At 48.2% G+C, this 69,727-nt stretch overlaps 5 protein-coding genes across 9 annotated transcripts; 3 read left to right on the top strand and 2 right to left on the bottom strand.

The window, feature by feature from the left end:
• Positions 1-4,169: 4,169 nt before the first annotated feature.
• On the top strand, positions 4,170-5,954 carry LOC100194221 (dolichol-phosphate mannosyltransferase-related). 2 transcript variants are annotated; one of them, XM_008664065.4, is made up of 4 exons: positions 4,170-4,448; positions 5,012-5,132; positions 5,220-5,327; positions 5,523-5,954. In XM_008664065.4, the coding sequence occupies exons 2-4, from the start codon at positions 5,031-5,033 to the stop codon at positions 5,580-5,582; spliced, it is 270 nt and encodes an 89-aa protein (XP_008662287.1). In that variant the 5' UTR covers positions 4,170-4,448; positions 5,012-5,030; the 3' UTR covers positions 5,583-5,954. The 2 variants fall into 2 exon arrangements, with proteins under 2 accessions (XP_008662287.1, NP_001132734.1); NM_001139262.1 differs by having other exon boundaries at positions 4,282-5,132; positions 5,523-5,845.
• Positions 5,955-26,019: 20,065 nt separating this feature from the next.
• LOC103644089 (pentatricopeptide repeat-containing protein At2g22070) lies at positions 26,020-28,983 on the bottom strand. Its single transcript, XM_008667285.3, has one exon. It carries the CDS (start codon positions 28,566-28,568, stop codon positions 26,148-26,150), a length of 2,421 nt encoding a protein of 806 aa, XP_008665507.1. The 5' UTR covers positions 28,569-28,983; the 3' UTR covers positions 26,020-26,147.
• On the top strand, positions 26,131-32,318 carry LOC100272631 (Protein AE7-like 1). Of its 3 annotated transcripts, none has more exons than XM_008668624.4 (5): positions 26,131-28,989; positions 29,069-29,201; positions 29,679-29,778; positions 30,510-30,555; positions 31,911-32,318. In XM_008668624.4, exons 1-5 carry the CDS (start codon positions 28,887-28,889, stop codon positions 32,018-32,020), a joined length of 492 nt encoding a protein of 163 aa, XP_008666846.1. In that variant the 5' UTR covers positions 26,131-28,886; the 3' UTR covers positions 32,021-32,318. The 3 variants fall into 3 exon arrangements, with proteins under 3 accessions (XP_008666846.1, XP_008666852.1, NP_001140566.1); XM_008668630.4 differs by having other exon boundaries at positions 31,892-32,272; NM_001147094.1 differs by having other exon boundaries at positions 28,820-28,989; positions 29,096-29,201; positions 31,911-32,249.
• On the bottom strand, positions 30,780-31,727 carry LOC103644090 (UDP-glycosyltransferase 75C1). Its single transcript, XM_008667286.3, has one exon. The coding sequence runs from the start codon at positions 31,398-31,400 to the stop codon at positions 30,855-30,857; it is 546 nt and encodes a 181-aa protein (XP_008665508.1). The 5' UTR covers positions 31,401-31,727; the 3' UTR covers positions 30,780-30,854.
• A 2,002-nt stretch (positions 32,319-34,320) lies between the features above and the next one.
• LOC103644091 (Erythronate-4-phosphate dehydrogenase family protein) lies at positions 34,321-38,052 on the top strand. 2 transcript variants are annotated; one of them, XM_020546981.2, is made up of 3 exons: positions 34,321-34,916; positions 35,423-36,212; positions 37,474-38,052. In XM_020546981.2, exons 2-3 carry the CDS (start codon positions 35,538-35,540, stop codon positions 37,708-37,710), a joined length of 912 nt encoding a protein of 303 aa, XP_020402570.1. In that variant the 5' UTR covers positions 34,321-34,916; positions 35,423-35,537; the 3' UTR covers positions 37,711-38,052. The 2 variants fall into 2 exon arrangements, with proteins under 2 accessions (XP_020402570.1, XP_020402569.1); XM_020546980.2 differs by having other exon boundaries at positions 34,634-34,916; positions 35,423-36,230.
• The last annotated feature ends 31,675 nt before the right edge of the window (positions 38,053-69,727 follow it).

Consider the following 69,727-nt stretch of genomic DNA (forward strand, 5'->3'; position numbering starts at 1 on the left):
TGATCCCATGTTTTACAAAAAGGTTTTTCTTATGCTTAGCCCTGCTCTAGAAAAACAAAATGTTTTGTTTTCACAAAAGATGATGTTGCAAAGTGGGTGGGATGTTTTCGAAAATAAAACTTGATGGTGGATCCATCATGGCCATGATGGGTTCAACATCGGAAAGATGTACCTCTGCCAGGTACTAAACTTTGGGTTTGAAATGATCAAGTTGAGACCGGGCGGGTGACTTGCACGAGAAGAGAGTCTCGGTGTAGTGTCTCCGTCTGAGTCGATTAAGGACCGTGTCGATGTAGACCTGCTGACCGAGGACCCTTTAACTGGTCACATGCCTCGTCATGGGTAAGCTTTGCCTCGGGCAGACTAATACCAGAATAAGATAACACACAATGGGAGTGGAGAGATGGCGAGAGTAGCGTGTACCCTCCGTGGCAAGAGGCTGGACGGTGGTGTATATGTGCTCTCGGTTGGCGTGAACCTGATCTGGTCTTAAGAACCTCGGTGGCGAGTTGACATATGCAAGGGTTAAGTGCTACATATGTCATGTGATTGGAGATCCTCAGCTGAGTATAATCGATTCGGATCGCTGTAACTTCGCGGACATGAAGATTTGGTCACTGACTTACACGTAGCATTCCAGTGAAGATGAAGGGTTGTTAAGAAATTGGCTAGTATAAGTCAAGTGATTGAACTAGGGTAGAAAGAACTCTAGATACAGGTAACTTTACCTAACCTGACAAGTAAAACTGGATTTTTAAGGATCCACTATTAGTAAGCATTTCTGCAAACAGAGTCATTGATTATTGATAAGCCTTACCTTGACTCCCTTAAAGCCAGCATAACCTTGAGAGTCTTTTACTTTGTCGGGTAAGTCTTGTGAAAGTACACTTCGTACTCAGGGCTTTGTCCCATGTTGTTTTAGGTGAAGAAGCAGCAAACTTTTGTTGCTTCTGTTCCAAGGTGGTACCAAAAGAAGAGAATCAAGACTAAAGCTGTGGGAGGAAGGGTCCTCCGTTAAAAACTTTTTATTGTTTATTCGAGAGGGTTTTTTGCCTCCCAGGTTATGTAATAATAATACTCAGCACTCCTATAATTAGTTCTGGTCTGTAATATTACAACTCTTCCTTTACTTTAAAATAAAGTAAGTTATTATAATTGCTTCCGCATTCTCGTACCTCCGATGTATTGTAATGTCTGCGTGACGGGTGAAACGCTCTTGGGAAAGGTAAGGAATACAGATACCGAACTTGTCAAGTGATCAGGGGCACCTACATGGTTGTCTGAGGTCCGTTGGACAAGGACAACTGTAGGTGGGCCTAATGACTTGGGAGGTTCTGCCACAGTATAGATCTCCCTCCACCCAAAAGCTACCACAAATCAAATCAATCCGAGAACTGATATATACTTGAGAAACACCTCCCCTATTGTACTTTTAGTAAGGCTAACTCGTACTAGCTTCCCTAATTAATTAGCCAAGTCCAGAGCCATAATAGTCCTTATGGCTGTACTGTTTTCGAGGTTGTCATTCCATGTTTCAATTATACATAGTGATCTTGTAAATAACATACAATAGCAATAAAACAATATCCACACAAATAAAATAATATCCATCTTTCATATATAACATTATCCCATAAACCAAGTAAAACACTAGCATGTCTACCCAATAATAAGTAAACCAGGTGTCAATAAGGTACAAGGGAAACAAAACTAGGCATCACCTAATAGGTCCCATTGAAAGTCGCCTAGAGGGGGTGAATAGGCGTAATCTAAAATGTACAACTTTAAACACACACTAAGCCGGGGGTTAGCGTTAGAACTAAAAATAAGTCCGGGAGAGAGGGAAACAAATCAACCAAGAAATAATGCGAGTGAACACGATGATTTGTTTTACCGAGGTTCAGTTCCAAAGAACCTAGTCCTTGTTGAGGAGGTCACAAAGACCGGGTCTATTCCAACCCTTTCCCTCTCTCAAACGGTCACTTAGACCGAGTGAGCTTTCTTCCTTATTCTCACGGGTCACTAAGACCCCGCAAGGACCACCACACACTTGGTGTATCTTGCCTCGCTTACAAAGCACTTGAGAATAAGAATGGGAAAAGAAGAAAGGCAATCCAAGCGGCAAGAACTCAAATGAACACAAAAATCTCTCTCACAAACCACTACGTGTTTGGAGTGAATTTGGGACTTGGAGAGGATTTGATCTTTTGTATTGTGTCTTGGAGTGAATGCTAGAGCTCTTGTATTGAATGTGATGTTCAGAAAACTTGGATGCTTGGAGTTGTGGTGGTTGGGAGGTATTTATAGCCCTCAACCACCAAAGTAGCCGTTGGGGAGGCTGATGTCGATGGGTCCGGTGCGCCACCGGACAGGCACTGTTCCCTGTCCGGTGCGCCGCCATGTCACCCTACCGTTAGGGTTCTGGAGGAGTCGACCATTGGCGTTGTTGTCTTCTTGTGGCACCGGATAGTCTGGTGGTGCACCGGACGGTCCGGTGCCGCTCTGACTCGCTGCTCTGACTTTTGCCGCGACACTGTAGCGCTGTCAGAGTCGACCATTGCGTGCAGGTAGCCGTTACCCCGCTGGCTCACCGGACAGTCCGGTGAATTATAGTGGAGCGTGCCTGCGTTTTTCCCGAGAGTGGCTGGTTGAACCCTGTACGGACCTGGTGCACCGGACACTGTCCGGTGGCACACCGGACAGTCCGGTGCGCCAGTCCACAACATACTCAAGTCCTTTTTGCTCCTTTTGAATTGGGTCCCTAACTTGAATATTTATTGGTTTGTGTTGAACCTTATGCACCTGTAATACATGAATTCTAAAGCAAACTAGTTAGTCTAATTATTTGTGTTGGACATTCAACCACCAAAATTAATCGTAGAAAAAGGTTAACCCTATTTCCCTTTCACCCATCAATTTAACCTAACAATGCAATGTATATGTGATAACATAATAGTAAATATTATATAGATCAAAAAATGTAATTAGGGACATAACTTGCCTTTTAAAGCAAGATCCTCCTACCTAGAGTCTTCACAATCTTGGTATTCCGATTGCTCTACCGAGAATTTCTTGATAGTGATTTTATGGAATAGGCCACGATAACAAGATTGGAAGGTAAAGTGCACAATAACATAATATTTAGACTTGTTCGAACTCTCATCGTAAGATAATACCCTACATCCAGTGTTGTCCAGCTAGTGTTTTAGTGGCTATTGATCTGTTGTGTTATGGTCTACGCTATCGGGGGCTCCCCCGCCACTCCTTTTATAATCCAAGGAGAGGAGCAGTTACAAGGGTGAACACGGGTAGGTTACATGATAGGTCTAATCTGGTAACCTAGTCGTACAAAAAATCCAACTCTCTATAATTACAAGTGTGCCTTCCTTATATGTTAAGATCTTGCCCAATCCGCTTAGGACTCTATCTTATATGTTGAGATTTTGTCCTATCTATTTAGGACTCTGGCTTGTCTCTCCTATTCTAATAATATATTTGCCATATTTATACTTCGGAGTTCTCTTTATATTAAACATCTTAATAATCATGACAACTGAGTCCAAGGACTCTAGATAGGAGACGACTCCGATGAGTGAGCCCCACATGCTAGTCAGTGCGATTGAGAGTCCACACGTGCAAACACTATCCTAAGGAAAAAAAACAGATTCGCTACTCCTTGGACCTGGTTCGACGCGGGTGTGGAGAAAGTGGGTCGCCCACTAAGGTTTAGAATTTATCGTCGAAATATTTATTTTCTTGTTTATTTTAAAGACTTCAAATGAATCAAGGGTTAGGCCCCTCCCCACATCTCCTGTCTCCCTTTTTTAGGAAAGTTGAGGGTTGGTTTTCATTATTTCTCATGCTGGAGTTTGTATTTACAAATGAGCTTTTAGAACTACAAATGTTTCTTAATCATTATTTTACAAGAATCTTGACTATGTAATTACTAATGGAAGTTACTAACATTCAATACACACCCAACACATAACTTAAAGCATCGGGTACACATTGAATTATGTGATGGTATGTCAAAAGATGATAGAAAGAAAAAGGAAAAAGGAAAATAAATGAAAAAAGAAGAAGAAAAAGAAAAGAAAATGATTAGTATGGACTTTTATTCAGTGGCCCATCTAAAAGCCCATCAATCAGCACAAACCCAAGTTCCACAAGACCCACACGTTTCTTTACTTTCAAGTCTCAACCTTTTCACTGATCCAGCGAAGGCATACTGCCGCCGCCGTTTCTGCATCTCCCATCTTCGCAACGCCGGCGCTCCATCTTGCGCTCCCTCCCTCACTCGCTCTCGGTACGCAGGCGGCGGCGGCGGCGGCGGTGGCGGCTCTCAGATTCGGGCTCTCAGCGACGGCGTCAGCAGCTTCCACTCCCGCCTCTCGCCAGTTGCCTCGCGCCCTCGCCTCCGGTCCTCCGCACACCGCCGGTTACCCTTCGTGCGTGCCTCTCTCTCTCTCCTCCCGCCTCCGGTGGATCGTCAACGGCGCCCAGCCCCGGCGGCTGCGCCGCGCGCGGCCTGAGGGCAGCGGGAGCCAGCAACCGCTGCCCCACCAAGGCGGTCGCGCCGCTTTGGGAGCGCATATGCCCCAAAGCGAAAGCAAAACGTTACCCGTTCGCTTAGCGCTTCAGCGTGCGCTTACCGCCGCTTGTTGAACCCTGCTCATTCTCAAAGGTCTATACAGTTTGCCCAGCAATCAATCTAGAGTACCTGTGTTCAACCAAACCCACCAGCAGCAGCATGAAGATGGCCCAAAATCAACCTTTATAACGGCTTATATGTTAGGATCTATGTTTTGGAGAAATTTGCAATTTCGCCACCTAGAGTGTTGCTCTCTTGCTATTATGCCATGCCACCTGTGTCTATGATCTGTGGACCTGTCTGTCTATGATTTGTGGATCCGATGGCAAATTAGCGATGCCCAGCGTTTTGAGTGGAAAAATTGCAAATGCCTCTATGTTTTGCTTTTCATCTTGTTATTTTTTTTCTTTTTTATGACAGTAAAACACCTCATCCCCAAATGAAGCACATATTCAAGATTGCTGCAATACTGGTAGCAATCTCTGCTATCTGGATTGCTCTCCTTGAAACCTCCACTGTTCCTCGAAGTTATACTTGGCTGGTCAGTGTCACTGATTTTTGCTAGTAAATATCTTAAAAAATAGTGTGAAGTAGTAGTTCGTTTATGAATTGGTTATTTCTGTTTCAGCTTCCCATCTACTTGGTAGTGGCTCTTGGATGCTATGGCCTTTTTATGGTTGGATTTGGACTTATGTTCTTCCCAACTTGTCCTCGAGAAGCTGTACTACTGCAACAGGTTAGCTATTTTAATGTGAGGCTAAACTGCAGAACCCTCGAAACTTCTTGAGCTGTATTTGCAGTACATCTCATGGATCATACAGATCATGACAAAGAAATCAATGCCAAATGATATTCTTTTTTTTTGGGGGCTGTTTGAGTATGATCATACCCTGGTTTATTCTCATTTGTCCAAGATTGGCGTATTATGCAGGATATTGTGGAGGCAAAGGAATTCTTAGGAAAGAGGGGTGTTGATGTGGGCTCTGAGTGAGATCAATTTTAAGTGGTTGACATACATGTCTGTTTTGAAGGATCACCATTCTGTTCCTTGGAATAGGTTGCTTTTTTGGGTACTGTAGATAGGAAACATATAATTCCACTATGTTCAGCTATTACTAACACGGTTTTTGTGAGTTGGCATGTTATAGTTCTGCTTTTGTCAATGATGGGGCTCACATTGACTTGCCGGTGTTTTTCAAGTTTTAAAGACTGAACTGTTCTAGGAATATTTGGTTTCTATCTTGATTTCCCGTCAGTGGACCATTTACCAATTCTGCTGTTCAGTATGTCACCTTATGCGTTATGACATCACTTGTACTCGCAAGTCCCTTCGAGGATTCAGTGTTTGAATTTCTCTGCAGTACTTGCAAAGTTTCTTTCATTCAATATGGCATGTTACAAACTACAGTTAACAGATATTCTGATCTTTTTAATGCCATAATTGCTAACAATGAGCTCATTGACATCAGAATGTCAGGTGGTAAATATACTTGCTCAACTAATAAAAGGTTTTATACCCTTGAAAAGCTAGATCGAAGCCTGATGACTAAGAGCCGGTAAGATTTATATCCTAGAGTGCTGTGCTATAAAATGCCAAGGGAAATTTTGACTGAAAGGCTATCCAATCATTAATCAATGATAGTATTGATCAACTAGGGGTTACATATATAGGACAGCAACCCTAGGGCATATGGTGTCGCTAAGTTGGCCAAGTACAGCGGGTGCAAGGCCGCAGGCCTCGCCGTGCCATACAGGGATTCTAATACTGGCCACAATTCCCTGATTTTAATCACAACCAAGCTGCCAGTAGACATCTTTTTTGTTTTGAGCTTGCCCAAACATGCTGGCTTTTTACCCCTAGTGGAAGATATTTGGACAAAACCATATTACGCTAAATCAGTTTCAGACAAAATTCCAAAAGAAACTTATAGAGGAATGAATTTGCAGGTTCTAAGGGCAGGGGTTTTAATTTGCAGGTTGAAATTAGGAAACAAAGAGCAAAACTTAGATTTTATGGTCTTGGAACTTATAGAGGAAGGTCTGCTATCACAGGATCAATTCCATGATAAATCAGCTAAACTAGCTGACTGTTGAACATACTGGAAAAATGGGAAACTATATTGGCTACAGAGATCCCATGCAACATGGTTTCTCAAAGGGGACAGTAACACAGAATAGTTTCATGGAGTTGCAAATAGTATAAAAAGGAACAATACAATTCTCAACCTTCATGGTGGTGAAAACATCATAGAGGGTGATAGTAAACTTTTCCAGTTGCTACTAATTATTATGAGAACTTCGGTCCAGCACCTAGAAATATTTTTCCTATTGATCTCATCTGCGAAGCTGTTCTAAAAATTGATGAAAAAGACAATATCCTTTGCAAACCTCTTTTCTGAAAATGAGATTAAAGATGTTACTGCCTGTCAGCATTCCTATAGACTTTTATCTGGCCTGCTGGAACTACAAATTTATTTCAAGACGTTTGTAATGTTTTATTAGATGTAAGCAGAGTCATCACACCCTTTTCTGAAGTGGTTGATGCTGATAGAATTTTTTTTTAAAAAAAATCCAGGCACATCTAATTACTAGTTCTGATTCTTGGGTTAGAACATTTTACTGAAATTTATTAAAAAAAAGCTCAATCTGCCCTTATGAGCGGAATTATGGCCTTCCAAGAAATCCTCCATGAAACAAAAAGGTGAAAATAATGTTGTTTGGTTTTTGAAAACGACTTTGACAAGGCATATGGCAAAGTCATTTTGGGAAGTTTTTGTTCACTTTCTTATAATGAGAAAATTTAGTGAAAAATGGTGCAACTGGATTAGTAAAGCTGTCAAAGGGTGGTATTGTAACTGGTGAAGCTTAATGGCCAAATTGGTCCGTGGACCCTTATCACCATTTTTTTTAACTTCACAGCTGATTGCTTGTCTAAAATTGTTGAACACGCTTTTAGTAACGTTTTAATTACTGGGCTGACATATAATCTAATTCCCGAAGGCATTGCTATTTTGCAATATGCCAGTGACACTATCGCATGTCTTAAATTTGACATGGAAAATTGTTAGAAAGCTGAAATTGTTGCTGTATATGTGTATGAAATGGTACTTGAGCTTAGAATCAATTTCAAGACTAAAGTTATCTTGATTAATGGTGATGAGGATAAATGCACCTTCTAGGGAGTTGTTTAATTGTCACATTGGTTTCCCATTTGGGAGTCCTAGGATGTGAGTATCTGAGAAATGATTGTTAAGTAACCCTAGTTAGGGTTATGTGGGCAAGTACCTGCTTTGCCCCTGAAGGGTCTCACATCTCTATATAAGTAACCTGTACACCCCCTCATAATACAGAGAAGAGAAAGAGGTCAAAGGCCCAACCCTATATCCTGTGTCTCGTGTGTTTCCTCTGTCGTGCTTATGAGAAGGGAGACGGGTTCTCTACATCTTCTTACGCCTCTACTGCTGACGGGAGGGAAGGGAGCGGATCTGGTGATCCGTGGTAACGTAGTTCTCAACACGTTATCAGCACGCTCTACCTCGACGTTGCTGCGTGGATTAGATCTGTATCAACTCTTCGTCAAGCTGGCAGGTCTCTTGGCCTAGCCAAACTGTCCTACGCGACAGGCTTCGATTTTCCCTCTACGCAAACAAGTTGTATGTTTACTGATTGAGTTGTGCATGGGCTGCAATTTATGCGCGACGAACTGCCATCACCGTAGTGGTGCTCCGCCCGCGTCGGAATCGCACTGCACGCCAGCAGCCGCACGCTCGAATGTGCCGGAGCCGCATCGGGGCCATGCCCGAATCAGAGCCGCTCGCGCCGGTAGCCGCGCCAGGGCCACGCCGTGCGGTGTGCCGGCAGTCGCTCCCGTTACCCGCCGAACTGAGACCACCGGTGGCGCTGCCAGTGGGCTTAGCGCCGTGGCCTAGGAAATGATTTCCCCAGTCAAAGCGGCAACAATAAAATGGATCTTTCATTCCACGGTCATCGCATGGAAAGAGGATCCGCCTGCTTGCCGCCCTGGTAGTTTGTGCATGCGGTGCTAGTGGGTGAAAAAAAATGGGCATGCATGCATGCGGCACTCACGATGACGGAGTCAAAAAAATTGTGTGGACGAGAGAAATAAAGGGAAAGTACAAAATATTGCATGCACAAGTACTACCCCATATCTCCAATGCATATTTATCTCTATCGGTAAATAATGATGCTCCACACTATTCGTTTATATATGTTTATATATAATATATACAATTTTCCGTTGATTTTTTTATTGTGATACAATTTTAATGCACGCTCCATATTATTTATTCTATTTACTTCATTGAAAATAACAAATAGAATAAGACATATTTTCTATCTTAATTAATTATTTCCTGTCGTAAATATTTAGTAGAAAATGCATGGAAATTGCCTTTTACATATGATGTGTTATGTTTATGTATTAATTATTGTGTTTGTTTTCTGCTTTTATTTCGTGCAGTAGATACTTAGCAGAAAATTAAAATACATATGAAGGTTGTATTGTGCATACTTAAATCGCTCTAAATATTTATATTACGTTGAGCCTTTGGATTCATCTTGAACGATTAAATGATATAGTGGGTACTCGGACGTGCCGATGAGGCTACATTATTCATTGGTTGTGTTATGACATTGGCTGAGCATTGGTTGCGCCCTGGCAACACGATACAGTATTTGTGTCGTACGAACTTAGCTGCATCATGTGATCGCTATGTGAAAGGGAATTAGGCTTACACCTATTTCCTAAATGATTTTGGTGGTTGAATTGCCCAACACAAATAATTGGACTAACTAGTTTGCTCTAGTGTATGAGTTATACAGGTGCCAAAGGTTCACACTTAGCCAATAAAAAGACCAAGTATTGGGTTCAACAAAAGAGCAAAGGGACAACCGAAGGCACCTCTGGTCTGGCGCACCGGACAGTTTGCGGTGCACCACCGGACAGTGTCCGGTGCACCAGAGGACTCCAAGTCGAACTCGTCACCTTCGGGAAAATCCAGAGGCGCTCCGCTATAATTCACCGGACTGTCCGGTGTACACCGGACAGTGTCCGGTGCTCCAAGGAAGAGCGGCTCTGGAACTCGCCAGCTTCGGGAATTCGCAACGGCTAGTCCGCTATAATTCACCGGACATGTCCGGTGTACACCGGACTGTCCGGTGTGACATCGAAGCAACGGATACTTCGGCGCCAACGGCTACCTGCAGCGCATTGAATGCGCGCCAGCGCGCGCAGAAGTCAGGCACGCCCATGCTGGCGCACCAGACACTCTACAGTGCATGTCCGGTGCGCCACCGGACATCCAGGCGGGCCCAGAAGACAGAGCTCCAACGGTCGGAACCCAACGGCTTTGGTGACGTGGCTGGCGCACCGGACATGTCCGGTGTGCACCGGGCTGTCCGGTGCACCATACGACAGTCAGCTCCACCAAACGGCTAGTTTGGTGGTTGGGGCTATAAATACCCCCAACCACCCCACATTCAAGACATCCAAGTTTTCATACTTCCAACCACTTACAAGAGCTCTAGCATTCAATTCTAGACACACCCAAGTGATCAAATCCTCTCCAAACTCCACACAACGCCCTAGTGATTAGTGAGAGAGATTTGCTTGTGTTCTTTCGAGCTCTTGCGCTTGGATTGCTTTCTTCTTTCTTTGATTCTTCATTGCGATCAACTCACTTGTAATTGAGGCAAGAGACACCAATCTTGTGGTGGTCCTTGTAGGAACTTTGTGTTCCAAGTGATTGAGAAGAGAAAGCTCACTCGGTCCAAGGGACCGTTTGAGAGAGGGAAAGGGTTGAAAAAAGACCCGGTCTTTGTGACCACCTCAACGGGGAGTACGTTTGTGAGAACCGAACCTTGGTAAAACAAATCAACGTGTCTCACTCTTTATTCGCTTGCGATTTGTTTTGCACCCTCTCTTGCGGACTCGATTATATTTCTAACGCTAACCCAGCTTGTAGTTGTGATTATTTTTGAGAATTACAGTTTCGCCCTATTCACCCCCCCTCTAGGCGACTTTCAATTGGTATCAGAGCCCGGTGCTTCGTTAGAGCCTAACCGCTCGAAGTGATGTCGGGAGAACTCGCCAAGAAGGAGATGGAGACCGGCAACAAGCCCACTACAAGCCACGGGAAGGCTTCATCGGAAGAGTCCCGCAACAAGGAAAAGAAGAGGGAGAAGAAGAAGGAGAAGAAGACTTCTTCTCACAAGTCGCATCGGAGTGGCGACAAAATAAAGAAGATGAGGAAGGTGGTCTACTACGAGACCGACACCTCATCGCCATCTACCTCCGGCTCCGACGCGCCCTCCATAACTTCTAAGCGCCATGAGCGCAAGAAGTTTAGTAAGATCCCCTTACATTATCCTCGTACCTCTAGACATACTCCATTACTTTCCGTTCCATTAGGCAAACCGCCAACCTTTGACGGTGAAGATTATGCTAGGTGGAGTGATTTAATGAAATTTCATCTAACCTCACTCCACAAAAGTATATGGAATGTTGTTGAGTTTGGAGCACAGGTACCATCCATAGGGGATGAGGATTATGATGAGGACGAGGTGGCTCAAATCGAGCACTTCAACTCCCAAGCCACAACCATACTCCTTGCCTCTCTAAGTAGGGAGGAGTACAACAAGGTGCAAGGACTAAAAAGCACCAAGGAAGTTTGGGACATGCTCAAGACGGCGCACGAGGGTGATGAACTCACCAAGATCACCAAGCGGGAAACGATCGAGGGGGAGCTCGGTCGCTTCCGTCTTCGCCAAGGGGAGGAGCCACAAGACATGTACAACCGGCTCAAAACCTTGGTGAACCAAGTGCGCAACCTCGGGAGCAAAAAGTGGGATGACCACGAGGTGGTTAAGGTTATTCTAAGATCTCTTATTTTCCTTAACCCTACTCAAGTTCAATTAATTCGTGGCAACCCAAGATATACACTAATGACTCCCGAGGAAGTAATCGGGAATTTTGTGAGCTTTGAATTTATGATTAAGGGCTCACGGAAGATCAACGAGCTTGACGGTCCTTCTACGTCCGAAGCTCAACCGGTCGCATTCAAAGCGACGGAAGAGAAGAAGGAGAAGTCTACACCAAGTAGAACACCTATCGACGCCTCCAAGCTCGACAACGAGGAAATGGCACTTGTCATCAAAAGCTTTCGCCAAATCCTCAAGCAAAGGAGGGGGAAGGATTACAAGCCCCGCTCCAAGAAGGTTCGCTACAAGTGTGGTAAGCCCGGTCACTTTATAGCTAAATGTCCTATTTCCAGTGACAGTGACAGGGGTGATGACAAGAAGGGGAGAAGAAAGGAGAAGAAGAGATACTACAAGAAGAAGGGCGGCGATGCCCATGTTTGTCGTGAGTGGGACTCCGACGAAAGCACTAGCGACTCCTCCGACGACGAGGACGCCGCCAACATCGCCGTCACCAAAGGCCTTCTCTTCCCCAACGTCGGCCACAAGTGCCTCATGGCAAAGGACGGCAAAAAGAAGAAGGTTAAATCTAAATCCTCCACTAGATATGAGTCTTCTAGTGATGAAAATGCTAGTGATGAGGAATATAACCTACGCACTCTTTTTGCCAACTTAAACATGCAACAAAAAGAGAAATTAAATGAATTGATTAGTGACATCCATGAGAAGGATGGTCTCTTGGACTCCCAAGAGGACTTCCTAATCAAGGAAAACAAAAAGCATGTTAAAGTTAAAAATGCTTATGCTCTAGAAATTGAGAAATGCGAAAAAATATCTAGTGAGCTAAGCACGTGCCATGAGACAATAGATAACCTTAGAAATGAAAATGCTAATTTGTTAGCTAAGGTTGATTCTATTACTTGTAATGTTTCAATTCCCAATCCTAGAGATGATAATGATGATTTGCTTGCTAGGATTGAAGAACTAAACATTTCTCTTGCTAGCCTTAGGATTGAAAATGAGAAATTGATTGCTAGGGCTAAAAATTTTGATGTTTGCAATGCTGCTATTTCCGATCTTATAGACAAAAATGATATATTGCGTTCTAAGATTGTTGAACTTAATTCTTGCAAACCCTCTACATCTACCGTTGAGCACACTACCATTTGTACTAGATGTAGAGATGTTAACATTGATGTTATACATGATCACATGACTTTAATTAAACAACAAAATGATCATATAGCAAAATTAGATGCTAAAATTGCTGAGCATAACTTAGAAAATGAAAATTTTAAATTTGCTAGAAGTATGCTCTATAGTGGGAGACGCCCTGGCATCAAGGATGGCATTGGCTTCCAACAGGGAGGCAATGTCAAACTTAGTGCCCCTCCTAAGAAAGTGTCCAACTTTGTTAAGGGCAAGGCTCCCATGCCTCAGGATAACGAGGGTTACGTTTTATACCCTGCCGGTTATCCCGAGGATAAAATTAGGAGAATTCATTCTAGGAAGTCTCACTCTGGCCCTAACCATGCTTTTATGTATAAGGGTGAGACATCTAGCTCTAGGCGACCAACCCGTGCTAAGTTGCCTAAGAAGAAAACTCTTAGTGCATCAAATGAACATAGCTTTTCATTTAAAACCTTTGATGCATCATATGTTTTGACTAACAAATCCGACAAGGTAGTTGCCAAATATGTTGGGGGCAAGCACAAGGGGTCAAAGACTTGTGTTTGGGTACCCAAAGTTCTTGTTTCTAATGCCAAAGGACCCAAAACCATTTGGGTACCTAAAGTCAAGAACTAAACATGGTTTGTAGGTTTATGCATCCGGGGGCTCAAGTTGGATTATCGACAGCGGGTGCACAAACCACATGACAGGGGAGAAGAAGATGTTCTCCTCCTATGAGAAAAACCAGGATCCCCAACGAGCTATCACATTCGGGGATGGAAACCAAGGTTTGGTCAAGGGTTTGGGTAAAATTGCTATATCTCCTGACCACTCTATTTCCAATGTTTTTCTTGTAGATTCATTAGATTACAATTTGCTTTCTGTATCTCAATTATGCAAAATGGGCTACAACTGTCTCTTCACTGATGTAGGTGTCACTGTCTTTAGAAGAAGTGATGATTCAATAGCATTTAAGGGTGTGCTAGAGGGTCAGCTATACTTAGTAGATTTTGATAGAGCTGAACTCGACACATGCTTAATTGCTAAGACTAACATGGGTTGGCTCTGGCACCGCCGACTAGCCCATGTTGGGATGAAGAATCTTCACAAGCTTTTAAAGGGAGAACACATTTTAGGATTAACAAATGTTCATTTTGAGAAAGACTGGATTTGTAGCGCATGCCAAGCAGGGAAGCAAGTTGGCGCCCATCATCCACAAAGAACATCATGACGACCAACAGGCCACTGGAGCTCCTACACATGGACCTATTCGGCCCGATCGCTTACATAAGCATCGGCGGGAGTAAGTACTGTCTAGTAATTGTGGATGATTATTCTCGCTTCACTTGGGTGTTCTTTTTGCAGGAAAAATCTCACACCCAAGAGACCTTAAAGGGATTCTTGAGACGGGCTCAAAATGAGTTCGGCTTAAGGATCAAGAAAATTAGAAGCGACAATGGGACGGAGTTCAAGAACTCACAAATCTAAGGCTTCCTTGAGGAGGAGGGCATCAAGCATGAGTTCTCTTCTCCCTACACTCCTCAACAAAATGGTGTAGTGGAGAGGAAGAATAGAACTCTATTGGACATGGCAAGAACCATGCTTGATGAATACAAGACTTCGGATCGGTTTTGGGCCGAGGCGGTCAACACCGCCTGCTACGCCATCAACCGGTTATATCTACACCGAATCCTCAAGAAGACATCTTATGAACTCCTAACCGGTAAAAGCCCAACATTTCATATTTTAGAGTCTTTGGTAGCAAATGCTTTATACTTATTAAAAGAGGTAGAAAATCTAAATTTGCACCTAAGACTATAGAAGGCTTTTTACTAGGATATGATTCAAACACAAGAGCATATAGAGTCTTTAACAAGTCCTCCGGACAAGTTGAAGTTTCTTGTGACGTTGTGTTTGATGAGACTAACGGCTCTCAAGTAGAGCAAGTTGATCTTGATGAGATAGGTGATGAAGAGGCTCTGTGCATCGCGCTAAGGAACATGTCCATTGGGGATGTGTGTCCTAAGGAATCCGAAGAGCCTCCAAATGCACAAGATCAACTGTCCTCCTCCACGCAAGCATCTCCACCAACTCAAAATGAGGATGAGGCTCAAGTTGATGAAGTACAAGATCAAGCAAATGAGCCACCTCAAGATGACGGCAATGATCAAGGGGGAGATGCAAATGATCAAGACAAGGAAGATGAAGAACAAAGGCCACCACACCCAAGAGTCCACCAAGCAATCCAACGAGATCACCCCGTCGACACCATCCTCGGCGACATTCATAAGGGGGTAACCACTAGATCTCGTGTTGCACATTTTTGTGAGCATTACTCTTTTGTTTCCTCTATTGAGCCACACAGGGTAGAGGAAGCACTTCAAGATTTGGATTGGGTGGTGGCGATGCAAGAGGAGCTCAACAACTTCACTCGGAATGAGGTATGACATTTAGTTCCACGTCCTAATCAAAATGTTGTAGGAACCAAATGGGTCTTCCGCAACAAGCAAGATGAGCATGGTGTGGTGACAAGGAACAAAGCTCGACTTGTGGCCAAAGGATACTCCCAAGTCGAAGGTTTGGATTTCGGTGAAACCTATGCACCCGTAGCTAGGCTTGAGTCAATTCGTATATTATTGGCCTATGCTACTTACCATGGCTTTAAGCTTTATCAAATGGACGTGAAAAGTGCCTTCCTCAATGGACCAATCAAGGAAGAGGTCTATGTTGAGCAACCTCCCGGCTTTGAAGATAGTGAGTACCCTAACCATGTGTATAAACTCTCTAAGGCGCTTTATGGGCTCAAGCAAGCCCCAAGAGCATGGTATGAATGCCTTAGGGATTTCCTTATCACTAATGGATTCAAAGTCGGAAAGGCCGATCCTACTCTATTCACTAAAACTCTTGAAAATGACTTGTTTGTATGCCAAATTTATGTTGATGATATTATATTTGGGTCTACTAACGAGTCTACATGTGAAGAATTTAGTAGGATCATGACACAAAAATTCGAGATGTCTATGATGGGGGAGTTGAAGTACTTCTTAGGATTTCAAGTAAAGCAACTCCAAGAGGGCACCTTCCTAAGCCAAACGAAGTATACTCAAGATATCCTTATCAAGTTTGGAATGAAGGATGCCAAACCCATCAAGACACCCATGGGAACCAATGGGCATCTCGACCTCGACGAGGGAGGTAAATCCGTCGATCAAAAGGTATACCGGTCGATGATAGGCTCTTTGCTATATTTATGTGCATCTCGACCGGATATTATGCTTTCTGTATGCATGTGTGCAAGATTCCAAGCCGACCCTAAGGAAGCTCACCTTACGGCCGTAAAACGAATCTTGAGATATTTAGTTTATACTCCTAAGTTTGGGCTTTGGTATCCTAGGGGATTCACATTTGATTTGATTGGTTATTCGGATGCCGATTGGGCGGGGTGTAAAATTAATAGAAAGAGCACATCGGGGACTTGCCAGTTCTTGGGAAGATCCTTGGTGTCTTGGGCTTCAAAGAAGCAAAATTCCGTAGTTCTTTCTACCGCCGAAGCCGAGTACATTGTCGCAGGACATTGTTGCGTGCAACTACTTTGGATGAGGCAAACCCTTAGGAACTACTGTTACAAACTAACCAAAGTTCATCTTCTATGTGACAATGAGAGTGCAATCCGCATGGCGGATAATCCCGTTGAGCATAGCCGCACTAAGCACATAGCCATTCGGTATCACTTTTTAAGGGATCACCAACAAAAGGGAGATATCGAGATTTCTTACATTAATACTAAAGATCAATTAGCCGATATCTTTACCAAGCCTCTTGATGAACAAACTTTTAACAAACTTAGGCATGAGCTAAATATTCTTGATTCTAGGAACTTCTTTTGTTGATTTGCACACATAGCTCTCCTATATACCTTTGATCATGTCTCTTTCATATGCTATGACTAATGTGTTTTTAAGTCTATTTCAAACCAAGTCATAGGTGTATTGAAAGGGAATTGGAGTCTTCGGCGAAGACAAAAGGCTTCCACTCCGTAACTCATCCCTCGCCGTTGCTCCGCGCATCTCTCCATCTTTTGGGGGAGAGTTCAAAGCAAAAGGACTTCGTCTTTGGTACAATCTTCACTCATTCATTTATGACCAAAGGGGAGAGAGTATTTCTAAGGGCTCTAATGATTCCGTTTTTGGCGATTCATGCCAAAGGGGGAGAGAGTATGAGCCCAAAGCAAAAGGACCGCACCACCACCAATTTCTAAAATTTTAGTTTTTCAAAAAAAGTATTTTCAAATTGGTATCTTACTTGTGATATAATTTCAAATTGGTATAACCTCTTCAAAATTAATATCAAAACCCTCTTGAACACTAAGAGAGGATTTCATTAAGGGGGAGTTTTGTTTAGTCAAAGGAAAAGCATTTGAAACAGGGGGACAAAATTTCAAATCTTGAAGATGCTTTGCAAAATCTTATTCATTTACCTTTGACTATTTGCAAAAGAACTTTGAAAAGGATTTACAAAAGAATTTGCAAAAACAAAACATGTGGTGCAATCGTGGTCCAAAATGTTAAAAATGAAGAAACAATCCATGCATATCTTATAAGTATTTATATTGGCTCAAATCCAAGCAACCTTTGCACTTACATTATGCAAACTAGTTCAATTATGCACTTCTATATTTGCTTTGGTTTGTGTTGGCATCAATCACCAAAAAGGGGGAGATTGAAAGGGAATTAGGCTTACACCTATTTCCTAAATGATTTTGGTGGTTGAATTGCCCAACACAAATAATTGGACTAACTAGTTTGCTCTAGTGTATGAGTTATACAGGTGCCAAAGGTTCACACTTAGCCAATAAAAAGACCAAGTATTGGGTTCAACAAAAGAGCAAAGGGACAACCGAAGGCACCTCTGGTCTGGCGCACCGGACAGTTTGCGGTGCACCACCGGACAGTGTCCGGTGCACCAGAGGACTCCAAGTCGAACTCGTCACCTTCGGGAAAATCCAGAGGCACTCCGCTATAATTCACCGGACTGTCCGGTGTACACCGGACAGTGTCCGGTGCTCCAAGGAAGAGCGGCTCTGGAACTCGCCAGCTTCGGGAATTCGCAACGGCTAGTCCGCTATAATTCACCGGACATGTCCGGTGTACACCGGACTGTCCGGTGTGACATCGAAGCAACGAATACTTCGGCGCCAACGGCTACCTGCAGCGCATTGAATGCGCGCCAGCGCGCGCAGAAGTCAGGCACGCCCATGCTGGCGCACCGGACACTCTACAGTGCATGTCCGGTGCGCCACCGGACATCTAAGCGGGCCCAGAAGACAGAGCTCCAACGGTTGGAACCCAACGGCTGGAACCCAACGGCTTTGGTGACGTGGCTGGCGCACCGGACATGTCCGGTGTGCACCGGACTGTCCGGTGCACCATACGACAGTCAGCCCCACCAAACGGCTAGTTTGGTGGTTGGGGCTATAAATACCCCCAACCACCCCACATTCAAGACATCCAAGTTTTCATACTTCCAACCACTTACAAGAGCTCTAGCATTCAATTCTAGACACACCCAAGTGATCAAATCCTCTCCAAACTCCACACAACGCCCTAGTGATTAGTGAGAGAGATTTTCTTGTGTTCTTTCGAGCTCTTGCGCTTGGATTGCTTTCTTCTTTCTTTGATTCTTCATTGCGATCAACTCACTTGTAATTGAGGCAAGAGACACCAATCTTGTGGTGGTCCTTGTAGGAACTTTGTGTTCCAAGTGATTGAGAAGAGAAAGCTCACTCGGTCCGAGGGACCGTTTGAGAGAGGGAAAGGGTTGAAAGAGACCCGGTCTTTGTGACCACCTCAACGGGGAGTAGGTTTGCGAGAACCGAACCTCGGTAAAACAAATCCACGTGTCTCACTCTTTATTCGCTTGCGATTTGTTTTGCACCCTCTCTCGCGGACTCGATTATATTTCTAACGCTAACCCGGCTTGTAGTTGTGATTATTTTTGAGAATTACAGTTTCGCCCTATTCACCCCCCTCTAGGCGACTTTCACTATGTCGCAGTCTCGTTTAATCGGACCGCTCCTGTTGAGTCGGACCGTTATCGATGAGTCGCGTATTTTTTGTATGCCCTGTAGGCATTGTTCGTCTGTCGTAATCATCGAGCCACAATTGCGCCTATTGTGCATGTTGCGTGGACTTGTCTTGTACCCCGACTATCGAGTCACAACTGTGCCTGTTGCGTTTGTTACGAAGGCTTGTTGTGTTGTCGTAGCCCTGATGGCTGCACACGCATTGACGTCGGATACGCTTGATCTTGTATTCACGTGGATTGTGGTGGGTTGTTCAAGCCTCTGAAGTCACATTACGCTCAACCTTCGTAAACAGTCTTATTTGGCTCTATATTTTATTTGATTGTGTTGTGTGGCATCATATATTTATATATATCGCTAAGTGGCCATAACAACTATATCAAGCTCTATATTGCTTGGAAATCTAGGTATTTAAACTGAAATACAATGAAACACAGATAAGTTAATTCTCTACTCTCACCTCATGCATAAAGTTTTACCTGAAGTAACCTAAAGATATATAATGCATGAAAGCCTTTTTGACATATAAGACATCACAAATTTGGATTCTATTAGTAAGCAAAAAGTCCTTACCAAATGATTTAAGACCGGAAATCTCAGTCATACATTGCTCAACCAGATGTTAGCACATTTCTCTCTTTGTCACTGAATGACATGAAGCGAACTTTGAAATTAATGACTAGTACCCTAGCAACACGAAGTTGCGAGTACATCGAAAGGTTACTCTGAGAAAATTTTCACTATGTTGGTGTGAAAAACCATTGTGTGTTCCTGTCGAACCACTTTACTCGTCCTGTCTAGGACCTCTATGCTTGTTTTGCATACATCTCTCAGAATTGTAAATACTTATAGTCACTAAATTGACTCGGGATAGTCCTTTGACAAGTTTGGTATACACTGTAAGCTAAATGATAAAGGTCGATCCTGAATGGACACATACCTGGGGTTTATGTAGCCGAACTATACTGAATTCCACCCTTTGGCATGCTTACCATTATCTACCTCCGATCTACCAGAAGTGAGAAGAGTAGACAAATAACTATAAAATCCCACATCACCAGAGAGCTTGAAGCTAAATTAGACATTAACATGTCCTTGGTCCTCGGAGCCAGAAGAGTCATATGTCTTGACCACTAGACTACTAGTGATGATAATTTGTGATAGAAATACGAAGATCTTGTAGAGACCTGTTGTATCCTCTCTACTCCAAACGATTTCTTCGTATGAGAGCAGTACTATCTGTTGTTGAAAACGGATCCTAGGCAGATACCAGTCTTGTTTCGTTCTTGCCAAGCAGTTATCATCATTTGTTTCATGAAAAGCTAGTTATATGGTGATTTTTCCCAGATAAAATGAATTCTTGGCCTTGTCTGTTCTATTCCAAAGCTTCTCTTTTTGCTGAACAATGAAGAGATCGAAATAATGCTATATAGAACAATTTGGTATATAATATGAGGAGAAATGTTTGCCCTGCTGGCAACACCACAAATTAATAACTATTGTTATAAATTCTCTCTCAAAATTATAATACCTAAAAATGTTGCATAAATCAATACCCAATTTCAGAACGGTATGAGTAATTGGGTAAACCATGGGCAATAATAAAACGAGTTGGACTATACATCTCTGCATATAAAAGTCTCTGCTTGGCAGCATTGACATGATGTCGTGCACTTTACTACCAATATAAACACACATTTTTCCTATGTGCCTCAAAGCACAATGCAACCAGTGAATGTCCTTGTGAGCGCTAGACCCTGATGGTCATTTTACTTGTTGATCTGAAGTCAACTAATAGCTCCAAACGATGAATGATATGCATGAGCCCCTAAAGGACCCTTATGGATAAAATAGTGTTGCGCATATCAGTCTAAATCTTAATAATTGACTATGCATTTGGTAGTAATAACAATAATTTTGCAGAATTGTAACCATGAAGCAACTTGTTGTTGCGTGTCTCGCTGGATGTTGAGAATAACCCTTCATGTTGAAGGACAACTATGTAGTATTCATGCCACTACATTAATCTAAGTCCAAAGCTCACTGCATAAAACCCCTATCTGTAATGTGCGTAAGATTTCCCAAATAAATCACCACAATAGCATACATTGCCCACAACTGGATGATTGTGGTTGGGGATTTCATCTGTATGCTTTTAGAACATCTCGGCATTAGGGGGGAGTGCCCATATAGTGTAATGCCTCAATATTCTATTAAACGCACAAAAGCCAAACTGAACATGTCGTTCAGTATGTACTCCTGTGTATATAAAGTTTGTCAGAAATCGTTGAGGAGTAACCATATTGGTCTGAATGCTTCTACCTGATGTAGATGTGGATATACCCGGGATTAATATCATATCCACAATTGACTTATTGGTATTTGATCTATTCTCGGGGACGCCTGCGAATATGATCCATCAGCCTTAGTCAAAGCATATGTTCTGATTGCATATTCACGTGATCTGTGATAACTCTCCTCCGATTAATTCATCCTGATGGTGATTTGCCTCATGAAGAGGTTCATCTTGATGATGAAATTCCTAGCAATGCGCGCAATATCATTGTGCTGGGAATACAGAACAATGAATCTTTCGTTTTGGGAAATAACATAGATCATTATTAAATGTGAGAGACAAATATGTCGACACCTATATTGCCTCTCTAGATTGCAAAATGGATCCAAAACAAAGTCCTAGGCATGAGTGCTTTAAGCTCTCTTATCGGGTCATTGATAAATGCAATCGAGGCTGAACCAAGAATCGCAAAATGAAAAGTGTTGGGGACCATAATTAGGGGTACCCTCAAGACGCCTAATTCTCAGCTGGTAACCCCCATCAGCATAAAGCTGCAGAGGCCTGATGGGTGCGATTAAGTCAGGGATCAGTCTGTACGAGCGACTCGATCACGCCTCGCCCGAGCCTAGCCTCGGGCAAGGGCAGCCGACCCCGAGGGATTTCCGTCTCGCCCGAGGCCCCCCTTTAACGGCGGACACATCTCCGGCTCGCCCGAGGCCTTGCCTTCGCTGAGAAGCAACCCTGACTAAATCGCCGCACCGACCGACCGAGTCGTAGGAGCATTTAACGCAAAGGTGGACTGACACCTTTATCCTGACGCGCGCCCCCCGGCAGAGCCGAAGTGACCGCCATCACTTCGCCGCTCCACTGACCGGTCTGACAGAAGGACAGCGCCGCCTGCGCCACTCCGACTGCAGTGCCACTTGACAGAGTGAGACTGGCAGGCAGTCAGGCCCTGCCAAAGGCGCCATAGGAAACTCCGCTCCGCCCGACCCAGGGCTCGGACTCGGGCTAAGCCCCGGAAGACGGCGAACTCCGCTCCGCCCGACCCAGGGCTCGGACTCGGGCTAGGCCCCGGAAGACGGCGAACTCCGCTCCGCCCGACCCAGGGCTCGGACTCGGGCTAAGCCCCGGAAGACGGGGAACTCCGCTCCGCCCGACCCAGGGCTCGAACTCGGGCTAAGCCCCGGAAGACGGCGAACTCCGCTCCGCCCGACCCTAGGGCTCGGACTCGGGCTAAGCCCCGGAAGACGGCGAACTCCGCTCCGCCCGACCCAGGGCTCGGACTCGGGCTAAGCCCCGGAAGACAGCGAACTCCGCTCCGCCCGACCCAGGGCTCGGACTCGGGCTCAGCCCCAGAAGACGACGAACTCCGCTTCGCCCGACCCCAGGGCTCGGACTCCGCCCTGGCCTCTGCCGAACAACCTCCGCCTCGCCCGACCCAGGGGCTCGGGCTCGGCCTCGGCCATGGAAGACAGACTCGACCTCGGCTTCGGAGGAGCCTCCACGTCGCCCGACCTAGGGCACAGGCCCGCCACGTCAACAGGAAGCGCCATCATCACCCTACCCCGAGCCGACTCGGGCCGCAGAGAACAAGACCGGTGTCCCATCTGGCTAGCTCCGCCAGATAGGCAATGATGGCGCCCCGCTAGCCCTGTGACGACGGCGGCTCTCAGCTCCCTTACGGAAGCAGGGGGACGTCAGCAAGGACTCAACCGCTCTGACAGCTGTCCCTCCACCAGGCTCCGTTGCTCCTCCGACAGCCACGACATCACACCAGCAGGGTACCAAGATCTCTCCGGCTGCCACATTGGCATGTACTTAGGGCGCTAGCTCTCCCTCCGCTAGACACGTAGCACTCTGCTACATCCCCATTGTACACCTGGATCCTCTCCTTACGCCTATAAAAGGAAGGACCAGGGCCTTCTTAGAGAAGGTTGGCCGCGCGGGGACGAGGACGGGACAGGCGCTCTCTTGGGGCCGCTCGCTTCCCTCACCCGCGTGGACGCTTGTAACCCCCTACTGCAAGCGCACCCGACCTGGGCGCGGGACGAACACGAAGGCCGCGGGATTTCCACCTCTCTCACGCCCGTCTCCGGCCACCTCGCTTTCCCCCCTTCGCGCTCGCCCACGCGCTCGACCCATCTGGGCTGGGGCACGCGGCACACTCACTCGTCGTCTTAGGGACCCCCCGGTCTCGAAACGTCGACAAAAAGTCACGAGCTTGAAGTTCGGACATTTATGGGCACTATTAAAATAATGTGTGGTGAATGCGATGGTTCAAGTGGTCTTGTGAGAGACCCATCCCACATATGTGTTGAATAAACACTGTTCTGCTATGTAATATATCTGGCAAATGGCATGAATTAAATTATGCAGTTAATAGGATTCTGAAGATCCGTCATGAGATCCTAGGAGGACCCATATCTTTGAATTATAAATATGCAACATATAAATCTCGTACCGAATAATACATTCTTGACGAATGAACACTCTCCTATGTAGAGAGAATATCTCCTAGATGAGATTATAGTTCCTTGATGGAACTTTTCCAGAAGAAATAAAGTCTGTGTTAAACACCAAAGTTTGATAATCCCTATAAAGGGATAAAGACCCATATAGACCCGAAAAGGAATAAGATGAGGTACCAAAGGACTTGAAGTTCACCGAATAAGCACATGTGCATTCCATGAGTTTTACTAATGGTAATTTCCACTATATGTGGAATTACGGTATCCTCTAAAGCCACGATGGCAGAAACCTATAAGGTTTAGGTGTTACTGGCAAAATATCCCCATTGTGCCAGAATGACAGACTAGAACGATATACCTGATCGATGAAAAATCGCTGATGGATTACGATCTTTGATGGACTTTTGTTACACCATCATAGATGTTGCAAAGGATGAACGCCTAGAGCGATGTGTCATATTTAGAATATGTACTATTGCAACTATATTATCCCCTAAGTCCTATTGAAGGACATGTTATTTGCTTTGCTCAACTATGTATAAAATTGTGGTGTAAGATAGAAAATAATAGCACCCCAACCTCATCCATCCTCGTTATTTCTGATGAACAATGAGACATATATCTTAAAGAATATGCTTGAGTTACGAGGGATAACGACTTTGACAGATGTCGTCGTCAGGGGAGCGAATGCTTATATTGATCACAATCGTGAGACAATAAATGTCATATTCTATGCCCTGAAGGCGTGAGCTTGATGATAAATATGTGAACCTTTATGGAACTTTCTATCAAATATATATATCTAGTCGATCGAACACTATCAGTCAAAGTGACTTATTTATATTGATACGTGCACTTACCTCGTATATCCTAGAAGTGAGTAGAGGTAAAGTTCCTGAAATGGTCCTTGCAAGGATATGCAATCCGTTTGCTAAATCTTTATGTGCATATACTTCCAGAAGAAGATGTTTTGCCTTATTGATACGATTTTGCAAGGATCAGGGCAGCACATTTCTAAAGTTAGCCCTTGTAGAAGATTCGATAGAATCTAGATCCGAGAGGATCGAAATCTGTCCCGATGACAGCTGTTGTACTCTTTTTCCCTTGGTGAGTTTTCTTGAAGTTTCTCACATGAGGTTTTTAACGAGGCAACAAAGTGCAAATGAAATTTGTATCACCATGCACTCTTTCTCCATATTTTTCCCACTGGATTTTTCGGAGTTTTAACGAGGCATGTGTTGGTCGCGGTATTCGCCCAAGGGGGAGTGTTAAGTAACCTAGTTAGGGTTATGTGGGCAAATATCTGCTTTGCCCCTCAGGGTCTCACATCTCTATATAAGGAACCTGTACACCCACTCATAATACAGAGAAGAGAAAGAGGCTAAAGGCCCAACCTTATATCCTATGTCTCGTGTGTTTACTCTGTCGTGCTTATGGGAAGGGAGACGGGTTCTCTACATCTTCTTGCGCCTCTACTGCTGACGGGAGGGAAGGGAGCGGATCTGGTGATCCGTGGTAACGTAGTTCTCAACAATGATAATGTGAAACATAAACATGGCGACTCTCCTGACGTACTCAGCACTCTGGGTCAAACACATTCATTTAGGAAGCAGGCCGGCTGAGGACTTGTTCGGTTAGCTCTCAATCCATGTGGATTGAGTGGGATTGGATGGGTTTGAATCCCAAACAAGTCAAACTTCTTCTCAATTTTTTCCAATCCCATCCAATCCATATGTATTAGGAATAACCGAACAAGCCCTGAAATGGAAATTGTGCGGAACAGCCCGTTCTGGCTTGATAACAAGGCTTTGTTCATGTTGGCTCCTTTACACTTTGAGCTTTGCTGAGAGAAGAATATTACTACGAGTTGCCATATAAAACTGTAATTCACTGCAATTGCCATTATAAAAGCTGTAGGTTTCTGCAAATTATTTAAAAAGTTGAATGGTCACATGTGTCATTGGTTCAACCCCCCCCCCCCCCCCCCCCAATATCACTTCTAGATTTGCAAAAGTACAAAATACTCTCAAGTCCAAATGTATCACTAGCATCTTAACGATCTCAAATAAAATCTCAACTAGAAAGTTGGAGAACTAAATCATCTTTTTATGCTTGTGCGTTTATGCACTAGTGGTCAGGGCTCTACAGTTAGGAGATGCAAGGGGACTCCCTGCACCTTCATGAACAATATCTACGTTTTACGATATCATCGTTACACTGCTTTTACACAACAATGAATGAACGAACCAGGGTACACATGTAGCCCAAGTTCTATGTGCAGATGTTCTAATTTTAGAATTAAAGGATCTCGCATATTGTAATTAGGGGTGATAATTAGCTTCAAATTTTACACTATAAAATTTAAGGATCGGATCAGATTAGAATCGAACTCTATTTCTATTCGTTTTTGAACTAAAATTAATTAAGGAATAAATTGTAAAGAGACATTTAGACCGTGATCTATTAACGCCACTAATTGTAATGCTGTCACGCGCCATTTGAGTCTGAAATGGTGAAACTTATTGCCGCTGATCTTCAGTCGTCCTTCAGTTAATAAATCTCTTTTCAAAAGAAGAATAAAAGGATCCCAGACCAGGTTTCCTACCAATAATCTTTACACGAGCAGTACCCATCTCTGAAATGGTGAAACCTCGTTGCATCTCGCACTATGATCTCCCTATCCACGAATTTGGAGATGAACTTGATCGCCGTGTGGCAGTCATTGCACACCCGCAGGTTCTTCATGATCCGCAGGGTCGTCTTTTCCGGAGTGCTGATGAGGCCGAACGCGATGGCAAGCTTCTCGCTGTGGCGGCTCAGCAACTCTTCCTTCAGCTCGTCATCAACGTCGTGCAGGACGGAGTTCAGGTCGGGGACAAATCCCGCCTTCTTGATCTCCTCCCACATTTCAGCGGCCTTCCGGTAGATCGAATCCCTCTGCGGATGCAGGACGTCGTCTGCTCCGAAGACGTGAACCTTGCCTCGTACATGGGTCCAGCTGAAACCGGTCTCCTTCTTCACTCCTTTGTCCTTCCTCAGCTTCCAGATCCTCGCTGCGTCGTTCCACCTCCCACAGGCAGAGTAGACGTTGGCGAGGGCGGAGTAGGCGCCACTGTTGTGAGGGTCAATTGACAGCAACTTCCCTGCTGCGAGCTCTGCTAAATCTGCATTCTTACGCACCCTGCAAGCTGCAAGGAGCGAACCCCAGACTACTGTATCTGGCGCAACAGGCATCCGTTGGATGAATTCGTGAGCTTCTGTGAGCAGGCCGGCACGGGCATGCAGGTCAACCATGCACGCGTAATGGCTCATTTGTGGCACAATGCCATGCTCATTCTGCATCTGCTCGTAGTACCTCTTCCCTTTGTCTACAAAACCAGCATGCGCGCAGGCTGAAAGCACGCCGACGTATGTTATATGGTCTGGTTTCACGCCGACACGAACCATTTCTTCAAAAAGGACAACGGCTTGTTCTCCCAAACCATGCTGTGCCATAGCCACGATCATTGATGTCCATGTAATCGTTTCCTTGCGCCAGCAAATCTGATCAAACACCCTTCTGGCCAGTGGCACACTGCCTGACCTTGCATACACTGTGATAATGGCATTACTGACAGAGACAGATTGCTCCTGCAAGGATCTGATAGCCTTGCAGTGGATCTGTTTTCCGTAATCAAGATATGCCAAGCTTGCACAGGCACTGAGAACAGCAGCAAGCGTATGACTGTTTGGTTCTGGGCCAATCAAGATCATTGACCTGAAGAGCTCCATGGCTTCATCATTCTGACCATTCTGATGATAGCCAACAATCATAGCAGTCCAGGCAATGACATCTCGATTGTTCATAATGTCGAAGATTTCCCTTGCCTGCTTTGTGTCCCCAAGCTTGACATAGCCTTCCAGGAGAGCCGTGAAGGAGATAACATTCAAATCAGCGACCACTGCCTGGTCCATGATCCTCCTTGCAGTCTCAACACTTCCGGATTTTGCATAGGTTGAGATGAGAGCATTCATAATCTGACTGCTGCACGGCATTCCAGTTCTCAAGATGTAAGAGTGCATCTGCTTTCCCATCTTCAGCATACGAAGGTTAGCGCAAGCTGATAGGACACTGGTTACCGTGAATGCATCTGGCTCCATGGAAGAAGCACTCAGCATTCGTGAGAAGAACTTCAATGCCATGCCATCAAGCCCATTCTGGTTATACCCTGCTATGATGGTGTTCCAAGAGACAATGCTTCGTTCTACCATGTTCTCGAACATGGACACAGCAAGCTCCATCCTCCCCTGGTGGGTGTACAGCGATACCATGACATTCCAGCTTGACACACTCCGCACCTGCATCCTCTCAAACACAGCCCTTGCTGTCTCAGCATCCCCACACTTGCCATACATGTAGAGCACGGAGTTGGCCACGGGCACGCAGCTGCTCAGCCCCAGCTTGACCACGAAGGGGTGGACCTTTCTCCCAACCCCGCAGGCCTCCATCGCAGCGCACGATGAAAGCACGTTCGTGAGTGTGAACTGCGACGGCGCAAACCCTTCACTGACCATGTCCAGGAATGTCTTCACAGCGTCCCAGAATCGGCCGGAGCGGTTGAGCCCGACGATCATGATGGTCCAGGACACGGCGTCCCGGTCGGGCATTTCGGCGAACACGACGTGGGCGTCAGGGAGGCGGCCGGACTTGGCGTACAACGACAGCAGCGAGTTCCACGTGAACGCGTTCCGCCGCGCGTACGGTATGTCGTCGAACAGGCACCGCGCCTCGCGGAAGCAACCACGACTCACGCCCACGCTGGCGTAGTAGGCGAGGAGGTTGTTGCAGAGGTAGGTGCTGACGAGGAGGCCCGCCTTGACGGCGTGCGCGTGGATGGCCCGCCCTGCGGACGGGTTGACCGCGGTACGGCAGAGCTGCAGGAGCCGCGCGTAGTGGTCGGTGGCCGTGGCGGCCGCGGCCGTTGTTGCCATGGTTGCCGGCCGCGCCGCGGCGGTCCCGGCTGCCATGGGCCATGGCGGCATTTTGCATGGCCTGGAAGAGCTTCGTTGCCCCTTGTGGTTGTCGATCCCGTGGAACGCTACCAGTTTAGAGCTTAAAGTCCATGGACCTCCAAACTCTAGACGGGTTGACTCATTTGGAAAAGATTCATGGGCCGCAACATGGACTTTAAGCCCACTTGAACTGTCCTCGCCGGTCGCCGCAACTCGGGAAAGTGCACCAATGATTGAGACCCGACTCGTCGTCGTCGGTCCTCTCCCCACATTCCTTAGCTCTGCCCTCCGCCCCTCCCAAATCCATTCACTACCGCCGGCGCCGGATCCAATAGGAGGAGGAGGAAGATGACTGTGGGCATGATCAACGCAAACCCGGTGGTGCACGAGCGGCCGGAGCGCGCCTCGCACCCCCACGCCGCCGATGTGCTCGACCCTCTCGATGTCTTTGGTAGAGTACTTCAGTCCTCTCCTCGTGAGTCCATCTCGTTCGGTTCCTTCTCTTCCGCTTTTGCTTAGCTGATGGATAGGCGGGCTTTCGTGGTGCGGTGCGTCAGATACGGTGCGGGACATCAAGGACCCGGAGCACCCGTACTCCCTGGAGCAGCTCAGCGTGCTGTCGGAGGAGTCCGTCTCCGTTGACGAGACGCTCGGACGCATCCAGTGCGTATGCTGTATACTGTCTTCATATCCTCGACGTCATTCTTTCCTTTGTACTTGCTGGGGAATGAGCACAGGTGTGACTAGGTTATGACATCACATTAGTCTTTTAGGGGGTTATATCCTGTGTGCCGATTGGGGGTCGAGCACATTCATGATATACTTTATTTAGATTTCTCTGAATTTTCAGAATCTTTGTGGGTCTCTGGTTGGATTGTGGAACACGTGCACAATCTTAGCTTGCTGGATCTGGAATTGCTTCTTGACTAGAGAAATAAGACTAGGCACCTAGATGTGTGCTTTCTTCGCACTCCTCAGTCGAGCAGGTTATGTGGGAATTGCCTATGCCTGCTAGTGGTTAAACCCCCCAAAAGACAAGAAAAATCCTGAACTGACTCTGACTGTAGAAACATGGAGAACCATGTCTAGACATCTAGCTTCGCTTTTCTGTGGTTCCTTAAATGTTGCAATTTCTTGCAGGATAACCTTCACTCCAACTGTGCAGCACTGCAGTATGGCCACAGTCATTGGCCTGTGCCTCCGACTTAAGTTGATGCAGAACTTCCCTCCACATTTCAAGGTGCTTATACTTCTATGTTCTGTTTTTCTGGAAAATTCTTGTTATGGTGACCAGTTTAGATGCATTATATTCAGGCTGCCATTTTGGAACTTTGGTTATATGAGGTGATTAATTCAGTTGGCTTCTATTATCGTGTTATAAAGTAATCAATCATACTGGTAGGATTTGCGCTGGTTGTTGATGTCACTCATCAATGATTTAAAACTTAATCATATTAAAAATTACATTAACTTTGTGTGGACCAAACCAATAGAACCAATCAAAGACTGATTTATAACATTCACAGAATATGTTCATGAACCTACTTACCATCAGGACCTCAAATCTGTTCTTTTGAGCTTCAATGTTTGGAAAATTGTGTAGTTAACAACAAACACTATTTATTTAGGATGGCGATTGCCAAGTTTTTCTATGGTTACTTTTCTTAAGTACATTGTTATACAAGGTAGCTATGCTGCAACTGAGCTGCAAGTTGCTCTTTGTATTTTATCAACATTCTCTGTTGACTTTCTATATTAGATATAATAGGTGCAGACTTATCTTAAGAACATTGGTTGTTACAGAATATACCAGACCACACTTTACAAATTTTCATGATATACTGGTTTACTGGAATGCCTTATACCACTGCTAATTCAGCATAGCACACCATTTGCACGATTATTCCTAATTTATTGTTAATTCAGCCATCAAGCATATATGCAATCATTTACCTTTGCACTAATTGGCAGGTTGACATCAAAGTTGCTCCAGGATCTCTTGCTAATGAAGAATCAGGTGTGTACAGTGACAAGTTTCTAAGGCTAATATCTAAGAAGTAATATTATGTGGCGCAGACACTATTCAGAAGCCCACATAATTACTTTCATATAATATTGTTTTCTTTTTCAGAAATCTGCTTTTGATGTATCAAAATATGATATCTGCTCTTTGTTCCTAAACTTGGAAGCCAAACTAAGCATTAGAGCATCTCCAAAAGTTCCCAAAAATTCTTCCCAGAACCATTGTGTTTCCAAGTCGCCAAAAAGTATTGGGGCACCAAAGCAGAGTTTCTCGAACAGTTTTAAAAAACACTCCTAAAATAGCAAAAACTTGGAACATGGTAGGCGGCAGTGGCAGCCACGGGTCTTGGGTACATTTCGATCACAACGTCCATGGTGCCATTGGGCGCCAGGAGCAGCCCCGACGAGCCTGAAGGAGATGTACACCACCGACTTGGCCGGCTTGGTGTCCAGCCAACTGAGGTAGGAGTACCTGCTCTTGTCGTGGTCAAAGACATTGCAAGGAGGTGGGGCGCACCTGCCATCATCCGCCTCATGCTGGAACGACAGCATGTGCCCAAAGACAAAGATGTCCATGTGTGGCCTCAGCGACGCGAGAGCGTTGGCCTCCATGGCATCACAGATGTTGGCGAGGACGTATGTCGGGGGCTTTGAGGAGCCATCATCTCGTTTGAGCGCGTCGACGAGCTCGTGAAACTCCGGTAGCACGAACGCAAATGGGTTGTCCTCGGAGGTGACGGCGAGGAATGACGGCAGGTCGTGGACGTGGAGCGACAGGATGCTCGGGAGCTGCATCTCGGTGATGCAGTTCTCCGGACACCACGACGGCCACGATGGCATTCCGGTGGCCGCGGGAGTAGTGGATACGGGTGACCACGAGTGCGTATTTTTCCACACGGGAGGCTCGGTTTTTTAGTGTTGGGAGCTATGGCTGGGAGTCGTTGGAGATGTGTTTTTTTCAATCTTGCCTAAAATCCTAGATTTTTAGTGTTTTGAGAACTCTTGGAGATACTGTTATTTGGTAGACATATTCGAAAGAATATCGATGACACCTTTAAGAGATGATATGTTGCAGCTTACCAATAGGGATGCCATTCTATCCAGACTAACTTGTAACTTGTAGGCTCTATTTTTAATAATGTACCAGATTGAGATATGAGTAGAATTATAGCATGTCAGCGCATATTTTTCTTTGTGTTTACACAAGAATACATTGTTGAATTTTTTTTCAAAACATGTTACAAGAATACACTAGACTTTTCCATCGGCAGAATATTGACATCACATAATACAAATTGCAACTATGGCATTTCAAATTTGTCGTATGACAGTTGGTTGATGAAATGACAGTAAACAAGCAACTGAACGACAAGGAGAGGGTTGCAGCAGCCTTGGAGAACCCCAACCTACGCCAGCTGGTCGATGAATGCTTATGCTTCAATGATCCATACTCACGTTAACTTGTTCCATGCTGCTTCACAAGTCGCAACCCTGCCTGCTGTACAGTAGTAACCATGCATGCTGTAGTCTGCCCTATATGTTGACGCTGTCGTTGTACCTGGCAACGTGTAATTAACTGCCCCGGAGACATCTGTTTTTGCCATCTTTAAAACGTATGGATCTCAATAATATGACAAGAGTTGCCTGCTTATGTGACATTAGCATCCAAAAGCAAGTGTCATTTAATGTAAAATCTTGGTCTTTGTTGGTCATCTGTATCGGACGTCAATTCTGATCTTGATATGTTCGGTTCTGGAAGTGAGAACCTGTCGTTATGCTGTATTAATGTTGGCCATCTACTCATCTGCTCTATCAGTCGACCCCATCTTCTGGGTGAACTCACGGTCCCAAGAAGACCAACCTTGTGGTGCTCTCTGTAGCCTCCAAAGTACATAGTCGGCAAGCGATCGTGTTGATGTTTGCCAGTCCAATAGATAACCTGTGCTCCTGAGTCAAAAAAAAAACCCCCGCCTGGAACTTGCCCTGTGGAACAATACTTGCTTGTCATCTGTCTCTTCTTTTTCAGATGGAAACTCGTGTTAATTTGATCACATCAAATAATTGAAGGTCGGAGACTCGAAGTAGCCATTGATATATACCTTTTCCACACATGAATAATCTCTCTTTATCTGAGAAATTAGAAATCTGAAAAAAGTGCCATAAGTCACTTTAACTAATCATGAGGTTGAGCCGTTAGAGTTCTAAACGAAGTTGTGTTTTAAAATATAGTAACACCAGCAACTTGGGTGTCGTTTGTTTCACATATTTGTAACGTAATGGGTAACTGATAACGTTAAATCATGTTTGTTTTAGTCCAACCGTAATCAGATACCACACTAAAATTTGATACCAGCTTATTTAAATTTGTTACCGTCAGTAATCGAGCGTAAACCATTACCATTACCATTTGCGTTACATTTCTTGAACCAAACAACACCTTGCTTAAATAGAGGTCTAATTTCACAAAAAAATATCAAATAATTATAGGATTTGGCATCTCCTGTCCTAAATATAGGCTCAGCCCTATCCTCTCGTTTTGTATAGTATTTCTAATCTTTTATTTTCTAAATAACATGATATATTTTCAAATAATATGACATGAGACTCAACTTTAGAGTTGCAAATATTTTTGTGACTTTAAATACTTTAAATTAGATTCTATTTTAATTTTTAGGACTTAAATATATAACTTCTTGTTGGTGATGGATACTCACGCATTCTAAGATAAGTCTTTATATTACATTTTGGGAAGAGAAATAATCTTAACTTTGATCAATTACATATGAACATGTTAACATTAAGATACTAGATAAATATTATTAGGCTAATTATATCGTATAATTTTTATTTTTAGTAAATTATAAAAAACATATTTGAAGACGTAAATTTGATAATATATATATATATATATATAGAGAATTAGTTAGTCTTTATTTATTTTATTCCAGAATTATATAATCCAACTTATATATTATATAATCAATGTTCATAAATTATTATAATTTAGATATCTAAATTACATAATTCACTTAATAATTTGTAGGGTAAATAAACATACCTTAATTGCTCGAACTTGTTCGCTGTGAATCTTCTACGGCAGCAGCCGCTGCTGCTGTTCTGACGTTGCAGGACACAGGAATCTACACAGCCATGGCCGCTGCATGCAAGTTGGATTATATATATATGTTTGGAAGTTGGAGCGGTACACTAATATGTAGTTGGCTAAAAGAACTCGACCTCTAGGGAATAAGATAGCTCCCTGTTAGGTAGGCTAGAAAATCTTTGAACTTCTGTCCCGCTCATACACAGCATCGTAGCCTAAATCTTTGAACTTCTGTCCCGCTCATACACAGCACCGTAGCCCATGTTAGAAACGACTATGACCGAGACTAAACCTTAGACCCGTGTTGTATCGTGGGACCGACGAAAAAGTTTTTTTAACCACAACTAACTAACTAACTAACTCGATTAGAGACTCTTTCATAATATGTAGTTGTCTGAAAATTTACTAGTGAAATTAGCTAGTTAATAAATATTTGACTAACTAATAATTAATTTGTTAAAAATATCTAATAGATAAATAATTATCTAGATTGTTTGATTATCTTTAATTAATTTTAGAAGCTAACTATCCTTTCATCGAGTAGAGTTTTTATCGTTTTTTCCGCACATCCAAGCTCCTCGTGTAGTCGTGTCTGCGAACGGGTCATATCTCGAACATTCGTCAAGAACACGCATTTCGGCATCTCACCACTCTCCCAAGGTTTATTGAAGTTTTGGAAAAAGACGAAAAATTTCCTGCCTCAATTAATCAAATTATGGGACTGATGGCGAGAGAGATATTTTGGAGGATTGAGCCGACGAACGAATTGAGACGTGAACTGGCAGGTGCCGGCGTGTCACACCCCAGTCCACGTGTGTTGGCAATGGATGTCGGCGAAAATTCGGTCCATTGGATTGGATCTATGGGCATGGATGGCTGACCGGGACCGGCGATTTGCAGTGGCAGAAACAAAAGTTATTTTTAATCAAATCTATCTCGTTAAAGTAAACCTTACAAGTAAAATCATCATAGATTTTCTCATAAGCTAATTTCTCCCCATCATCCATTACCATCCCGAACTTCCAGCGTGCCCCGGACTCGCCATCCGACCTCCCCCCCCCCCCCCCCCCCCCCCCGTCCGCTTGCGCTTGCGCCTCCCTCTGCCTTCGCGCATGCCGGCCAGAGCCCGCGCTCCTGACCGCGCCGCCGCACGCATCCTCGAGCCTCCTTCCGCTTGTCGTCTCTGGCGCTCTCTCTGCTGCTGGACCGGGGTGCGCCGATCCGTCCGGGCTTCCGATTGTTCATCCGCTGTGGTAAGGGACCCCGTCGTGCTTGGATTGGATCGATCGTTGTAAGATGAGCTCGATCCTTGTCTTCGTTTTCGTTGATTGGAGCAGGCGAATCCATACCGCCCTCTAATTTCTGGAATGGCGCTCCAATCCGTTCAATCTGTTGATTTGGCGACCGCTAAATCCGGCCTGTGTTCTGATTTCCTTTAGAGCTTCACCTTCACGTCAACTTCGGCCCCTTTTGGGATTCGATTCGTAGAATTACCTTTTTTTGGGTGGGTGGGGGGCGAAGTCCTGTTCGCGCGGTAGCCATTAGTCTTCTGATCATTTGCCTTTTTTTCTGTTCTGTTTACTTCTAGTTTTGGGATTAGAGTTCTATATGTTACGTGTGGGTGCATATCGGATAGCTTGTGAGTAAATTTGTGGACAAGCTAGCATGTTTTATGTTTGCGTCGCCTTAATCTAACGAAATATTCCTTTGTTCATACCTCTGGAGCGACTTTACAGGTTACAGCTTTTTTTTTTTGCAGTTAGTGGAATTGAACTATTTTTGAGGCTGCAGAAAGAGCTGCTTGTTGTGTAATCCACATCTTGACGCCTGTACCGGTGCGATAAGGAATTGTATCATTTTGATATTATTGCAAGATGGGCGATGGGGTGGCTTTTGAGGCTGCGAGGAAGATTATCATGCACCCGCTTTATACGCCAAGGTCTTCTCCGTGGCTTGACTTGAAGGTGTTCTATGTTAGGGTAAGCAACTGTGTGGTGGATGAGTCTACACCGGACCATCTCACGCTGAACCACATCCCTCTGTCACCTGATACAGTTATCGAGGTGAATGGCCAGCGGAGCAGCTTGCATACTGAGTTCATATCCTCCTCACTGAGGAGGGACAGGGTTGACAAAAAGACAGAGGAAGCTACATTTGTCAGCACAGATAATATACGGATGACAGGGAGTGCGAGGTTCCAAGTGTTTGATAAGAATGATCTCTTGCTCACAGGAGACCTAGATTTATGCAATGCCAATGGAGTCGTTGGGGAATCGAAGAACAGCAGCAAGAAATGGAATATGAAGTGTCAGTCATCCACATCATGCAATGGCTTCTTGAAGGGAAAGCTGTCCAATGGCTCGGAATATGTACAACCTATGATCGAGGTTTATGTCGCTGGGACCTCCTCTGGCACACCTATCATATTAACAAAGACAATTCAGCTTATATCACGAAGGAAGTCTGAAATGAAACTAAAGCTTGATTCCATCCCTGAGAATGAAACAACTGAACAGCAGAAAGAAGAGTCAGCTGAGGACACTTTGAAGGTACTTTCCATCTGTACAGTGAGTATTCTCAAATGATTTTATCCAACTACAATCTCACTTGTGGACCTTTTTTTGCCTGAAGCATAATAACTCTGTATTATGTTATGCTTGACACTCACTTAGTCACTTGGGAGCTCTAGGCTATTTTGGCTTTAAGAGATTTATCCCACATGCAGTTAGGACTTATGAAACAACTATGGATCATTCACTGCAAGAAACAACAACGAAATGTAACTTGTTTGCTATTAATACCTTGTGGGTTTAGTCACTTTGGCCATGCTTATCCAACTTGTGACAAAAAGGATTATTTCTGCAAATGCACTTAGCTTTATTTCCTACGTGTATATGTGTTGCTACTTGCTAGTGACCTATCACAATATTCATACCATTTCTCCTGTTAATTCTCACTTTATACATAGCTTCCATATGAAAACTACTTCGAACTTGTTTTCAATTCTCATCTATCGAATCTGAAAAGTTTACCTCATATTGGTATCAAGGTTGATCGATCACAAATCGCAGTTGCTTCTAGAACTAGGTAAAAAACGAAAATATGAATGTTGTAGCTGACTTGATGCATGGTTATTTGTTAGGATTACTAAGAGATAGTAACGAACCTCACAATCATTACGGCAGCTCAGTACCTATCTCCAAATAAAAACTTTTGTTGATGCGGCAAACATGGACAAGTAGGTCCTTTGATCAATATTTGTTTGGCGAATTTGTGGTGTACATGCCCATATGATAAATGGACTGTAGAAGGATTGAATATTCAAAAGTGCACATGTCTCTGATGTGCTTATAGGTTATGTCATTGAAACTGGAAGTGTAGGTAGCCAATTTCTACGATACCACAGGATGTACTGCCCTATCTTCTATGAGCACACCCAGTGCTAAGAAGTCTGACAATTGATAGGGAGTGAAGGGAGATTGTTTGCTCTGCTTAAGAAGTTGTCTCGTTATTAGTAGAACAACCAGCTTTACTGGTATAGTAGTTGGACCCAAAAAAAAACTTTACTGTATCGAGCTAATTTTATATGGGAAGATGACCTCACAATGGAAATTCTCCAGTGAATTTGAATGGTACTCTGGTTATTAATGCCCATTGAAGATTATTGGCTCTCCTGTATGACATTGCAAAAAGGTTCACTTTATTCATGGACACGCGATTCACCGCATTAGTTTACACTTAGTTGGAGGCCAATTCATGAGACGTGTTCTTTAAACCACTTGATCCTATATATCCTGTTACTTGTTTCAGGTATCAGAGTTCCAGGATTCCAAATCTGAGACGGATGTTGATGTTGACTATAACAGTTTGTACTCAAGGCAGGACTTTCTAGAAGGCGAGGACGGTGAGCTTTCATGGTTTAATGCTGGTGTCCGTGTTGGAGTTGGAATCGGTCTGGGCGTGTGTGTGGGTATCGGATTAGGCGTCGGCCTGCTGGTTCGTACATACCAAAGCACCAGTAGGAACTTCAGGCGGCGGCTGCCCTGATCAACAATGGCCCCCATGGAATGTAGATGTGTGTCTACCTTGGTCTTGTAGGATTCTAACTGTCCACCTTTCCTGTCCATGCTATAGTCGCAGACGAGAGTGGTTTTTTTGTTCTTCCCTTTATACAGTCACACTTGAGTATCTGGTGCTTTCTTGTTTGCAAATGCCAATCATTTTTGACCCCTACGGTGTAAATATGAGTCTGGGTAAAATAAGATTGGACGATGTGGTCTGGAATTAACTGTGTTGAAGGAACTTAAGTGACCGACTATTGTTGTGTGGTGTGAGGTTGATGCTGCACCTTCAAATTTGTTGAAAGTATGTATAATCTTTTTTGGATCATGGTCCCTGGGTCATGGTCTGACCAGTCAAACTATCTCCAATAGACTCCCTATCTCATTTTCTATCTCACTCCTTATTTTAAACCACACTTTACAAACAGTACAATCTACATTGCAAAATAGTATTTTTCACACTTCACAAACAGTACAATCTACATTGAAAAATAGTATTTTGCACGGCCTTTTACATGGTCTGCTAGAGAGATGGCCTCTTAGGTCATGGTCTTTTTTTTTAGCTTTTCCTAGATTTTGCGGATGCGCCATGCAGCCCTTGTGGTAACCAACCTTTTAGGTTGTCTGTCTTGATATATCTCGTGCTGTTTCCATCCATCCTCTCCACCCGCCTTCAAGCTTTTCTCTAGATCTCATTAATGGCACTCGCTGTTTATATGTCTGGAATGTTCTTTTGTTGCTTTGCAACTACTACAGTGCAAGTAACCCTTGTACATTTTTTTATCTAGATCTCATTAATAGCCTCCAGTTCTTTTGTTGCTTTGCAACTACAGTTCTTTTGTTGCTTTTTTTCTCTAGATCTCATTAATGATCTCATTAATAGCCTCCAGAACCGCGCACACTTTTTTTTTGTGGATTGACATTGCAAGTAACCCTTGTACATTTGATACCGAAGCTCCTAGCCATGTTTTTCAGTATTAGGGCATGTACAGTGGAGAGACCCTAAAACGGTTCTCCAAGCATAAGAGACAACTAAGAGATTCTATTATACAATGGAGTGTCTATAAATATTGTCTATTAATAAATACAGAATTAAATGCATTTGTACAGCAGCAGATCGATAGAACAGACGACAAATTCGTACAGTGGAAAGTAAGTCGTCTGTTGCTACTTGGTTTACGAGCCAGAGGCGTCTCTTCACGGAGAGACAACTCTAAGATTTTTTTTGCAAATAGCCCCTTTAAACACCTTAAGAGCCTCCATATTAAACACCACTGTACATGCCCTTAGCATGACCAAACCCTTGATCAATATACCATTGTACCACAAAAACGTAAACATCTTTCCAAGCTTCTTTTTCCTGTGCCGAGGAATGCTTGTCAATCACAACATCTTGACTCACCAGTCACCACCCCTTGATTAGCTTTCTAGAAAAACAAAATCTCAACACATAGTCATAAAGTCATAGCAACATTATATTATAAATAAGGCCATGTTTAGATTTAAGAAGGTAGTAGTTAGCTGTTAACATGTCTACCTAATAGTTAGGGAATGTTTGAGAAAGTTTTACTTCAAAAAAAAATCCGCTCAGTTTCAAAAACGTCAAGTCAAACACCCCAACATCATGAGCTTTGTTTCAACGAAACAAAATGTGAAGTTGAGGTTAACTTCACTTTTTCATAAAGTACAAAAAATAGTGTTTCACAAATGTTATTTTTCAATTTTGAATAACAAGAGGATTTTAGTCTCTCCAACCCTTTCTATTCCTCTTGCTCCCAAACATGCCTTTACATGGTCATACACCAACATTACCACCACATCAATGTGCATAGTAGCATTTTTCTGATTGAAGTCATTTAGATTTTCGGTCAGTACTGCATATCAAAGTGCACAAACAGTGGCAACGAAAAGCAGATGTTCCCAATTCCCATACCTGAGCCGCCACAACACGTGATCGTGTGGGGGAAGAGCTTGGTGATGCAGGCAGTGTTGAAGTTGAACCCATGCTCCGAGAGGCCAATCGTTGTCCTTCTCGGCTCCCACGACCACAACATCGTACTACTCTGACGGCAAGACCCCTCATGCATCCAAGTTCATGGGCTCGTTTTGGTGGAGAGATGTCCTTAAACTTTGTGATCTCTTCAGAGGAATCTCCAACTGTAAGGTTGGAGATGGTAAAACTGTTCTATTTTGGCATGATTTATGGAATGACAACATCCACAGAAACAAGTTTCCAAGGCTTTTCACCTTCGCAAAAAATCAAAGCATTTCGGTTGCTTCCTTTTTGACTCAGGAGAACTTGACAGACAATTTCCACTTACCCCTTACTGAGCAAGCAAACACCGAGCTGCAACAGCTCCTGGATGAAGTGCAGCAAATTCGAGAATCAGTGATTGAACCAGAAGAGAAAGACTCTTGGAGTTATATTTGGGGGAATAGCACTTACTCGTCAACTAAACTTTACCACTACACTTTCAAAAATGTGAATCCTCCAAAACCATTTCTCTGGATCTGGGAGTCCAGATGTTCAAACAAGCTTAAAGTCTTCGCCTGGCTGCTGTTGATGGACAGGCTGAACACCAGAAACATCCTAAAGAGAAAGTGAAAGTCGCCTAGAGGGGGGGTGAATAGGGCGAATCTGAAATTTACAAACTTAATCACAACTACAAGCCGGATTAGCGTTAGAAATATAATCGAGTCCGAGAGAGAGGGTGCAAAACAAATCGCAAGCGAATAAAGAGTGTGACACGCGGATTTGTTTTACCGAGGTTCGGTTTTTGCAAACCTACTTCCCGTTGAGGTGGTCACAAAGACCGGGTCTCTTTCAACCCTTTCCCTCTCTCAAACGGTCCCTAAGACCGAGTGAGCTTCTTCTTCTCAATCAAACGGGAACAAACTTCCCCGTAAGGACCACCACACAATTGGTGTCTCTTGCCTTGGTTACAATTGAGGTGTTCGCAAGAAAGAATGAAAGAAAGAAGCTATCCAAGCGCAAGAGCTCAAAAGGACACAACAAATCACTCTCACTAATCACTAAAGCTTTGTGTGTAATTGGGAGAGGATTTGATCACTTGGGTGTGTCTAGAATTGAATGCTAGAGCTCTTGTAAGTAGTTGGAAGGTGGAAAACTTGGATGACTTGAATGTGGGGTGGTTGGGGGTATTTATAACCCCAACCACCAAACTAGCCGTTTGGTGGAGGCTGCTGTCGCATGGCGCACCGGACAGTCCGGTGCGCCACCGGACACTGTCCGGTGCGCCAGCCACGTCACCTGGTCGTTGGGTTCCGACCGTTGGAGCACTATCTTGTGGGCCCGCCTGGCTATCCGGTGGTGCACCGGACAAGTCCTGTAGACTGTCCGGTGTGCCACCCACGTGTGCTCTGCTCCTCTGCGCGCGCAAGCGCGCATTTAATGCGTTGCAGTCGACCGTTGCGCGCGAAGTAGCCGTTGCTCCGCTGTCACACCGGACAGTCCGGTGTGCACCGAACACTGTCCGGTGACTCACCCGACACTGTCCGGTGAATTATAGCGGAGCGGATTCCCGAAGCTGGCGAGTTCAGAGTCGCTCTTCCTTGGAGCACCGGACAGTCCGGTGAATTATAGCGAAGCGCCTCTGAGAATTCCCGAAGGTGTAGAGTTCAGCTTGGAGTCCTCTGGTGCACCGGACACTGTCCGGTGGTGCACCGGACAGTTCGGTGCGCCAGACCAGGGCACACTTCGGTTGTCCCTTGCTCTCTTTGTTTGAACCCTTTTCTTGGTCTTTTTATTGGCTTAGTGTGAACCTTTGGCATCTGCATAACTTAAAGACTAGAGCAAACTAGTTAGTCCAATTATTTGTGTTGGGCAATTCAACCACCAAATTCAATTAGGAAATAGGTGTAAGCCTGATTCCCTTTCAATCTCCCCCTTTTTGGTGATTGATGCCAACACAAACCAAAGCAAATATACAAGTGTATAATTGAACTAGTTTGCATAATTGTAAGTGCAAAGGTTATTTAGAATTGAGCCAATATAAATTTTCATAGGATATGCATGGATTGTTTCTTTATTTTCAACATTTTGGACCACGCTTGCACCACATGTTTTGTTTTTTGCAAATTCTTTTGTAAATTCTTTTCAAAGTTCTTTTGCAAATAGTCAAAGGTAAATGAATAAAGTTTGAGAAGCATTTCCAAGATTTGAAATTTTCTCCCCCTGTTTCAAATGTTTTTCCTTTGACTTAAACAAAACTCCCCCTTAATGAAATCCTCCTCTTAGCGTTCAAGAGGGTTTTGATGTTAATTTTGAAGAAGGTATACCAATTTGAAATTATATCAAAAATAAAATAGCAATTTGAAAGTACTTCTTTAAAACCAAATTGAAAGACTAAAATTTTGAAATTGGTGGTGGTGCGGTCCTTTTGCTTTGGGATCATGCTCTCTCCCCCTTTGGCATAAATCGCAAAAAACGGAATCATTAGAGCCCTTTTGTAACTAATTTCTCCCTCGTTGGCAAAAGACATATGAGTTAAGATTATACCAAAGTTGAAGAGATGCTCGGAGTGATGGCGAAGAATGAGTTATGGAGTGGAGTGGAAGCCTTTGTCTTCGCCGAAGACTCCAAGTCCCTTTCAATACACCTATGACTTGGTTTGAAATTCACTTGAACACACATGAGTCATAGCCCATGAAAGAGACATGATCAAAGGTATATGAGTGAGCTATGTGTGCAAAATATCAAAAGAAATTCCTAGAATCAAGAATATTTAGCTCATGCCTAAGTTTGTTAAAAATTTGTTCATCAAGTGGCTTGGTAAAGATATCGGCTAATTGATCTTTAGTATTAATATATGCAATCTCGATATCTCCCTTTTGTTGGTGATCCCTTAAGAAGTGATACCGAATGACTATGTGTTTAGTGCGGCTATGTTCAACGGGATTATCCGCCATGCGGATTGCACTCTCATTATCACATAGAAGAGGAACTTTGGTTAATTTGTAACCATAGTCCCTAAGGGTTTGCCTCATCCAAAGTAGTTACGCGCAACAATGTCCTGCGGCAATATACTCGGCTTCGGCGGTAGAAAGAGCTACCGAATTTTGCTTCTTTGAAGCCCAAGACACCAAGGATCTTCCCAAGAACTGGCAAGTCCCCGATGTGCTCTTTCTGTTAATCTTACAACCCGCCCAATCGGCATCGGAATAACCAATTAAATCAAATGTGGATCCCCGAGGGTACCAAAGCCCAAACTTAGGAGTATAAACTAAATATCTCAAGATTTGTTTTACGTCCGTAAGGTGAGCTTCCTTAGGGTTGGCTTGGAATCTTGCACACATGCATACGGAAAGCATAATATCCGGTCGAGATGCACATAAATAGAGTAAAGAGCCTATCATCGACCGATATACCTTTTGATCGACGGATTTACCTTCCGTGTCGAGGTCGAGATGCCCATTGGTTCCCATGGGTGTCTTGATGGGTTTGGCATCCTTCATCCCAAACTTGTTGAGTATGTCTTGAATATACTTCATTTGGCTAATGAAGGTGCCTTCTTGGAGTTGCTTCACTTGAAATCCTAAGAAGTACTTCAACTCCCCCATCATAGACATCTTGAATTTTTGTGTCATGATCCTACTAAATTCCTCACAAGTAGATTCGTTAGTAGACCCAAATATAATATCATCAACATAAATTTGGCATACAAACAAATCATTGTCAAGAGTTTTAGTAAATAAAGTAGGATCAGTCTTTCCGACTTTGAAGCCATTAGTGATAAGGAAATCTCTAAGGCATTCATACCATGCTCTTGGGGCTTGCTTGAGCCCATAAAGCGCCTTAGAGAGTTTGTAAACATGGTTAGGGTACTCACTATCTTCAAAGCCAGGAGGTTGCTCAACATAGACCTCTTCCTTGATTGGTCCGTTGAGGAAGGCACTTTTCACGTCCATTTGATAAAGCTTGAAGCCATGGTAAGTAGCATAGGCTAATAATATACAAATTGGCTCAAGCCTAGCTACGGGTGCATAGGTTTCACCGAAATCCAAACCTTCGACTTGGGAGTATCCCTTGGCCACAAGTCGAGCTTTGTTCCTTGTCACCACACCATGCTCCTCTTGCTTGTTGCGGAACACCCATTTGGTTCCTACAACATTTTGGTTAGGACGTGGAACCAAATGCCATACCTCATTCCTAGTGAAGTTGTTGAGTTCCTCTTGCATCGCCACCACCCAATCTGAATCTTGTAGTGCTTCCTCTACCCTGTGTGGCTCAATAGAGGAAACAAAAGAGTAATGCTCACAAAAATGTGCAACACGAGATCTAATAGTTACCCCCTTATGAATATCGCCGAGGATGGTGTCGACGGTGTGATCTCGTTGGATTGCTTGGTGGACTCTTGGGTGTGGTGGCCTTGGTTCTTCATCCTCCTTGTCTTGATCATTTGCATCTCCCCCTTAATCATTGCCGTCATCTTGAGGTGGCTCATCTCTTTGATCTTCTTCTTCATCAACTTGAGCCCCATCCTCATTTTGAGTTGGTGGAGATGCTTGCGTGGGGGAGGATGGTTGATCTTGTGCATTTGGAGGCTCTTCGGATTCCTTAGGACACACATCCCAATGGACATGTTCCTTAGCGCGATGCATGGAGCCTCTTCATCACCTATCTCATCAAGATCAACTTGCTCTACTTGAGAGCCGTTAGTCTCATCAAACACAACGTCACAAGAAACTTCAACTTGTCCAGAGGACTTGTTAAAGACTCTATATGCCCTTGTGTTTGAATCATATCCTAGTAAAAAGCCTTCTACAGTCTTAGGAGCAAATTTAGATTTTCTACCTCTTTTAACAAGTATAAAGCATTTGCTACCAAAGACTCTAAAATATGAAATATTGGGCTTTTTACCGGTTAGGAGTTCGTATGATGTCTTCTTGAGAATTCGGTGTAGATATAACCGGTTGATGGCGTAGCAAGCGGTGTTGACCGCCTCGGCCCAAAACCGATCCGAAGTCTTGTACTCATCAAACATGGTTCTTGCCATGTCCAATAGAGTTCTATTCTTCCTCTCCACTACACCATTTTGTTGTGGCGTGTAGGGAGAAGAGAACTCATGCTTGATGCCCTCCTCCTCAAGAAAGCCTTCGATTTGTGAGTTCTTGAACTCCATCCCGTTGTCGCTTCTAATTTTCTTGATCCTTAAGCCAAACTCATTTTGAGTCTGTCTCAAGAATCCTTTTAAGGTCTCTTGAGTATGAGATTTTTCCTGCAAAAAGAATACCCAAGTGAAGCGAGAATAATCATCCACAATAACTAGACAATACTTACTCCCGCCGATGCTTATGTAAGCAATCAGGCCGAATAGATCCATGTGTAGGAGCTCAAGTGGCCTGTCAGTCATCATGATGTTCTTGTGTGGATGATGAGCACCAACTTGCTTCCCTGCTTGGCATGCACTACAAATCCTGTCTTTCTCAAAATGAACATTTGTTAATCCTAAAATGTGCTCTCCCTTTAGAAGCTTATGAAGATTCTTCATCCCAACATGGGCTAGTCGGCGGTGCCAGAGCCAACCCATGTTAGTCTTAGCAATTAAGCAAGTGTCGAGTTCAGCTCTATCAAAATCTACCAAGTATAGCTGACCCTCTAACACTCCCTTAAATGCTATTGAATCATCACTTCTTCTAAAGACAGTGACACCTACATCAGTAAAAAGATAGTTGTAGCCCATTTGACATAATTACGAAACGGAAAGCAAATTGTAGTCTAAAGAATCTACAAGAAAAACATTGGAAATAGAATGGTCAGGTGAAATAGCAATTTTACCCAAACCTTTGACCAAACCTTGGTTTCCATCCCCGAATGTGATAGCTCGTTGGGGATCTTGGTTTTTCTCATAGGAGGAGAACATCTTCTTCTCCCCTGTCATGTGGTTTGTGCACCCGCTGTCGATGATCCAACTTGAGCCCCCGGATGCATAAACCTACAAAACAAGTTTAGTTCTTGACTTTAGGTACCCAAATGGTTTTGGGTCCTTTGGCATTAGACACAAGAACTTTGGGTACCCAAACACAAGTCTTTGACCCCTTGTGCTTGCCCCCAACATACTTGGCAACTACCTTGCCGGATTTGTTAGTTAAAACATAGGATGCATCAAAAGTTTTAAAGGAAATGTCATGATCATTTGATGCACTAGGAGTTTTCTTCTTAGGCAACTTAGCACGGGTTGGTTGCCTAGAACTAGATGTCTCACCCTTATACATAAAAAGCATGGTTATGGCCAGAGTGAGACTTCCTAGAATGAATTCTCCTAATTTTGCTTTCGGGATAACCGGCAGGGTACAAAATGTAACCCTCGTTATCCTGAGGCATGGGAGCCTTGTCCTTAACAAAGTTGGACAATTTCTTAGGAGGGGCATTAAGTTTGACATTGCCTCCCTGTTGGAAGCCAATGTCATCCTTAATGCGAGGGCGTCTCCCATTATAAAGCATACTACGAGCAAACTTAAAATTTTCATTTTCTAGTTCATGCTCCGCAATTTTAGCATCTAATTTAGCTATATGATCATTTTGTTGTTTAATCATGGAAAGGTGATCATGTATAGCATTAACATCAACATCTCTACATCTAGTGCAAATAGTGACATGCTCAGTGGTAGATGTAGAGGGTTTGCAAGAATTAAATTCAACAATCTTAGCACGTAATATATCATTTTTATCTTTAAGATCGGAAATTGTAACATTGCAAACATCTAATTCTTTAGCCTTAGCAAGCAAATTTTCATTTTCATTTTTAAGGCTAGCAAGAGAAATGTTCAATTCTTCAATCTTGGCGAGCAAATCAACATTATCATTTCTAAGATTTGAAATTGAAACATCACACCCATTTGAATCAACCTTAGCTAACAAATTAGCATTTTCATTTCTAAGGTTGTCAATAGTCTCATGGCAAGTGCTTAGCTCACTAGATAGTTTTTCACATTTTTCTACTTCTAGAGCGTAAGCATTTTTAACCTTAACATGCTTCTTATTTTCTTTAATAAGGAAGTCCTCTTAGGTGTCCAAGAGATCATCCTTCTCATGAATAGCACTAATCAATTCATTTAATTTTTCCTTTTGTTGCATGTTTAGGTTGGCAAAAAGAATGCGTAAGTTATCCTCCTCATTGCTAGCATTATCCTCATCGCTAGAGGTTTCATATTTGGTGGAGGATCTTGATTTTACCTTCTTCATTTTGCCGTCCTTTGCCATGAGGCACTTGTGTCCGACGTTGGGGAAGAGAAGTCCCTTGGTGACGGCGATGTTGGCGGCGTCCTCGTCGGAGGAGGAGTCAGTGGAGCTCTCGTCGAAGTCCCACTCCCGGCAAACATGTGCATCGCCGCCCTTCTTCTTGTAGTACTTCTTCTTCTCCTTTCTTCTCCCCTTCTTGTCGTCGCCCCTGTCACTAGAAATAGGACATTTTGCAATAAAATGACCGGGCTTACCACATTTGTAGCACACTTTCTTGGAGCGGGGCTTGTAATCCTTCCCCCTCCTTTGCTTGAGGATTTGACGGAAGCTCTTGATGATGAGTGCCATCTCCTCATTGTCGAGCTTGGAGGCGTCGATGGGTGTTCGACTTGGAGTAGATTCCTCCTTCTTTTCTTCCGTCGCCTTAAATGCGACCGGTTGTGCTTCGGACGTGGAGGGGCCATCAAGCTCGTTGATCTTCTTTGAGCCTTTGATCATCAATTCAAAGCTCACAAAATTCCCGATTACTTCCTCGGGAGTCATTAGTGTATATCTAGGATTGCCACGAATTAATTGAACTTGAGTAGGGTTAAGGAAAACAAGTGATCTTAGAATAACCTTAACCATTTCGTGGTCATCCCATTTTTTGCTCCTGAGGTTGCGCACTTGGTTCACCAAGGTTTTGAGCCGGTTGTACATGTCTTGTGGCTCCTCCCCTTGGCGAAGTCGGAAGCGACCGAGCTCCCCCTCGATCGTTTCCCGCTTGGTGATTTTGGTCACCTCGTCTCCTTCGTGCGCGGTCTTTAGTGTGTCCCAAATCTCCTTAGCACCTTTCAACCCTTGCACCTTATTATACTCCTCTCGACTTAGAGAGGCGAGGAGTATAGTTGAGGCTTGGGAGTTGAAGTGTTGAATTTGGGCCACTTCGTCCTCATCATAATCTTCATCCCCTACGGATGGTACCTGTACACCAAACTCAACAACGTCCCATATACTTTTGTGGAGTGAGGTTAGGTGAAATCGCATTAAATCACTCCACCTAGCATAATCTTCACCATCAAACGTTGGTGGTTTGCCTAATGGGACGGAAAGTAAAGGCGTATGCTTAGGAATGCGAGGATAGCGTAGGGGGATCTTACTAAACTTCTTGCGCTCATGGCGCTTAGAAGTAATGGATGGCGCGTCGGAGCCGGAGGTGGAAGGTGATGAAGTATCGGTCTCGTAGTAGACCACCTTCCTCATCTTCTTTTTCTTGTCGCCACTCCGATGCGACTTGTGGGAAGAGGATTTCTTCTCCTTCCCCTTCCCTTTGTTGCGGGACTCTTCCGATGAAGCCTTCCCGTGGCTTGTAGTGGGCTTGTCGCCGGTCTCCATCTCCTTCTTGGTGCGATTTCCCGACATCACTTCGAGCGGTTAGGCTCTAATGAAGCACTTGGCTCTGATACCAATTGAAAGTCGCCTAGAGGGGGGTGAATAGGGCGAATCTGAAATTTACAAACTTAATCACAACTAAAAGTCGGGTTAGCGTTAGAAATATAATCGAGTCCGAGAGAGAGGGTGCAAAACAAATTGCAAGCGAATAAAGAGTGTGACATGCGGATTTGTTTTACCGAGGTTCGGTTTTTGCAAACCTACTCCCCATTGAGGTGGTCACAAAGACCGGGTCTCTTTCAACCCTTTCCCTCTCTCAAACGGTCCCTCGGACCGAGTGAGCTTCTTCTTCTCAATCAAACGGGAACAAACTTCCCCGCAAGGACCACCACACAATTGGTGTCTCTTGCCTTGGTTACAATTGAGGTGTTCGCAAGAAAGAATGAAAGAAAGAAGCTATCCAAGCGCAAGAGCTCAAAAGGACACAACAAATCACTCTCACTAATCACTAAAGCTTTGTGTGGAATTGGGAGAGGATTTGATCACTTGGGTGTGTCTAGAATTGAATGCTAGAGCTCTTGTAAGTAGTTGGAAGGTGAAAAACTTGGATGACTTGAATGTGGGGTGGTTGGGGGTATTTACAACCCCAACCACCAAACTAGCCGTTTGGTGGATGCTGTTGTCGCATGGCGCACCGGACAGTTCGGTGCGCCACCGGACACTGTCCGGTGCGCCAGCCACGTCACCTGGCCGTTGGGTTCTGACCGTTGGAGCACTGTCTTGTGGGCCCGCCTGGCTGTCCGGTGGTGCACCGGACAAGTCCTGTAGACTGTCCGGTGTGCCACCCGCGCGTGCTCTGCTCCTCTGCGCGCGCAGGCGCGTATTTAATGTGTTGCAGTCGACCGTTGCGCGCGAAGTAGCCATTGCTCCGCTGTCACACCGGACAGTCCGGTGTGCGGACACTGTCCGGTGACTCACCGGACAGTCCGGTGAATTATAGCGGAGCGGATTCCCGAAGCTGGCGAGTTCAGAGTCGCTCTTCCTTGGAGCACCGGACACTGTCCGGTGAATTATAGCGAAACGCCTCTGAGAATTCCCGAAGGTGTAGAGTTCAGCTTGGAGTCCCCTGGTGCACCGGACACTGTCCGGTGGTGCACCGGACAGTCCGGTGCGCCAGACTAGGGCACACTTTGGTTGTCCCTTGCTCTCTTTGTTTGAACCCTTTTCTTGGTCTTTTTATTGGCTTAGTGTGAACCTTTGGCATCTGCATAACTTAAAGACTAGAGCAAACTAGTTAGTCCAATTATTTGTGTTGGGCAATTCAACCACCAAAATCAATTAGGAAATAGGTGTAAGTCTGATTCCCTTTCAGAAAGAACTTTAAGGTTCAAGGCGACAACTACAGTTGTGCTCTTTGTCAACTTCAAAGAGAAGAAACTGCCTTCCATTTGTTCTTCAATTGCCCTTTCAGCCAAGACTGTTGGAGACATCTGAATATTCAGTGGAACCACCAGATTGACTTCTTTTCGACCTTTCAACAAGCCAGGGACTTGCATGGTTCACCATTCTTTATGGGGGTCTTTATCATAGCGGCTTGGCAAATATGGAAGCAAAGAAACAATTTTATCTTTGACAGAGGACGACCATCTTTCATTGGCTGGAAAAAAGAATTCCGCGCCGAAGCTCTTCTGCAAGCTAACCATTTTTCTGAAGAGAAATCAACTCTTTTCTCCTCGCTTGTGAATTCATATAGATAGCGGATAGTTCTTTTCCCTATGCTTTAGTTAGTTTCCTTCTGGTTTATGTCTTGGGAGCGACTGCTAACGCTCTTTGTCCGTCTTCTTCTTTATATTAATAAATATCTACCACAGCAGGGGCTTCCCCTGCTGTACATTTTGAAAAAAAACATCGTAGTCGTAGGTGTGATCCACCACTGTGTTGGACTGTCAATTACAGGTGTAAATCCCAATCAATAGAATCAAGCATTATTACACGCTCAGAACGGAATGCCGTTATTAAGAGTGTGTTTGGTAGTCAACTAGAATGGAGCGACTCGGTTCCAGATTTTAAGAATGGGGCTGTTCTATTTTGTGTTTAACAAACAGAACAAAACCACTCCATTTTCTGTTTAGTTGAAGGGTAGAATAGAGCAAAGTAACTTCGTTCTTTATTTGGTTGGAGAATCATATGAGTGTAGAGAGGAGGAGATCACTCAACGTTCAAGAGAGCGCTCACATCCGATCGTTTTGTTGGAACGAGAGCATTCCAATTATTTATATTAAATTTTCATATAGAGACTACATGAGCAGATTTGCTCTTCTTTTGTTGGAAACCAAACATCCAGAAAATATCAATGGAGTCGCTCTATTTTTCTTCACTTATCAACCAAACACACCGTAAATAAACCATCTTATAAAAATCATGGCAAGCTTATGATAAGAGATGTGAAACTGGACGATCTACGACACATCTGATCTGCGGCTGTGTAGTTGGATTAACCTTCACAACAACCGGCATTTGCCGTAACAACCATAACAGTTTATTAGTCTGTATCTGAATGTACTTATTTTAGGACTCATATGATATGATATTATTATATTTCCTATGGCTGGGACGTTATTCGATCGCACATGGCTACCAATGATCATCGTTACAAAATAGTTTATATATTCAGATGTCAATAATCATGCCATATGTGCTGCATGATTCGATGTTCTTTATTTAGCAAGACAAGGCATATCTGCTAAAATAAAAGTATGTTTGGTTTCGGAACAAGAGTGGATAGCCATTCATAAATATAAATAAGTTAGATGCATGAACGGTTCCTGAACTTGTCAACCATGCTACTTAATTCAAGAACTTTAAAAATATATTTCTAGATTATTAAACTTGTTAAGTGGCATATCACTGTAATTATGATAAAAATAGACCTGCAATGCACCATTTTTATAGACTTACTTAATTCAAAGTTTTTTCCGTTTTGTTTTCTTGTAACAAACTTATTTGGTGGACCTACATGTACTTGTACTTAGGGGTGAAAACGGAAACAATAATTTTCGGATACCATAAATCGTTTTCGAAGTTCTACCGAAATTTAAGTCTAAACGGAAACGGTTACCGAAAATACGGAATCGGTAGAAAAAATCGGAATCCAAAACAAAAACGGTTTGAATGTCTTCCGACGTTTCTAGATATTACCGTTTTTATTCGGTATTTTACCGTCGGTAATAAATTCAGTATTTTTACAGAAAAATATTAAATCTGAACTAACCTTTATAAATTCATCTTAGCTTAGAAAAATATGAAACTAGTTTTATTATTTTACTAAAGTCAAGATCTATCTAATGGATATAGTTTAGAATTGTTTGAAACTTTTATAAATCTTATTTATGTTTTCTTACCTGTTATTACTCTAGATACATAATATTCATAATTTGCACGATAACTTAAGAAGGACCAAGATTTTATTATTGTATACTTCTTACCTTATATATTTAATGTGACCTACTACCTTATATATTATTACTAATTTTATATGAATGCATAATTTGCGTGAAATTTTGAAGTCAGTTGAGGGTACATGTTATAATTATAACAATCGAATTTTAGTTTCCGATCGTAACTGATGTAATTTTCGTACCGAACTTTCGTTTCCGATGTTTCCAAATTACCGATGTCGTTTTCGTTTCTAGAGTTACCGTTTTCGATCTCGTTTCCGAGGAAAAATATGAAAACGAAAATGGTTTTTAGTGTTTACCGATCGTTTTCACCCCTACTTGTACTCAGATGCAATACATGATATCATGTATTCTAAATTTCTGGTTGTTATTTATCTACCTTAGCACAGGTGATTGCTGATTATTGCCCAATTTTGGTTACTTTAGGTTACAAAAGCAGATTTCTTGAGTGGCCGATAAGCATTGCATTTTAATGTACATGGTGGATTTGTTCGATGTGTAAGAGTTATGTAAAGATTCTTAACTTTAAAAGTTGATAACAAAAACATAAAATAGAAATTAGTTTTTTTTATTTCAATATATCTTATCATAACATGTTCACTTCGTATCAACGCACGGACGTTCACTTAGTAAATAGATAAAAGCTCCTTAGTACAACAAGAAAGCATAATAATGCTATTGGTTAGAAGGGGCGAGTTTTGTTGGGTGTGTGTTGGTCATTTTATCGGCTGAACCATGGGAATGGGAAAGACATCTCTTTTTTGGCCATTTTATCAGCCGGTAGCAGAACCATGGGAATGGAAGAGAGGAGGGAATGGAAATGGCAGTGGGCGCGCGAGAGAGGACGTGGAATGGGAAATGCAGCCATCGTCTAAGAGAGGGCGAGAAATAAGAATGAAAAACGAAGAACAGATAATGAGAATGACTGAGCCATGAATGACAGAACTAGAAATGACAGGCTTGCAGGGTCTAAGCATATAAAAATGTATTTTTAAAGTTCGTGGATATAAATGACGTACATTGACAAGTTTAGAGCCCATCGATGCATTTAACTCATAAATAAATTTAGAGATATAGATATATAAGTTGTCTGTTTGGTTGGATGAAACGAGTTATTTTCTTTTCGGTTGGATGGATTAGGACATATAAGATGGGAATACTTGACTAATTATATTTATATTATTGAAAATTAACAACTAATTTGTCGGCGTTTCGAGACAGGGGGGTCCCTAAGCCGACGAGTGAGTGTGCTGCGTGCCCCAGCCCAGATGGGTCGAGCGAGTGGGCGAGCGCGAAGGGGGGAGAGGCGAGGTGGCCGGAGTCGAGCGTGAGAGAGGTGGAAGTCCCGCGGCCTTCGTGTTCGTCCCGCGCCCAGGTCGGGTGCGCTTGCAGTAGGGGGGTTACAAGCGTCCACGCGGGTGAGGGAAGCGAGCGGCCCCAAGAGAGCGCCTGTCCCGTCCTCGGTCCCGCGCGGCCAACCTTCTCTGAGAAGGCCCTGGTCCTTCCTTTTATAGTCGTAAGGAGAGGATCCAGGTGTACAATGGGGGGTGTAGCAGAGCGCTACGTGTCTAGCGGAGGGAGAGCTAGCGCCCTAGGTACATGCCAATGTGGCAGCCGGAGAGATCTGGGCACCCTGCTGGTGTGATGTCGTGGCTGTCGGAGGTGCGGCGGAGCCTGGCGGAGGGACAACTGTTGGAGCGGTCGAGTCCCTGCTGACGTCGTTCTGCTTCCGTAAGAGAGCTGGGGGCCGCCGTCGTCATAGAGCTTGTGGGGCGCCATCATTGCCCCTCTGGCGGAGCTGGCCGGATGGAACGCCGGTCTTGTTCTCCGTGACCCGAGTCGATTCGGGGTAGGATGATGATGGCGCTTCCTGTTGACGTGGCGGTCTGTGCCCTAGGCAGGGCGACGTGGGGGTTCCTCCGAAGCCGAGGTCGAGTCCGTCTTCTGTTGCCGTGGCCGAGCCCGAGCCATGGGGTCGGGCGAGGCGGAAGTCGTTCGGCCGAGGCGAAGTCCGAGCCCTGGGGTCGGGTGGAGCGGAGTTCGCCGTCTTCCGGGTCTTAGCCCGAGTCCGAGCCCTGGGGTCGGGCGGAGCGGAGTTCGCCGTCTTCCGGGTCTTAGCCCGAGTCCGAGCCCTGGGGTCGGGCGGAGCGGAGTTCGCCGTCTTCCGGGTCTTAGCCCGAGTCCGAGCCCTGGGGTCGGGCGGAGCGGAGTTCGCCGTCTTCCGGGTCTTAGCCCGAGTCCGAGCCCTGGGGTCGGGCGGAGCGGAGTTCTCCGTGGCGCCTTTGTCAAGACCTGACTGCCGGTCAGACTCACTCTGTCGAGTGGTGCTGCAGTCGGAGTGGCGCAGGCGGCGCTGTCCCTCTGTCAGACTGGTTAGTGGAGCGGTGGAGTGACGGCGGTCACTTCGGCTCTGCCGGGGGCGCGTGTCAGGATAAAGGTGTCAGGCCACCTTTGCGTTAAATGCCCCTGCAATTTGGTCAGTCGGTGTGGCGATTTAGTCAAGGTTGCTTCTGAGCGAAGCCAAGGCCTCGGGCGAGCCGGTGATGTGTCCGCCATAAAAAGGGGGCCTCGGGCGAGACGGAAGTCTCTCGAGGTCGGCTGCCCTTGGCCGAGGCTAGGCTCGGGTGAAGCATGATCGAGTCACTCGTGTGGACTGATCCCTGACTTAATCGTACCCATCAGGCCTTTGCAGCTTTATGCTGATGGGGGTTACCAGCTGAGAATTAGGCGTCTTGAGGGTACCCCTAATTATGGCCCCCGACAGTAGCCCCCGAGCCTCGAAGGGAGTGTTAGCACTCGCTTGGAGGCTTTTGTCGCACTTTTTTGCAAGGGGACCAGCCTTTCTCGGTTGCCTTTCGTTCCGGCGGGTGCGCGCGAGCGCACCCGCCAGGTGTAGCCCCCGAGGCCTCGGAGGAGTGGTTACACTCCTTCGAGGTCTTAATACCTCGCGTAACGCTTCGGTTGGCCTGGTCGTTCCCTCATGCGAACTGGCCGTAGCCCGGGTGCACGGTCGGGGCCCAAGCTCTCGGGCTGGTATGTTGACGCTGTCAACGATTTGGCCGGAGCCGGTTTTTGCGAGAGCAGCCCCCGAGCCTCCGCACAGGGCGAGAGGACGATCAGGGACAGACGCGACTTTTTACATACGCCCCTACGTCGCCTTTCCGCAAGGAGGAGGGGGGGAGTGCGCCATGTTACCCTCGATGGGCACCGAACATGGTGTCTCCGGTGAGCTGCAAGCGGGTAATCCGAGTGGACGTCCGTGCCCCGTTCGTTGGGGGTCGGCTAGGGGCCCAGAGGCACGCCCAAAAGTACCTGCGGGTGATTTGCCGGACCCGGTCCCCTGGCGACGGGGTCCGAGGGCTCGATGCCTCCCTCCGATGGGATTCCGTTACAAGATCGTTCCCGCTGGTCTCGGAAATGTCCTAGGGTACCTCGGGAGCGCAGCCCGAGCCTCGGTTATGTATCGAACGTACCCCTGGTCATCCCTCGCTCGGTGTCTGAGGCGACTGTGAACCCTTCGGGGGCCAGCCTTCGAACCCCTGATCAGTAATGGGCGCGGAGCCCGAGTAGCCTGAGGCGGCCATGGAACCCTTCGGGGGGCTGGCCTTCGAACCCCTGACCAGTAGTGGGTGTCGGGCCCACGCGATCTGAGGCGGCTGTTGAACCCTTCGGAGGGCCAGCCTTCGAACCCCTAATCAGTAGTGGGGGGCTCGGAGCCCGGTTCCTTCGCGGAGAAGGATCCCTTTCGGGGCATCCCCCTTTCCCGGTCCCTGTTGCAAGAGATAGAGAAAGAGGAAAACGGAAAAGGATACGAAATCGGACGACGTGGCGTACCTTTTCTGACGCGGTTATTATGGCGAAGGTGAAGCGTCGCGCGCTCCTTCCGTCAGAGACGCCGTCTGTCCCGCCGCGGAGTAAATGCGACGGGGCGAGTGGTTGGCGGGGCGGCCGTTGCGCGTGTGCGATCCGTTCGAGGAACGGGTCACGGGTGCACCGTTTCCACGCCGTGAGAGGAGGCTCTCTTGCTGTCCCGGGATGGGACGTGAGCCTGGCTGACGACGTGACCGCTGCGCCCGCCCGCCTGCCACCGCTATTACTGCCGGCCCACTTTCGGTCGCTTTGACCGACGCGCCAGGCTGGCGTTGTTGGGTTGCCTCGAGTCGCGGCATTGGCTCCGCAACCGAAGAGGCGCGATGGTGGCACAAGTAGCGGTGCGGTTGCTTGCATGCAGCAACTGGCGCGCCGGTTGCTCGACGCGTGGGCCTGGGTTCCCAAGCTGACGTGTCAGAAGTTGGAGAAGCGCGTCCACCTGGCGCGGTTGCATGCCGCCTGCATGGCTGCCCGCCCCTTCTGCCCGTTGGTCTGGGCGAAAATGGGGGTCGCTTGTAACCGCTGGACGGTCGTGCGCACCACGCGCGGCGGTTTGGCTTCTTCTGCCCTGAGCCGGCTTGCATGACATGCGGAACCCAGCCCCCGAGTCGCAGGGGAGGGCCTTGGAGCGTGTTGGAGAAGACTCAGCCTGTGGCGCCTGGGGGCGCACGTAGGGAGAGTTGCCTTTAAAAGGAGGGAGACTCTTTTCGGAAGGCAACCATGTCTTCTTACTCCCTTAAGCGTCGTGTCTTCCCATCTTCCAAGCCCCCGGATGGGGGGTACCCGCCGCCTTTCCGCCTCCTCGTTGGAGGAACGCAACTCCATGGGAGTTGGTACCTCTCAGCCATCGTTCGGCTTCAAGGATTTTCATCAGGCAGCCTGGTTGCTCCCTTCCACCGGTGGCCACCCAAGACGGTGACCTCCAGCTCCTGGATGGGGAGAGGCAAACCAGGCTGTGATCCCGCCCTCAGCATCGGGTGTGTTCGTCATCCTCGCTGGGGCGGGGGTCGAGGCGAGCCGGGGCTCTACCTCGCGTGCGGGTCGGCGAACCACCTCCTCTTCCAGCTTCTGGTGGTGGCAATCGTCATCCCGCGCTACGACGGAGTCGTCCTCCAGTCATGCCGGGGAAGGCGAACTGTTGCTGTCCAGCTAGGATGCAACATTCCGTCTTCCCCCTCGCATTCGGGGCGAGGACGGCAGCGAGGATCTACCGGAGCGCTTGGGAGTGGCCCGCTCTTTGGCTTTGATGGCTTGTTCGCATCCCTTGAGTGGGACCGCGAACAAGAGCCTTCTGGTGACCGCGTTCACCTGGGGCCATGGCTGCCGCTGCAGAGGTCGCTGGCGAGCCTCCCGGCGTTCGTCGCCCCGCAGGTCCGAGGTCGCTCGTACCCTCGGGGACGGAACCGGAGTCCCGTTTGTGATGGCACTTCGAATGCCAGTGTTTTTTGTTCATTGTGGCTGTCGGGGCCTGAACATGTATGTAATTTCGGCACGGAGCCGTGTTTTTTCCTCATTTTCGAGCACTAAGTCTCGCCTGTTGGTTATCTGAACCGCTTTACCAAGCATGAGTCGCCCCGTGTTAAGGTGACGGGTGAGGTATCCGTATCCCGGAGGCGTAGGAATCTCTCGGCCCGTTTGGCCTTGTTGTCTGGGGCTCCTCTAGCTTAGTTAAAGAGACCCCTCGGCCGCCCTTCGGTGGACCGAGGCCAGGGGTGGCGATATCAGTATGAACAGAGGCGGAGTTGGCTCGAGAATGGGAACCTGGTTGGCCGGAGCCTAGTCGTGTTGTCCGTCTGCGGAGCCGACGCCAAAGTCGATCAGTTGAGGCCTTGGGTCGGGCTGGCGCCCTTGGAAGCCGGTTGACCGAGGCCCCGGGGGTAACCGGTTGAGCCGCCTGCTCGGGCCAGATTCCCGGAGGAGTCCCTGGATCGCGTCGCCGCCCGAGGCTGGGTCGGACTTTGCTGAAGACGTCGTCGATGCCGAGGGTGCTATGGCTCCCTTCAGCGTGAAGACCCGAGCCTGCAGGATCAGATCATCTTGTAGCGTGTGCTTTCTGCGGACGCCGAGGCCAGAAAAAACACAATCTCGCCGCGCTTGCGAAGCTGCGCCTTTTTTCCTCTTGTTTCGAGCATCTGGACTCTGTCGGTAACAGGGATGTTTGTGTGAGCGAGAGTTGTTTTTCGCGGAAGGGACGAGTGAGGTATCCGTATCCCAGAGGCGTGGGAATCCCTCGGCTCGGTCGGCCTTGCCGCTTACGCGTACTTTCACCCGTCCATGAGGCCCTGTCCCCGACTCAGTCGAGAAAGCTTGAAGGACTGCTTCGGCAGGAGAACTTCCGAACGTGAAGACTTGTTCGGTCCACGGGGTCGCTTTATCCGAGCGCAAGTTACTTATCGCAGAAGGTGATGAGTGAGGTATCCGTGTCCCGGAGGCGTAGGAGTCCCTCGGCTCGGTCAGCCTTGGCTGCTTACGTGTACTCCGTCGTTTCCAGGATCCGCTTTTCGAAGTAGTCAAGAAGCACGAAAGAAATCCTGCTAAAAAGAGATCCTTTTTCGAGGAAAAATTCGACGCAGAGGGGGTCTCCCCCCTTTTAGCCCCCGAGGGAGGGTCGGGCTTTGCCGAGGCTAGGCCGACCCTTCCTTGACGACTAAACTTTGCGTAGGTGCGAGGTATATGAACAACTTGAAAACATCTTAAGGGTAGAAGCGACGTAGCTGTTTGATGTTCCAAGCGTTGCCGTAGATTTCACCTTGATTGTTGGCCAGCTTGTATGTTCCGGGCTTCAGAACTTTGGCGATGACGAATGGCCCTTCCCAGGGGGCGTGAGCTTGTGCCTCCCTCGGGCGTCTTGCCGCAGCCGGAGCACCAGATCGCCCACCTGGAGTTCTCGGGACCGGACCCCTCGGGCGTGGTAGCGTCGCAGGGACTGTTGGTACCGCGCCGAGTGTAGTAGGGGGGTTACAAGCGTCCACGCGGGTGAGGGAAGCGAGCGGCCCCAAGAGAGCGCCTGTCCCGTCCTCGGTCCCGCGCGGCCAACCTTCTCTGAGAAGGCCCTGGTCCTTCCTTTTATAGTCGTAAGGAGAGGATCCAGGTGTACAATGGGGGGTGTAGCAGAGCGCTACGTGTCTAGCGGAGGGAGAGCTAGCGCCCTAGGTACATGCCAATGTGGCAGCCGGAGAGATCTGGGCACCCTGCTGGTGTGATGTCGTGGCTGTCGGAGGTGCGGCGGAGCCTGGCGGAGGGACAGCTGTTGGAGCGGTCGAGTCCCTGCTGACGTCGTTCTGCTTCCGTAAGAGAGCTGGGGGCCGCCGTCGTCATAGAGCTTGTGGGGCGCCATCATTGCCCCTCTGGCGGAGCTGGCCGGATGGAACGCCGGTCTTGTTCTCCGTGACCCGAGTCGATTCGGGGTAGGATGATGATGGCGCTTCCTGTTGACGTGGCGGTCTGTGCCCTAGGCAGGGCGACGTGGGGGTTCCTCCGAAGCCGAGGTCGAGTCCGTCTTCTGTTGCCGTGGTCGAGCCCGAGCCATGGGGTCGGGCGAGGTGGAAGTCGTTCGGCCGAGGCGAAGTCCGAGCCCTGGGGTCGGGCGAGGCGGAGTTTCGTCGTCTTCTGGGTCTTAGCCCGAGTCCGAGCCCTGGGGTCGGGCGGAGCGGAGTTCGTCGTCTTCCGGGTCTTAGCCCGAGTCCGAGCCTTGGGGTCGGGCGGAGCGGAGTTCGCCGTCTTCCGGGTCTTAGCCCGAGTCCGAGCCCTGGGGTCGGGCGGAGCGGAGTTCGCCGTCTTCCGGGTCTTAGCCCGAGTCCGAGCCCTGGGGTCGGGCGGAGCGGAGTTCGCCGTCTTCCGGGTCTTAGCCCGAGTCCGAGCCCTGGGGTCGGGCGGAGCGGAGTTCGCCGTCTTCCGGGTCTTAGCCCGAGTCCGAGCCCTGGGGTCGGGCGGAGCGGAGTTTGCCGTCTTCCGGGTCTTAGCCCGAGTCCGAGCCCTGGGGTCAGGCGGAGCGGAGTTCGTCGTCTTCCGGGTCTTAGCCCGAGTCCGAGCCCTGGGGTCGGGCGGAGCGGAGTTCGCCGTCTTCCGGGTCTTAGCCCGAGTCCGAGCCCTGGGGTCGGGCGGAGCGGAGTTGGTCGTGGCGCCTTTGTCAAGACCTGACTGCCGGTCAGGCTCACTCTGTCGAGTGGTGCTGCAGTCGGAGTGGCGCAGGCGGCGCTGTCCCTCTGTCACACTGGTTAGTGGAGCGGTGGAGTGACGGCGGTCACTTCGGCTCTGCCGGGGGCGCGTGTCAGGATAAAGGTGTCAGGCCACCTTTGCGTTAAATGCCCCTGCAATTTGGTCAGTCGGTGTGGCGATTTAGTCAAGGTTGCTTCTGAGCGAAGCCAAGGCCTCGGGCGAGCCGGTGATGTGTCCGCCATAAAAAGGGGGCCTCGGGCGAGACGGAAGTCTCTCGAGGTCGGCTGCCCTTGGCCGAGGCTAGGCTCGGGTGAAGCATGATCGAGTCACTCGTGTGGACTGATCCCTGACTTAATCGTACCCATCAGGCCTTTGCAGCTTTATGCTGATGGGGGTTACCAGCTGAGAATTAGGCGTCTTGAGGGTACCCCTAATTATGGTCCCCGACAGTAGCCCCCGAGCCTTGAAGGGAGTGTTAGCACTCGCTTGGAGGCTTTTGTCGCACTTTTTTGCAAGGGGACCAGCCTTTCTCGGTTGCCTTTCGTTCCGGCGGGTGCGCGCGAGCGCACCCGCCGGGTGTAGCCCCCGAGGCCTCGGAGGAGTGGTTACACTCCTTCGAGGTCTTAATACCTCGCGTAACGCTTCGGCTGGCCTGGTCGTTCCCTCATGCGAACTGGCCGTAGCCCGGGTGCACGGTCGGGGCCCAAGCTCTCGGGCTGGTATGTTGACGCTGTCAACGATTTGGCCGGAGCCGGTTTTTGCGAGAGCAGCCCCCGAGCCTCCGCACAGGGCGAGAGGACGATCAGGGACAGACTCGACTTTTTACATACGCCCCTACGTCGCCTTTCCGCAAGGAGGAGGGGGGAGTGCGCCATGTTACCCTCGATGGGCACCGAACATGGTGTCTCCGGTGAGCTGCAAGCGGGTAATCCGAGTGGACGTCCGTGCCCCGTTCGTTGGGGGTCGGCTAGGGGCCCAGAGGCACGCCCAAAAGTACCTGCGGGTGATTTGCCGGACCCGGTCCCCTGGCGACGGGGTCCGAGGGCTCGATGCCTCCCTCCGATGGGATTCCGTTACAAGATCGTTCCCGCTGGTCTCGGAAATGTCCTAGGGTACCTCGGGAGCGCAGCCCGAGCCTCGGTTATGTATCGAACGTACCCCTGGTCATCCCTCGCTCGGTGTCTGAGGCGACTGTGAACCCTTCGGGGGCCAGCCTTCGAACCCCTGATCAGTAATGGGCGCGGAGCCCGAGTAGCCTGAGGCGGCCATGGAACCCTTCGGGGGGCTGGCCTTCGAACCCCTAACCAGTAGTGGGTGTCGGGCCCACGCGATCTGAGGCGGCTGTTGAACCCTTCGGAGGGCCAGCCTTCGAACCCCTGATCAGTAGTGGGGGGCTCGGAGCCCGATTCCTTCGCGGAGAAGGATCCCTTTCGGGGCATCCCCCTTTCCCGGTCCCTGTTGCAAGAGATAGAGAAAGAGGAAAACGGAAAAGGATACGAAATCGGACGACGTGGCGTACCTTTTCTAACGCGGTTATTATGGCGAAGGTGAAGCGTCGCGCGCTCCTCCCGTCAGAGACGCCGCCTGTCCCGCCGCGGAGTAAATGCGACGGGGCGAGTGGTTGGCGGGGCGGCCGTTGCGCGTGTGCGATCCGTTCGAGGAACGGGTCACGGGTGCACCGTTTCCACGCCGTGAGAGGAGGCTCTCTTGCTGTCCCGGGATGGGACGTGAGCCTGGCTGACGACGTGACCGCTGCGCCCGCCCGCCTGCCACCGCTATTACTGCCGGCCCACTTTCGGTCGCTTTGACCGACGCGCCAGGCTGGCGTTGTTGGGTTGCCTCGAGTCGCGGCATTGGCTCCGCAACCGAAGAGGCGCGATGGTGGCACAAGTAGCGGTGCGGTTGCTTGCATGCAGCAACTGGCGCGCCGGTTGCTCGACGCGTGGGCCTGGGTTCCCAAGCTGACGTGTCAGAAGTTGGAGAAGCGCGTCCACCTGGCGCGGTTGCATGCCGCCTGCATGGCTGCCCGCCCCTTCTGCCCGTTGGTCCGGGCGAAAATGGGGGGTCGCTTGTAACCGCTGGACGGTCGTGCGCACCACGCGCGGCGGTTTGGCTTCTTCTGCCCTGAGCCAGCTTGCATGACATGCGGAACCCAGCCCCCGAGTCGCAGGGGAGGGCCTTGGAGCGTGTTGGAGAAGACTCAGCCTGTGGCGCCTGGGGGCGCACGTAGGGAGAGTTGCCTTTAAAAGGAGGGAGACTCCTTTCGGAAGGCAACCATGTCTTCTTCCTCCCTTAAGCGTCGTGTCTTCCCATCTTCCAAGCCCCCGGATGGGGGGTATCCGCCGCCTTTCCGCCTCCTCGTTGGAGGAACGCAACTCCATGGGAGTTGGTACCTCTCAGCCATCGTTCGGCTTCAAGGATTTTCATCAGGCAGCCTGGTTGCTCCCTTCCGCCGGTGGCCACCCAAGACGGTGACCTCCAGCTCCTGGATGGGGAGAGGCAAACCAGGCTGTGATCCCGCCCTCAGCATCGGGTGTGTTCGTCATCCTCGCTGGGGCGGGGGTCGAGGCGAGCCGGGGCTCTACCTCGCGTGCGGGTCGGCGAACCACCTCCTCTTCCAGCTTCTGGTGGTGGCAATCGTCCTCCCGCGCTACGACGGAGTCGTCCTCCAGTCATGCCGGGGAAGGCGAACTGTTGCTGTCCAGCTAGGATGCAACATTCCGTCTTCCCCCTCGCATTCGGGGCGAGGACGATAGCGAGGATCTACCGGAGCGCTTGGGAGTGGCCCGCTCTTTGGCTTTGATGGCTTGTTCGCATCCCTTGAGTGGGACCGCGAACAAGAGCCTTCCGGTGACCGCGTTCACCTGGGGCCATGGCTGCCGCTGCAGAGGTCGCTGGCGAGCCTCCCGGCGTTCGTCGCCCCGCAGGTCCGAGGTCGCTCGTACCCTCGGGGACGGAACCGGAGTCCCGTTTGTGATGGCACTTCGAATGCCAGTGTTTTTTTGTTCATTGTGGCTGTCGGGGCCTGAACATGTATGTAATTTCGGCACGGAGCCGTGTTTTTTCCTCATTTTCGAGCACTAAGTCTCGCCTGTTGGTTATCTGAACCGCTTTACCAAGCATGAGTCGCCCCGTGTTAAGGTGACGGGTGAGGTATCCGTATCCCGGAGACGTAGGAATCTCTCGGCCCGTTTGGCCTTGTTGTCTGGGGCTCCTCTAGCTTAGTTAAAGAGACCCCTCGGCCGCCCTTCGGTGGACCGAGGCCAGGGGTGGCGATATCAGTATGAACAGAGGCGGAGTTGGCTCGAGAATGGGAACCTGGTTGGCCGGAGCCTAGTCGTGTTGTCCGTCTGCGGAGCCGACGCCAAAGTCGATCAGTTGAGGCCTCGGGTCGGGCTGGCGCCCTTGGAAGCCGGTTGACCGAGGCCCCGGGGGTAACCGGTTGAGCCGCCTGCTCGGGCCGGATTCCCGGAGGAGTCCCTGGATCGCGTCGCCGCCCAAGGCTGGGTCGGACTTTGCTGAAGACGTCGTCGATGCTGAGGGTGCTATGGCTCCCTTCAGCGTGAAGACCCGAGCCTGCAGGATCAGATCATCTTGTAGCGTGTGCTTTCTGCGGCCGCCGAGGCCAGAAAAAACACACCCTCGCCGCGCTTGCGAAGATGCGCCTTTTTTCCTCTTGTTTCGAGCATCTGGACTCTGTCGGTAACAGGGATGTTTGTGTGAGCGAGAGTTGTTTTTCGCGGAAGGGACGAGTGAGGTATCCGTATCCCAGAGGCGTGGGAATCCCTCGGCTCGGTCGGCCTTGCCGCTTACGCGTACTTTCACCCGTCCATGAGGCCCTGTCCCCGACTCAGTCGAGAAAGCTTGAAGGACTGCTTCGGCAGGAGAACTTCCGAACGTGAAGACTTGTTCGGTCCACGGGGTCGCTTTATCCGAGCGCAAGTTACTTATCGCAGAAGGTGATGAGTGAGGTATCCGTGTCCCGGAGGCGTAGGAGTCCCTCGGCTCGGTCAGCCTTGGCTGCTTACGTGTACTCCGTCGTTTCCAGGATCCGCTTTTCGAAGTAGTCAAGAAGCACGAAAGAAATCCTGCTAAAAAGAGATCCTTTTTCGAGGAAAAATTCGACGCAGAGGGGGTCTCCATCCTTTTAGCCCCCGAGGGAGGGTCGGGCTTTGCCGAGGCTAGGCCGACCCTTCCTTGACGACTAAACTTTGCGTAGGTGCGAGGTATATGAACAACTTGAAAACATCTTAAGGGTAGAAGCGACGTAGTTGTTTGATGTTCCAAGCGTTGCCGTAGATTTCGCCTTGATTGTTGGCCAGCTTGTATGTTCCGGGCTTCAGAACTTTGGCGATGACGAATGGCCCTTCCCAGGGGGGCGTGAGCTTGTGCCTCCCTCGGGCGTCTTGCCGCAGCCGGAGCACCAGATCGCCCACCTGGAGTTCTCGGGACCGGACCCCTCGGGCGTGGTAGCGTCGCAGGGACTGTTGGTACCGCGCCGAGTGTAGTAAGGCCCTGTCCCGAGCTTCCTCCAGCTGGTCCAGCGACTCCTCTCGGCTAGCTTGGTTGCTTTGTTCGGTGTAGGCCCTCGCCCTCGGGGAGCCGTATTCCAGGTCAGTGGGCAAGATAGCTTTAGCCCCGTAGACCAGGAAAAACGGCGTGAAGCCCGTGGCACGACTCGGCGTCGTCCTTAGGCTCCAGACCACCGAGGGGAGTTCCTTCATCCATCGCTTGCCGAACTTGTTGAGGTCGTTGTAGATTCGAGGCTTGAGCCCTTGTAGAATCATGCCGTTGGCACGCTCTACTTGCCCATTCGACATCGGATGAGCCACGGCGGCCCAGTCCACCCGGATATGGTGATCCTCGCAAAAATCCAAGAATTTTTTGCCGGTGAACTGGGTGCCGTTGTCGGTGATGATGGAGTTCGGGACCCCGAAGCGATGGATGATGTTGGTGAAGAATGCCACCGCCTGCTCGGACCTGATGCTGTTCAGAGGTCGGACCTCGATCCACTTGGAGAATTTGTCGATGGCGACCAGCAGGTGCGTGTAGCCCCCGGGCGCCTTCTGCAAGGGACCGACGGGGTCCAGACCCCATACAGCGAAGGGCCAGGTGATGGGTATTGACTGCAGAGCCTGAGCGGGCAGGTGTGTCCGCTTCGCGTAGAATTGGCACCCTTTGCAGGTGCGGACAATCCTAGTGGCGTCAGCCACCGCCGTTGGCCAGTAGAAGCCTTGCCGGAAAGCATTTCCGACAAGGGCTCGGGGCGCTGCGTGGTGGCCGCAAGCCCCCGAGTGTATTTCTTGCAGCAGTTCCCGACCTTCGGCGATGGAGATGCATCGCTGGAGGATGCCCGAGGGGCTGCGATGGTAGAGCTCCTCTTCGTCGCCCAGCAAGACGAATGACTTGGCGCGTCGCGCTACCCGCCGAGCCTCGGCTTGGTCGAGGGGTAGCTCTCCTCGGCGGAGATATTGCAGGTACGGGGCCTGCCAATCTTGATCTGGCGTGGCCCCGCTCTGCCCTTCCTCGATGTTCAGTGCCCCGCCCTCGGGGGCCGAGGGTACCTCGGGCTGAGCCGGGGGTACCTCGGGCTCGGGCGCGTCGTCGAGCTTGACGGAGGGTTGATGCAGATCCCGGGAGAAGACGTCCGGGGGACTGTCGTTCGCCCCGAGGCTATCTTAGCCAGCTCGTCTGCGGTTTCGTTGTAGCGCCGAGCGATGTGGTTGAGCTCGAGCCCGAAGAACTTGTCTTCCAGGCGCCGAACCTCGTCGCAGTAGGCCTCCATCTTCGGGTCGCGGCAGTGGGAGTTCTTCATGACTTGGTCGATGACGAGCTGCGAATCACCGCGGGCGTCGAGGCGTCTGACCCCTAGCTCGATGGCGATCCGCAATCCGTTGACCAGAGCTTCGTACTCGGCCACATTGTTGGACGCCGGGAAATGGAGGCGCAACACGTAGCGCAAGTGCTTTCCGAGGGGCGAGATGAAGAGCAGGCCCGCGCCGGCCCCCGTCTTCATCAGCGACCCGTCGAAAAACATGGTCCAGAGCTCCGGTTGGATCGGAGTCGTTGGCAGCTGGGTGTCGACCCATTCGGCCACGAAATCCGCCAACACCTGGGACTTGATGGCCTTCCGAGGGGCGAACGAGATCGTTTCGCCCATGATTTCCACCGCCCACTTTGCGATCCTGCCCGAGGCCTCTCGGCACTGGATGATCTCCCCCAGGGGGAAGGATGACACCACAGTTACTGGATGAGACTCGAAGTAGTGTCGCAGCTTCCGCCTCGTCAGGATCACAGCATACAGCAGCTTTTGAACTTGTGGGTAGCGGATCTTAGTCTCGGACAGCACTTCGCTGATGAAGTAGACCGGCCTCTGAACGGGCAATGCATGCCCTTCCTCTTGCCTTTCGACCACAATCGCGGCGCTAACCACCTGAGTGGTCGCGGCGACGTAGACCAAGAGGGCTTCTCCGTCCACCGGGGGCACCAAGACAGGCGCCTTTGTAAGGAGCGCCTTCAGGTTGCCGAGGGCTTCCTCGGCCTCAGGGGTCCAAGCGAAACACTCGGCCTTCCTTAAGAGGCGGTACAGAGGCAGACCTCTTTCGCCGAGGCGTGAGATGAAGCGGCTCAAGGCCGCGAGGCATCCCATGACCCTCCGTACCCCTTTTAAGTCCTTGATGGGTCCCATGCTGGTGATGGCCGCGATCTTCTCCGGGTTGGCTTCGATGCCTCGCTCGGAGACGATGAACCCTAGGAGCATGCCTCGGGGGACCCCGAAGACACACTTCTCAGGATTAAGCTTGACTCCTTTCGCCTTGAGACACCGGAATGTCACTTCAAGGTTGGAGAGGAGGTCGGAAGCCTTCCTTGTCTTGACTACGATGTCATCGACGTAGGCCTCGACTGTGCGACCGATGTGTTCGCCGAACACATGGTTCATGCACCGCTGGTACGTCGCGCCCGCATTCCTCAATCCGAACGGCATGGTGACATAGCAGTACATGCCGAACGGCGTGATGAAAGAAGTCGCGAGCTGGTCGGACTCTTTCATCCGGATCTGGTGATACCCTGAGTAGGCATCGAGGAAGGACAGGGTTTCGCACCCAGCGGTGGAATCCACGATTTGGTCGATGCGAGGCAGAGGGTAGGGAACCTTCGGGCATGCTTTGTTGAGACCAGTGTAGTCTACACACATCCGCCATTTCCCCCCTTTCTTCCTCACAAGCACAGGGTTGGCAAGCCATTCGGGATGGAATACCTCTTTGATGAACCCTGCTGCCATTAGCTTGTGGATCTCTTCGCCAATCGCTTTGCGCTTCTCCTCGTCGAATCGGCGCAGAGGCTGCCTGACGGGTCGGGCTCCGGCCCGAATATCCAGCGAGTGCTCGGCGACATCCCTCGGTATGCCGGGCATGTCCGAGGGACTCCACGCAAAGACGTCGGCGTTTGCGCGGAGAAAGTCGACGAGCACTGCTTCCTATTTGGGGTCGAGCCCGGAACCGATCCGGACCTGCTTGGTGGTGTCGCCACTGGGGTCGAGAGGGACGGCCTTGACCGTCTCCGCTGGCTCGAAGTTGCCGGCGTGGCGCTTCACGTCTGGCACCTCCTTGGAGAGGTTCTCCAGGTCGGCGATGAGGGCCTCGGACTCGGCGAGGGCCTCGGCGTACTCCACGCACTCCACGTCGCATTCGAACGCGTGTTTGTACGTGGGGCCGACGGTGATGACCCCGTTGGGGCCCGGCATCTTGAGCTTCAGGTAGGTGTAGTTGGGGACGACCATGAACTTCGCGTAGCATGGCCTCCCTAGCACGGCGTGGTAGGTCCCTCGGAACCCGACCACCTCGAACGTCAGGGTCTCCCTTCGGAAGTTGGAGGGTGTCCCGAAGCAGACGGGGAGGTCGAGTCGCCCGAGGGGCTGGACGCGCTTCCCAGGGATGATCCCGTGGAAGGGCGCAGCGCCTGCTCGGACGGAGGACAGATCGACGCGCAGGAGCTTGAGGGTCTCGGCGTAGATGATGTTGAGGCAGCTGCCCCCATCCATCAGGACCTTGGTGAGCCTGACATCGCCGACAACGGGGTCGACGACGAGCGGGTATTTCCCCGGGCTCGGCACATGATCGGGGTGGTCGGCCTGGTCGAAAGTGATGGGCTTGTCGGACCAGTCTAGGTAGACTGGCGCCGCCACCTTTACCGAGCAGACCTCCCGGCGCTCTTGCTTGCGGTGCCGAGTCGAGGTATTCGCCGCATGCCCTCCATAGATCATGAAGCAGTCGCGGACCTCGGGGAATTCTCCTGCTAGGTGATCTTCGTTCTTGTCGTCGTCGCGGGCCCTGCCACCCTCGGCGGGTGGCCCGGCCCTGTGGAAGTGACGCCGAAGCATAACGCACTCCTCGAGGGTGTGCTTGACGGGCCCCTGATGGTAGGGGCACGGCTCCTTGAGCATCTTGTCGAAGAGGTTCGCACCTCCGGGGGGCTTCCGAGGGTTCTTATACTCGGCGGCGGCGACAAGGTCCGCGTCAGCGGCGTCGCGTTTCGATTGCGACTTCTTCTTGCCTTTCTTCTTGGCGCCGCGCGGAGCAGACGCCTCGGGAGCCTCTTCCGATGGGCGGCCCTGGGGCTGCTTGTCTTTTCGGAAGATAGCCTCGACCGCCTCCTGGCCAGAGGCGAACTTGGTGGCGATGTCCATCAGCTCGCTCGCCCTGGTGGGGGTTTTGCGACCCAGCTTGCTCACCAGGTCGCGGCAAGTGGTGCCGGCGAGGAACGCGCCGATGACATCCGAGTCGGTGATGTTGGGCAGCTCGGTGCGCTGCTTCGAGAATCGCCGGATATAGTCCCGGAGCGACTCTCCCGGCTGTTGCCGGCAGCTTCGAAGGTCCCAGGAATTCCCGGGGCGCACGTATGTGCCCTGGAAATTGCCAGCGAAGGCTTGGACCAAGTCGTCCCAGTTGGAGATCTGCCCCGGAGGCAGGTGCTCCAACCAGGCGCGAGCAGTGTCGGAGAGGAACAGGGGGAGGTTACGGATGATGAGGTTGTCGTCGTCCGTTCCACCCAGTTGGCAGGCAAGGCGGTAGTCCGCGAGCCACAGTTCCGGTCTTGTTTCCCCCGAGTACTTTGTGATAGTAGTTGGGGGTCGGAACCGGGTCGGGAATGGCGCCCGTCGGATGGCCCGACTGAAGGCCTGCGGACCGGGTGGTTCGGGCGAGGGACTCCGATCCTCCCCGCTATCGTAGCGCCCCCCACGCCTGGGGTGGTAGCCTCGGCGCACCCTTTCGTCGAGGTGAGCCCGACGGTCGCGTCGATGGTGCTCGTTGCCGAGGTGGCCCGGGGCCGCAGGCGCGGTGTTGCGCGTGCGCCCGGTGTAGACCGAGGCTTCCCGCATGAATCGGGAAGTCGCGGCATGAGGTTCTGAGGGACAACCTTGCCTTCGGGAGGCAGTGCTCTCGGCCCGCCGGGCCGCAGCGCCTTCCAGGAGATTCTTGAGTTCTCCCTGGATTCGCCGACCCTCGGTGGTTGACGGCTCCGGCATCGAGCGGATGAGCATTGCTGCGGCTGCCAGGTTCTGACCAACCCCGCTGGATGCGGGCGGCGGCCTGATCCTGACATCGTCGGCGACGCGGTGCTGGAGACCTCGGGGCAGGTGACGTATTTCTCCGGCCAGGGGTTGGCCCACCCACGCCTGTCCGACGTCCCGACGGATCGGCTCAAGCGCTCCTGTTCCCTCGTTGAGCCTGGCCTGCGCCTCGCGGACTTGCTCGAGTTGTGGGTCGTAACCCCCCGCCGGAGCGGGGACCACAGCTAGCTCCCGTGGGATGTCGGCGCGAGGCACCGGCCTAGGGAGATCACCGTCCTCCGGCATGCCAAGATGGTTGCCTCCGGAGGGATCCCCTAGCTCGATGTGGAAACATTCGCGGCTTGGGCCGCAGCTCTCGTCGCCAAGGCTGCGG

Source organism: Zea mays, chromosome 1, assembly GCF_902167145.1.
Source record: "Zea mays cultivar B73 chromosome 1, Zm-B73-REFERENCE-NAM-5.0, whole genome shotgun sequence".
Taxonomy (NCBI): domain Eukaryota; kingdom Viridiplantae; phylum Streptophyta; class Magnoliopsida; order Poales; family Poaceae; genus Zea; species Zea mays.

What these genes read in the sequence shown, in the direction of transcription:
- LOC100194221 (NM_001139262.1), top strand. Translation starts at nt 4,959, where the DNA reads ATGCCTCTATGTTTTGCTTTTCATCTTGTTATTTTTTTTCTTTTTTAT. An exon ending in CTCGAAGTTATACTTGGCTG is followed by an intron (nt 5,133 to 5,219) that starts GTCAGTGTCACT and finishes TTTCTGTTTCAG; the next exon opens with CTTCCCATCTACTTGGTAGT. An exon ending in AAGCTGTACTACTGCAACAG is followed by an intron (nt 5,328 to 5,522) that starts GTTAGCTATTTT and finishes CGTATTATGCAG; the next exon opens with GATATTGTGGAGGCAAAGGA.
- LOC103644089 (XM_008667285.3), bottom strand. Translation starts at nt 28,568, where the DNA reads ATGCCGCCATGGCCCATGGCAGCCGGGACCGCCGCGGCGCGGCCGGCA.
- LOC100272631 (XM_008668624.4), top strand. Translation starts at nt 28,887, where the DNA reads ATGACTGTGGGCATGATCAACGCAAACCCGGTGGTGCACGAGCGGCCG. An exon ending in GAGACGCTCGGACGCATCCA is followed by an intron (nt 29,202 to 29,678) that starts GTGCGTATGCTG and finishes AATTTCTTGCAG; the next exon opens with GATAACCTTCACTCCAACTG. An exon ending in TCTTGCTAATGAAGAATCAG is followed by an intron (nt 30,556 to 31,910) that starts GTGTGTACAGTG and finishes ATGAAATGACAG; the next exon opens with TAAACAAGCAACTGAACGAC.
- LOC103644090 (XM_008667286.3), bottom strand. Translation starts at nt 31,400, where the DNA reads ATGCCATCGTGGCCGTCGTGGTGTCCGGAGAACTGCATCACCGAGATG.
- LOC103644091 (XM_020546980.2), top strand. Translation starts at nt 35,538, where the DNA reads ATGGGCGATGGGGTGGCTTTTGAGGCTGCGAGGAAGATTATCATGCAC. An exon ending in AGGTACTTTCCATCTGTACA is followed by an intron (nt 36,231 to 37,473) that starts GTGAGTATTCTC and finishes TACTTGTTTCAG; the next exon opens with GTATCAGAGTTCCAGGATTC.